The following is a 72089-nucleotide window of genomic DNA, read 5'->3' as shown; positions in this document are numbered from 1 at the left end:
ATTGGAAACGATTATATTGAGATATACTATACAACTCAATAGTCTAGAAAGCTCTGCAACAGAAGGCAATGTGATTTGGAAATTTCTTCATAGTCATAAAGAAAATATTTTGGCATCTCTGAAGGATATTCCAGGCATTAATTGAGTCTTACCTCAGCTACATAACCTCTTCAGGTCAGTAGAAAGACCAAAAAACTTGCCAGAGTTCAGAATTAACATGCTTTTGAGATTTGTGAAAATCAAAATTCAGATCTAAAGTCTGCAAGAACAGACCACAGACATTCCTGCCATAATTCATTTGTTACTGATACCATATGATTGCAAGGGCATTTGATAGTATAAGGAAAATACTTGCTGCCAAGACAACCTTATACAAAGCTTTCTGATTTTGGCCACTCATGTAACAAAAATGTAATTTTGGTTATTTTCATTTTTTATCCCTCCAAGGGCCTTGTGGTCATTCCTCATTTCCATCTCTGACTAGTCTATTCCGAATGGGTCAAGATAGAAATTGTTTTTTTTTTTTTTTATTTACAGAGACTATCTCCTTTAAGCTTATAAGATGATGGGAAGAAGCCACTTGTCCTCTAATTTATTCTACAGGTGAAATTTTACTACTTCTTCTTTTCTAGGAATCACGACCAGAATACGACCTTAAAGTTCTAATAACTGAGAGACTTGCCTACAGAATTTACTTTCTGCTGATGTTGTGAGGGCTCCCTTCCAACTCAGATCAATTCGTTCCATAAATATTAAATGTACCTCCCTACACCAGAAGATAGGAGAGTAAATTATACTCCCTTGCAAAAGACAAATGAAGTACCTAGGATTGCCTAGCTGCAATGATGTACTGACTTCAGTTATTTGAAGGAAGAAATTTCTGGCACAGGCACTTACACCACCAGTTGATGCTAATGTTTTGGCTTTGTTTCGTGAACTTGTGGTCAGACTGATCTTTATTATTCAAACTGTCTGTTATTCTTCTGAGGGCCACCATCTAGCTTTGATCTTTGTCAAAAAAAAAAAAAAAGCTAAAACTGGAACTGTATCAGTTCAAGCACAAAATCAAGAGATAAAATAGAAAAAAATGAAAGGTAGTCCATAGCTGGACTGCAGAGTGGCATATATGGAATTCAAATGGGCTTCCCCAGGATAATCATCTTGTTACAAGGGAAAGGGAGATTTTTACATTTTGGCAGTATTTGATGAGGGTTAGAGATGATCACATCACATTTTATTATAGTTTTGAGCCCACTTCTAAAAAGTTACTTAATGCAACACTTTAACAAGAAGTAATGTGCTACCAGTGTCTTTTTATGTGAATGAGATAAGGGGAACAACTAATGCAGAACAGTCTGTTCTCACTAGCATCCAAGGACACGAAATCTGGGCAATATTCAGACCCTTCTTTCCTCCACCCACATCTAATCAGCCACTTCTTTATGTCGTTATTGTCTGCACAAGTTACCCATGTGCATTGTGAAAATGTTAGAAAGTATACATAATAAAAGATAAATACACTTATCTCACCACTCAGACAATTTTAAATGTCTTTACAGAGCCAAACATTTCTGTTCTGGTTACTATTGCTACATAACAAACCAGCTCAAACTCAGTGGCATACAATTGTATTGAAATAAAAACAATTTTATTCACAGATTAGGGGGATTGGGAATTTAGTCTGGACATGGAGTGAACTGCTTATGGCTGCTACACCATGGTTGGGGCATTATCTGTGAAGACTCAAAGACTATGGTGACAACAGATGAGGACAGGAATTGTCTGGATGTGTCTTATCTCACATGCCTGACAGTTGATGTTGGTTTTTGGCTGGGACCTATGCTGGGCTACTGGCCAAATTACTTAGGCATGGCCTCTACATGTAGGCTACTTTGGGCTTCCTCACAGAATACATAGGTTCTTATTATATAGCCTCAGAAGTCAAGTGGCATAATTTATATTATACTCTATTGGCCGAGATAGTCACAAAGTTTTGCTCAACTTCACCCTATAGGTTTTTCTTTGGGAGGCTCAGAATAAGAAGACAGACAAAGCCTATTCCTGTTCATCTCTTATTCTTTAGAAGGTGTTTTATTGTATGTACAAAGAAAACTTAGGGATACTGTCTTATTTCCTAGGAACCAAAAGAGAGACTGTGAAGGGAGCATTGGCGTAACACTACAATACATTTAAGAAGTATAACCATGCATTTCCCATTTGGGATTATAGCATTTACTCTCACAGTCTTGGGGTATTTGAGGAGCAAGTCTGGTGGAGAAGGCCAAGAAAATAAGAGCTACAGCTCTTCAAGGTCTACCTTATTGGGGATATCACTCATATGACAAACGGAAAGTCCAGGTTTAACAAAGGCCCAGAGCCTTCTAACTCACTTCTTACAGAAGTTAGCATAACAACGGTAGTGACAACAACAGCAACAAGGCAGATTCAATTTTCTAATTCCGCATCAGGGTTCAGGAACACCTGTTATCCCCCAGGACTTAATAGATATGAAATCTCAAAATGTAAGTACAGGTGCCTAAGCCACTGCAAGAACCATGATTGAGTGGTTGTAAAGAACAAGGTTGGAGATTATAGTGGGTGTGCTTAGCAGGGAGTAAAAATAAGCACACAGTTATTAGAAGAAAGATGGAAAGAGGACTTTTTAGTGAAGACAGACTCCAGGAGAGGTTTGATTTAGATAAAGAGAGTCATGACTTTCAGAAACAGTATGATCATTTAGGAAAGATTCAGATATGTGAGATATATCAGATGCGACAGTACACCAAAATGTGACAATTTATAACATGGCTGGAGACAGGCACACAAACGATTGTTGATACAAGTAAAAGGAATGTTTCTCATTCTCATACTATTTCATATACTAGTTATTGTTTGAGTGGGACAAACTTATTTTTTAAATATACCTTTAAAACAAGTAGAAGAACTTCTGCATTTTCTAAATCGAGCTGGTTTCAGCATGATATTTTTAAAAAGACAAATTGTCCTAATTGAGAATTTGCCTCTTTGATGACAAATGTCTCTTTTCCACATCTTAAAGAGATGTTATTTTAGAATTAAAACCAACAAAGGCACTTGGAAGAGGAATGTATGTTAGTATCCTAAGAGAAATAAAAAAAGAACTTCTTCTAGGGGAGGAATTGTGAATAAGAGAATTCAGCCAGCTGAGATAGAGGACAATGCCCAGCAGGAAGGAACTGTAACTGACATCCCTGCTGTTCCAGAGCTTCAACTAGCAAGGCTTTTTTTTTTTTTCTGTAGTGTGAAGAACAGTACTCATTCACCATAGTTGGATGACATGATTTATTAACTTGAATCATGTACAGGAAAGTTCTTTATGATAGGCCAGATTCCATGAGTGGGAATTCTTTGGAGTCAAATGGAGAGAGAATACGCCCCAGTGCTAAATACTTTCCAGAAATTTCTTCCATTCCACTTTCTACCACTCCCTAAATCACTCGCCAAAGAAATAGTTTGCTGGACACTGAAGTGGCCACAGCTGTGGTCATAAGAAAACATTGGAATATAAAACAAATCATCCCCTCTCTTAGTTAACTTTTTTGGAGTATGCAGACAAGGTAAAGAACAGGTGCTATTAGAATAATAAACATCATTAAAGTGTTTGGAAGTGTTGCCAGTTTCCATGAACAACAGCTTTCCAAAGAGCTGTAATTATTTGTAATATAAATGAACTAAAATTTTCCCTGTATCGGTATTAAGCAAAAAGGTCATTATTGTTTTATGGGACTGTAATGAGTCTGGAAAAGGTTCTCTATAAGGACTTGATTCTCTATAAGATCACCCTGCAAGTCTCCTCAACTGCCAGACCCATGGACGGCTGAAGTAGAGTCAGCAACTGACATCCTGACCAGCCATGCAAGGCCTGCAGTCATCCACCCAAACTGGCAAGGTCTTCTATGACTTATGTAGACTCATCTTCAGATGAGGATCACCATCCCTCCCTCTCCTCCACCCTCCGCCAAAAGCTTGAAGTCAGCCCTTTCCACTAGCTGTGAAAAAAGAGAGATAACAATAGTCTTTCAGGATTGAAAAAAATATGCTAGTGTCTTGAAGCATCAAGGATTATACATATAGAGACAAGATCTTTCAATCACAACAAAATTCCAGTTTTGCTCCAAGAGAAAAGAAAGAGGACAGTCCTACAGATGCTACAGGTGTTTGGACTCTCATGTCCCCAAAGCTGGGCTTGTCCTCTAATTCTAAAGGGCTAGCTTTGGTGATAATTTTGCCATAGACATCATATCTCAGGATCCTGATAAAATACTATAATGTTTGAAACTTGTATTATATCCAGGATGTGTATGTGTATGTGTGTAATATTGTCTTATTTAAATCCTACCACCTATAATGTAGGTATTATTTTGTTGCACAAATACAATAAATGAAACAATGACTTTCACAAAGATACTGATTTAACTAACCTTGCTTGACTGCGAAGAGTTCCAGGTAATGATGATTTGGTTTCCTTAAGGAAAACTCCCTATCTTTTGTTCATCTTCCAAAGCAACTTTAATCATTGTCTAGACAGTTACTGATCTTGCTGTTCTTTGAGCCCTTCCTCATGAGATCCTAAAAATTTGCTTCTATGCATATCCTGAACTTGCCACCCACAATAACTATAGCTCTTTCCTCATCACTGCATCCCATCTAATGTAAGACGTCATGGACATTTCTTCAGGAAAAGAAATGCCTAGCTGTAAATAATTCCCTTCGATTGATTTGTAGATAGTTCCATTCACATTGGCAGAATTTCTAAGTTTTGTTTTTCAAGTTAGACTCAGTGCTCAGACAGTAATCTTCATAGATAGATAGATAGATAGATGGATAGATGATAGATAGATGATAGATAGATATAGATATAGATATAGATATAGATATAGATATAGATATAGATATAGATATAGATATAGATATAGATATAAACTAATGTTAAAATAACTGTGCCATTCTTTTAAGAATTTGCCTTTGTGCATGAATACAAATAAGGATCATTGTCAAAGAGATTTATTACATAAGAGATTCATTACGAAACAGTTTAATGATAAAAAACACTCATCAATGAGTTTGTACATTTCATGAAAGAAGAAAGGCATATTCCAAAATTATTAATTCCACCACAAGAGAAATACCACCACCCCCACTTCTCCTAGTATAAACTCTGGACTTAGCTTCCATAGCTATCTTTGGCTCTGAAATCTTCAACTCACCACTTTCAGGTTTCCAAACACACACCCTATCTCCCACCCCATGAAGAGTTACCGCCTCTGAACCCACAGAGCTGAGCTCTGTGGGGTGTTTTAGCAATCATAGGATCTAATTTCCACATCTTGTTCTGAGAGCTGAGATTTATGATCCAAATAAATATTTCAACAGAAAGATGAGAGTACATTGCTCAGCTGAATTTGTTTTACAATATTGCCCTGAAATTCCCCATTCACCACCCCATTTATCATGGATCCAAATAAAAACACATATGAGCTAATATTACAAGGTCTCACTGGGTGAAAATGTTTCAAAATTAGAAGTAATCCCTTCTTAACATTGCATTATTATCTCTGAAATTCCTTTTTGGAATAATAATTTTGATATGAAATTTTTACAAATAGCAGATAGAGCTCTTAACAAGACATGATCAATGAGTGATGAAGGATACTCTGAGGAGAGCCATTTACTTTTAACTATTTTAACAAACAAGCAAACTTTAAAAATATTAATAAGTTTCTGGTGTAAGAGATGTCTGGCTAGTCCTTGACAGAGTCTTACCCAGCTTCCCACTAAAACACCTCTGAAGACACAGGCAAGGATGACAGCTCACCTTACCACTGAAAAATCAAGAGTGGCAGCCAACCTAGTGCCAGAACTCCTGGGAAAGTTTCCACCTTTAGGCCAATCAAACTCAGCTGAGAAACGCAATTGTTAGCTCAGGCCTACAACAGGAGTAAATGTGATGGCCTGAAAAATGGTCAAAGATATTTCATCTTGTTCCTCATTTCTGCAGAAAATTGAACTGCTCTTCATCTATTGTGTGGGCATAGCTTTCAGAGGCAACAAGAATGATATCTCTGTTGTCTTTTTGATTTCCCAATTGCCTCCCATAAATCATAAGCATGTGCCGCAGGCCACAGACCTCAAGCTGTTTGACACAGTCGCAGACAGAGTGAAGAAATTACTATTTGACTATCACTATAGGAACATAGGCCCTTGTTTATAGGAACATTACAATCTAAACAAGCTTTCTGCTTCTGTAATCCTGCTTGCATACTCAACCTGTGAGTTGACAAGTAGAGAATAGAAGAAAAATAGACCTTTGTGTTTAGACAGAATGAAGAATGGGATTTTGGGCTTAAAAACCCTGCACCTCTACATTTTCGGGGAGATAAAAAAATAAAACTGCCTTGCATCAAGGCTCGCTGCCTGTCGTTTTTCCTTCGCCGACTCCATGTATCCTTCAGCCTTGGATGGAGCAGGTCTCTGGCAAGCACGTCTCTCATGCATTTTATGTCTTGCTTTTCACCCCTCCATACACTTTTAAAAAGCTAATTATGAAAATAATATATGTCGATTAGAAAAAATTTAGGGAAAAATTAGGAAACTGAAAAAAAGAAATAATTACCAGAGAGGCCCAATGTCAATGTTTTAGATTTTACTGGCTGTGTGTATTTTCACAGAGCTAAGTAGTCCTTAGTGCTATAAGTTCTAGCCCCTTCCCTTTACCTAGAAGATGATTTCACACTCCCTTCTCTTTCCTCTTATCTCAACATCCCTTCTCTGCTTCCTACTCTCAGCTGAAGACTTTGACTCACACAGAAGTAATCAGAACAGATCTTTCCACAAAAAGTACTGGGCATAGGCATTGTCCCATGCACTTTGCCTTCCATCTGCTCATAAGACAAACCTTTCACTCTGCACTGGATCCCATTTATGTCTCCTCCTCTGAACTTCGCTTCCGTAATTATTTGTACTCCTGCCTCACCGCCCCTCTTCTTTAACGGATCATTACCAAGGAAAAATATACATTTTCATTTTAGAAAAGCCTTGTCTTGACTCTAAATCTCTCTCAGCTCCTGCCCAGTTTTAAGCTTTCTCATTCACAGGAAAAGTGCTTGCAAAAGTTGTCCATGCTCAAAGTTTTTTTCTTTTTTATCCTCTTCTCTTCTTCTCTCTACAACCCAGTTCAACTAGATTTCCTTTGTTCTGAAAATGCCACTCATCTTCTGGACTGTGCTATACCGCCACTGTCTGTGTTAAGTCTCCGAGCTCACAGGAATCTGTAAAAGTGCTATCAGTTTCATATCTCTGCTCACTTCTGGATTCAGATGAAATGCTGTGCTACAGGGCATGGGATATGTCTTCTTGTCTATCTATCCATCAATCCTTATGACCAGTGGAAAACAGGAGACTGAAAGAGTCAAACAGAAAAGGATGGAGAATAAATCTAGAAAAATACATGAAGAATAATCAAGACATTATCCTCTTACCCTATTTTTTCTTTTTATTGCAGACTGATGTTTTATTGCATATATGCACATATGCATGTATATATGACTATTGATAGCAAAGATCCCATTTTTTGTGTTTAGTATAATATCACCAACTCCTAGACCAGTGACTGGAACATAGTAGGCACTCAACAAATATTTTTGTAAAAGAATTACTGAAGATTCAATACTCATAATTTCTCATCTTGTTCTTTTCAAACAGCACAATAGCTTTTGAGTGTTTGTGACTAGTATTTTTCTAAAGAGGGAAATCTAATATAAATATACATGAAAGTAAAGGTACCACTGACATAAGTTATTTAAGCAAGATAGGTAGTGTACATTAGTAATTTTATAATAAATAATAATATAATTTGGTTAAATTGGTCTAAAAAAGATACAAGTTTTTAGCAATAACTAGAGCTAATAGAAAAAGTATTTGTTAGGTAAGTGGTAAAGAAGCACCAGTAAATTTACAGCAATCTCATAAGCAAAGATACAAGGCAGAAATGAGCTGGTAGGAGAAATATTCAAGGGAAGGAAATTTCAGATTTAGAAGACCAAATCTGCTGGACCCCTTTACTTGAGAATAAGTATGGCTACAGGAGAGAGGGAGGTAAGAGACTTGAAACTTTTCAGAGAACAAAATGTCAGTCCTTCTTATGTGAATACGTTTAAAACATAGTTGTTTGAGGGACACTACGGGTTTTCTTGTTACTTTTCTTTCAGTTAGAAATTGTTCATTCCTGAAAATAAAACTCAAATGAACCATTGAGCAAATTATTTCTGAAACAAGCTGGTGGAAATGGATAAGCCTCCCAGTAAGAAATATTATTCTTTACAGGCTTTATAGGAATGTAAACTCCATACACATTCAAAGCTATATGTTTATAATAACTGTTCTACTTATTATGTAAAATTAAACTTATTCTAGAAAGTTAGAAAATAGCTATAAAAAGAAAAAAATGAGAATCAAGACAAAAACAAGCACTGTAAACATTTTCATACACAATATTCCTGAAAGTTCTAGCCAGAGCAAGTAGATAAGAAAAAGAAATAGAAGATGTCCAATTCAGAAAGGAAGTAGCAAAATTGTCTCTGATTTCAGATGACATGGCCTTATACATAGAAAAAATTCTAAAATATTTAACAAAAAAATCTATTACAATTAATACACAAATTAAATAAGTTGTGGAATATAAAATCAGCATACGAAAATCAATTCCCTTTCTATACATCAACAATGAACTATCTAAAAAAAAATCCCATTTGCAATAGCATCAAAAACAATAAAATACTTTCAAATAAATCTAACCAAGGAGGTGAAAGATCTATATACTGAAAATTACAAAACTTAGATGAAAGAAATTGAAGAAGACATAAGTAAAAAGATATAGCATGTTCATGAAACAGAAGAATTAATATTGTTACTATGTCCATAATACCTGAAGCCATCTGTAGATTCAGTGTAATCTGTACCAAATTTCTAATGGATTTTTCAAAGAAATAGAAAAAAATCCTAAAATTTGTATGGATCACAAACAATCTTGAATAGCCAAAGCAATCTTGAGAAAAAACAAAGCTGGAATCATTATGCTTTCTGATTTATAACTATATTATAAAACTATAGTAATCGAAATAGTACGGTACTGACAAAAACAGACACATAGGCCAATGGAACAAAACAGATACCCCAGAAATAAACCCAAGTATATACAGTCAATTCATATTTAATGAGTGAGCCAAGAATATTCAAAAGGAAAAGGATAGTCTCTTCAATAAATAGTATTGGGAAAATGATATTCATATGCAAAAGAATGAAACTGGACCCCATCTTATACCACTACTCACAAAAATTAACTTGAAACGACTAAAAGACTTAAACTGTAAAACTACTAGAAGAAAATATAGGGACATTGGTCTTGACATTGATCTTTTTGATTTAACAACGGGACACAAGAACAAAAGCAAAATAAGTAAGTGGAACTGTAACAAACTAAACAGTTTCCGTACAGCAAAAAAAAACCATCAACAAAATGAAAAGGCAACTTACAGAAAATATTTGTAAACTATGTATCAGGTTAATATCCCAAGTATATCAGGAACTCATATAACTAAATAGTAAATAATAATAATAATAATAATAATAAATAATGATAATCCAATTAAAATGGACAAAGGACCTGAACAGTTTTACAAAGAAGTCATACAAATGGCTAATGAGTACATTAAAAGGTTCTCAGTATCACAAGGAAAATGCAAATCCAAATCACAATGATATATCATCTCTTAGCTTTAGAATAACTATTATCAAAAAGACAAGAGATAGCAAATGCTGGTGAAGATATGGAGAAATGGGAACCCTTTGCACTGTTGGTGGGAATTTAAATTTCTACAGCCATTTTGAAAAACAGTATGGAGATTTCTGAATACATTAAATATAGAACTGCCATATCATCCATCAATCTCACTGAAGGAAATGAAATCAATATCCTGAAGAGATAGTTACTTCACCATGTTCATTGAAGTATTATTCACAATAGACAAAGCATGGAAACAGCATAAGTTTATATCAACTGACAAATGGATAAAGACTATGGATACAATGAAAGAAATCCTACCAATTGTGACAACATGAACTACTTACTATTATTATGCTAAGTGAAATAAGTCAGAGGACAGCTACTGCATAATCTCAGAGAATTGATCTAATTAATGTACAGCAGAGTGACTATAGTTAACCATTCAGTATTGTATACTTGAATGTTGTTAAGAGTATCTTAAATGTTTCACCACACATACAATAAAGTTACTGTGTCAGGTAATGTATGTGTTAACTAACCTTATTGTGGTAATCACTTCACAGTACATACAAATATCAAATTATGCTGTTCACCTTAAATTTACACAATGTTATATGTCAATTAAATCTCAATAAAACTGGGAGGAAAAGAAGAAAATGTGAATAAAACCCAAAACAACCACTGTAAGCATTTTGGTTTACAATGTTCCAGATATTTTCTACTTATTCATTAAAATAAATATGCTTAAATATACAATTATGAAAAATTGTACTCATTACTGTTTACTAACCTACTTTGTTGATGATGAAATAATTTTTGAGTATTAGGATAATTATGATTTTCTATTTTAAACTATTATCATAATAACATAATAATGGATTTTCTAATATTGAACTATATAGTTCAAAAGAGAAAGAAAAAAAAATCCTACTTAGTCTTGGCATATTAGTATTTTAATTTAAGGCTGGATTGATTTGATAATATTTTACTTACAACATAATTGGGATTAATTTATAGATTTCTTTTTGTAAAATATTTGTTAAATTTTTGTATTAGGATTATGTTAGCTTTATAAAATAAATTAGAATAGTTTACGTGTTCTTTTATGTTCTTGGACAGTGTTTTCAAATGATCTGTGGTTAAAGACCTCTTTTTCTTCATTTCCAATCCATCGTGCCCTGCTATATTTGTTAAAAAACAGAACAAAACAAAATTACTAGAAAAAAGAAATAAAAAATAAAAATAATTAAAATACAAGTTAAATTTCTTCATTATTAGTTTTAACAGACATACAATTTCTCTATTCAATTGCTACAAAGGTTTCTAAACATTGTCTTTCGATGGCTGTATTTATTGTGGACCTGCTGAACCATGGACCACACTTTGAAAAGGATTGCTTGAAAAAGAGGTCTAATATTTTTTATGATGCAGGCCTATCAGCAAAAATATTAAAATATAATCGCAATGCATGTATTTCACTTATTTATAAATTAAGTTTATAAATAAAATATTAATAATATTCTGGATATTTATATTTTAAATACCTTATATTTCAATAATCTCATCTATTTATTAGTTAATACACAGGCATAATGTACACTTAGAATAAGATTTGTTGTTGTTGATACTGTGTGTAGATCTCTAGTTTCCATTTACATTTTTGATTGCTTAATGTTATTTGGATTGGTTTTTATATCTGATTAGATTATCTATGATTTTGCCTCAAATATGATTGATGAAGTCTTTTTTTAAAACTCTGAGTAAGAAAAGTATTGTCTTACTAGTGCTCTCTTTAATTTGTGGCTTTTATTCAGGAATACAATCACACTACTTGTCCATTTTATGGAGATTCTTTAGTGAAAGGAATATGATGTAATTCAGGAAAATTGCAGTACAGCGTGTAAGGGCAAACATGACTACAAGGGGACCAGTAGCATCCATACATTTCTCCAAGGACTTTTCTCTTCTAGGCCCTGTATATGGCTGGGCTACCTGACATTTGGACTCAGAGTGGACCTGGTCAATCAGTAAAACAAATACTATTAAAGTGAAATTTCTTCCCTAATAAAGAAAAAAAGTTCTATTTTTTTCCCATCTCAGTCTATTGGATCTTTCATAGAACTTCATACTAAAGACTATAGGTTTAAACAGTTTTTTTCAAAGAATAGCATGGTTCTCCAAGTACCTGTTTGTTTAAAATTCAGATTCCTGGATCCCATCCCATAAGTGCTGCATCAAAGTCTCAAAGAGAAAACAAAGGTGGGGAGACATGATTCTATATATTTACTAAGTTCCTTGAGTAATTCTTGTGCTTAGATATTTTGGAAATCATGCTTCAGAGCAATTTTTTTTAAATTATAGGAATTATATATGATACTTGAAGGTATCACATGTAAAACTAGGCATCTTTATTGTGAGATAGTTTGGTACTTTGACACCTTTTTTAATTTTTTTCCCTATAATTATTAGCCTATTCTATTTTCTGTTTTATCTCGTATCAATTTTAAGAGTTTTTATTTTCCTAGGATATCATACATTTTAGCTAGATTTTAAAAACAATCATTTGAATAAAATTATATTTTGAGAAAAATTAATTAACATGCTTTTCTTTTCCATACTTACCTGATTGTATATGTCTCTACACAGGGATACAGATTGTTAGAGATATCTTGTAGTTGAAAGGGAGTTAAAGTTTAAATTAGCTTGAACACTAAAAAAATGGTCAATTTTTTTGAAGTCAGTATAAAGATGATAGTTTAGAAAGCTCTTAATTTATAAGAACCAAGCTTTTTGCGAGAATAATTTTTGGAAACTGAAAGGAAAATATTTGACAGATCAAGTTATAAAATTAGCCTGTAAATAATAAATTTAAACTTCAGTTTTCCAGGGAGTCTATAGGAAGATAGAGAATGAGCATAGAGGTCAGGGTGACCTTTTGGATGACCAGGAAGGATCACATACAGAAAAGCAGAGGTCATATTTAGAAATAAACCAGTCTCTGACAAAAAGGATATAACTGTGGCCAATTCAGGGACAGGTGATGGAGGCAAGCCAATGCTGAAAGCTTCCCATCGCCATTCAGCAGAGCGCTGAATGTCATCCTAACTAGGAACATCGCTAGCATAAGGTTTTCTACTGAGAGCTGCTTGTAACTCACCTCTGACCCAGGTATACCTCAGTAGAAGTGTCACCCAAGTATGTGCTGAGATTTTACTCAGCCCATTTAATCTCTACTATATATCTTTACTAGCCTAAAATATTTAAACCTCCTTAAAAAAAGGGTGGAGCCCTGGACACCTAAAGGGACTGTGGTAATGTACAAGGAACTGGTATCTGAACTTGGGTGGTATTGTCGAAAAAAAGAAATAGCCCAAACTTTACTTTGAGTCAGAATGGTGGAGAGACCCACTCCTTTTACACTAGTATGAATATTAGTAGAACATACTTAGGTCAGGTTTCAACTTTTCTTACTTAGAGAATTACAACCACTACTCAACTGATCTCTCTAGACTATTCTCTCCACCCTCCAATCTTTTTTTTTCCCTACATTTTTATGATTATGTCCTTAAAATTTAAACGTCATGTTGCTACTCTAGAAATTTTCATCATCCTGTTATTACATATAAAGAATTCCTTTTTCTGTAAGCACCTTCTTCCCATCTCAATTTGAAATGTCTTCCCTACCTTTCTCCCCTGACCCTATAAAAAGTTATTTGCTACCCAAAGTACTTCATTTAGATTCATTTAAAAGCATCTATAAGATTATTTTATAATTATATATGTATATCTCTATCTTTCTACTGACTGAGAACTCCTGAGAGTATTGACGGCCACTTGCTCATCTGTCTCTGGCTATAACCACAGAGCCTAAAACAAAGGAGGCACTCCATAAATGTTTGTTGAATGACTTATTCATAATGTGTGACATGGCTAATAAAACTAAAATGCCCTTAGTTCACATAACAGTCTACATTCATTTTTTGTTTATCCTATCCAGCTAGTTTTTGGACTGAGTTCATTTATTTATTTATTGCACATCATTTCTTTAGATTTGGTCAATCATTCCACTCTGACAAGATGGTTTTCTTTTATCTTCCTTTTAAATTTTTGTGCCTATTACCTAAGGCATGTGCTGCCCCTTCCAACTTCAGCAGCAGCAGCATTTATTATTATGCTATCAATTTCTTTCTCCAAGTTGTAAATAACAATTCTGAACACAGGCTTTTATATGACATTATTTTATCCTTCTTGGGACTATAGTTATTTCTTCTCTTGTCTTGTTAAGTGAATTGTGAACTCAAGAAAGGCATCATGGCACACTCATTTTTATATTACCTTAACTTTCCTGAGATTAATAAATACTACAAAATGTCCTAACATTCCTTGTTTGTGGTTATAGAAAGGTAGTTCTATAATCAAATGACCTAGGATCAGACCGCAGCTCTCCACTTGAGCATAAATTTGTGCATGTTTTTGAAATCCTCCAAGCCATATATATATGTATACAATTTTTCTCATATAAAATGTAGATAATTTTAGTACCTATATTATAGAATTATTTTGAAAGAATAAAATAATGAATGTAGAATGCTTGCTGATGTACTTAACACATAGTATATGCTTAATATTTGTTAGGGATTATTATTATTACAGGTATTAATTGCATAAAATAAGGAGTGGAAACTTCAGTGTCATAAAATCTGCTAATTTGTGTGTATTCATCTGCTAGGGCTGCTTTAACAAAGTATCATAGTGTGGGTGGCTTAAACAGCAGAAGTTTATTTTCTCACAACTATGAAGGCTAAATATCCACGATTAGGGTGTTGGAAAGGTTGGTTTTATTCTAAGTCCTCTCTTGTTCACTTGTAGATATCTGGCTATCTTCTCTGTGTCTTCACAGAGTCTTCTTTCCATGTCTCTGTGTCCTAATCTCCTCTTATAAGGATACCAGTCATATTGGATTAGGGCCCACCCCAATCAACTAATTTAACCTTAATTATCTTTTTAAGACATTATCTCAAAATACAGTCACCTTTGTAGGTACTAGAGGTTAGCACTTCTAAATATGAATTTTGAAAGGATATAATTCAGTCCATAACAATTAGCAATAGACATCACACATGTTATAAGTTATGTTTAAGTAGCTTTGACAGACTATATAATCATTAACAACTACTCACTTGCTCTTCTTTTAAGAGAATTCTATTTTCTCACTTTCTGAAATTTGACCGGCAGCGCTTCTAGTGAGAGAGATAAACATTCATGCTACACTGCCATGGAGCTCAAAAATGTGACTTAATTTTGTCAGTAGTAGGTGAGTGTTTGTGGAAGAAGTTTTAAGAGCCATTGATTGTTTTTACCACCCTTTTGTTCTTTTCTCTCTGCCATGAGAACAGAAGGGCTGCTTTTTTAGCCTAATGCCAAGACTAAGGAGACTGATGGAGCAGAACTACCTAAATGATGAGCAGCTGCTAATGTATAAATGTGAGTGACCAGTACATGTGTTTTAAGAAACTTGGATTTGACGGATTGTCTAATATGATAACCAACAACAAGTAAACTCAAATGCGTATATATGCTCATTACTTTTCTTTGCAAAAGGCATTGGGTGTTGAAAAGGCTGGCTATCTTCAATGAGGTAATTCTAATAAACCTAAACTACAAAGAACAGAGTATAAGCAATTTCATGAGTGATCAAAGACCTGATACTCATACTACTTTTCCCACGTACATACAAGAAAATGTCGGCCTCACTTGTGATTTAATTTTCTCTTGAATAAAAAGGAATTGCACCACTATAGCTTTTGTAACTCTGCCTCTCTCTGTCCTAGGAAGAAATCCTCTTTTATTCTTAGAGAATCACATTAGATATAGAAAATCAGAATTTTCTGCCTTCACTTGGAAAATCCTAGGACTCCTTAAACCAGTACAACTTCACTCAAACGAGTATCAATTTCATTGAAACACATGCTAGGTTCACAATGCAATTCATCAAACATACTTCAACTTCCTGCTGTTTCTCAGTTACCTAGTGAAGGTGACTTGAGCTGGACTCTCAGGACCGAGCAGGACTTTGGCTGCTGGAAAAAGATGAGGACATTTGTTGCAGTTTAAACAAAGGCACAAGTACATTCTAGGAATATGAACAGCGTAGGGTGGTTGTAGCAAAGCGTAGAGAGAAGCTACAAATAGGATTCACAAAGTCTGAGGGCCAGAGCACCACTCAAAAAACAATGGTCCAAGAAGACTAATTTTTCAGGTAGCTTCCAGAAGAGCAGTTGCTGGGCACTTTCTCATTCTCCCTGCTCTAAAGTTGGATCTGGTGTAGTCACAACCAAAGTGAGGCATTTGCAACAGGCTGGTTTGCAACTGTTTGAGCTGAGATGCAAAGTGAGAGACATGGCCCAAGTCACATCAGTAGCTGATTGTCACACACAGGCTTTCTCTCTGGCTCTGTCTTAGGTACATTGAATATAGTGATGCATGTAAGACACTTGGCAAAATAACCGGTACTTGCTGCTGAAATTGTTGTTATCACCAATGTTTAGAAATAAAAGTTTAGTAATGTGCCTTTATGAGATTTGACAATCTGTATCCTTTAGTTGTCCTCTGACACTCTAAATACTTCTTATCTATCCTAACATGTGCCTAAAACAGTCCTCTTGGCCAATATCAAGGCTTTGGAGCAACGTAAATTGAAAACTGTGATTCTGCATAAGAAGATAACTTCTCCATAAGTATGTTATTTTCTTTTCCTTTATTGAATCATCGACTTCATCATTTTGAGGTTTACAAGCTAAAATTTCTGTCCTCCTTGAATTAAAGCCTGTGGTTACGTAGTGGTTCTTTTGTACTTATGCTGATTGGTAGTTTTGAAGAAATAGGGGGAAAGAAGGGGAAAAAATGATGAGGATAAATCACTTATTGGCTTTTTTCTTTTTAAATATTTTTTTTTTAGTTTAGTTTAGATAAAACAATATTTCATTGATCAGTATTTAAAACAATATTACTATACTGTGAGATCTTTGAGGAAGTAGGAAGTGGGAAATGATCCAGAATTATCTTTCCTTTTCCCCACAAAGTAAAACATATAGACACAGGTATTGAATGGACAGTAAATATTGATATTTGTAAAGAGTTCCCTCAAACTTTTTCTGAGATTTACCCAGAAAAGCTGCTTCTAGTAGTTATCAAATGATCTTAATGAAATATATTGAGCTACTTTATGATATGATGTATCATCCTGAACATAATGACTGTTTTTCATTACTGACAAGTTGAGTATTTCCCCTTAAATACCACATTTTTATTGGGCAATACTCATTATTCTAGATAATGTTGTTTTAAATAAAAGAATCACTCAGATCAGCTCTTTTTCTTTCTCCCTTTATTGCTTTATCCCTATTTCCTTCTCTATGTCTTTTCTTTTCCCCCTTTTTCTTCTCTCTTTCTCACATTTGTTTATTCAATCGTTCATTCACTCTACATTTATTAGCAGTTCAAAGGATGTGAGAGCAAAGAGTAGGGTATACTTGGAAATAATTATAATCCAGAAAATACAGCAGCCCCTCATTCATCACAAGGGTCAAATTTTTTAAAACACTCAAGGGAGATAAATTTTAAGTTGAAAAATTTAAACACTTAAAGGGGTAAGCCTTGCATATTTTTATTATTTATAGTGACAAAAAAAAATTGTCCACTGCTTTTCCAACTTACAATCTCCAAATCCATAACTACCTCTGACTAAGTTCTGCTGAGTTCCCCCAATGCAGAGTGTCTTAATAACTGGTTGACTTAGTTTTGTTTGTCAGGGAAAAGAATTTATATATCTCTCTGCCCAATATTTAGAGTCGAGGATGACAATGAAATTTTGACAACTGGAGCATTTTCCAATTCATTACTAAAGCCCAGACTCTGTATCAGAGCAAGTCCTGGAGTTGCTCATTTGCCCCATTCTGTTCCTTCTCTTGATGCCTAGAGGGAGATATGAATGATTCAATTATCTTTATGCTGAGGAGACTGTGAAAGTATGGACTGGAGCATATCTCTTGTTTAATAAAAGGCAAAAATACCTTCATAGGTGGGTAGTTGGATTAAAGAGAGCTGCCAATTGGTAGTTTATGTTTGCATCCATCGGGGTGTATGTATGATTCCTCTAGTTACAAGAAATGCTCTGTGTTTATGTTCTGTTACAAAGAATTATCATCTTAGTTGTTGGCTCTTATGAAAACAACTGCCTTAATTTAGCAAAATACCTGGACAAACCATTTGGAATACCTGAGTCACTGATAGCACTTGTTAGGGAAAGAAAGGAAGTAAAAGAAAGAGCTCAACTACTCTTAATTAGAAAAAAGACAAGAATATGGGAACCAGGAAGAAAAGAAAAGAAAAGAAAAGACAGACACTTATTGAAAGAGATGGCAAAGCCACTTGGGGCAATTTCCAAAGACTAAGAATATTTGTGTTCAGTCTTAGGTGCACTCTCTGCTGTCTGTAAACTCCTTTAATCTGCCTAAAACTTCAGTAAGGACCTGGGTTTATTTGTTTGTGAAAATAATGGAAGAGTTGGATCCCTGTATCCATCAATGCGAAAATGTAGCTAAAAAGGAATAACAGCAAGTGTGGAGAATGATTTAGTAATATCTGGAAGTCACAGTTGTAGATAACTATAAGAATATAAAACCTTCCAAGAATAATTCACAGTGCATAAAATTTTGGGAATCGAGGGGGAAATAATCCAGAAGTAGAGACACATATAATGAATTACCCAACACAGGAATTCACTATTGTGAAGTGATTACTGTATATGCTAATGGAGGTTTGTACAGAGTCTTTTGGAGTCCCCAAAGATAGAACAACTATCTTTGAATTGAACATAAAGGAATTTGCCTAATGTATTGGGAATTTGTTGAATGAGCATTGCCAAGTATACTCCATTAATGATGACCAGAGAAGAAAGCTCTCGCTAGACAAACTTCCCTTCTAATTCCTTAAAATAATATTTCTGCCATGGAGTGAGTACAACCTATTTGAGGAGGCTGTTGATGGAAGTGTCCAAATGCCCTTTTTATAGTCAGATTCTTCCCTACGTAGTCTTCTCTGAGATTTCTCCTAGAGGGGTTCATAACTGGAGCATGTGGAGTATCATCCAGGTAGACAAGTAAGAATGTTGCTTTCGGTTAGTCATGAAGCATTTAAAGACCTAAAATAAGTCCAGTATGGCCAACAATTGGCCCAGGAAGCAAATCCTCAATTAGTACCGAGTTACAGCCAGTAACAAACAAGATCAAGTGTCAAAGAATATGCAGTGAGCCAAACAAGGAGAAAAAACCTAGATTAAAAATCATGAAGAGGGGTGGCTAGCACGTCTGCTTTATATGCAGAAGGTCATGGGTTCATGCCTCAGGTGGAGCCACAGACCATACCCCAGGTGTGCCAGGCCCCAGGTGCATGCCACGAGTGCATGGGATGAGACACTTGGCCTTCAGAGATCTAGTTCTTAAGGGAAGATGGTATCTATAGGTCAGGGGTGGAAGCGGATTTTGGGAGGGGATTAAAGAAGGGAAAAATAGATCATAAATAATAAAAATCATGAAGAACTGCCATAAAATGAGAGAGATGTAAGGCATACAACAAAGGTAATTATCTGGTGGAATTGCTGGGTCCTGGCTTGCTAGTACTTGCTGTCAGCCATGTAGTTTAGGTTCCAGCTGAGTTGGTCCAATTTGAATGTATAAGTTCAGGACAAGGTATCTCCAGGAAAGAGCTCAGAGAACTCAATGGTAGCTGAGTCTTCATGGGAGTGGTAGAAACCCGTATGACTCAAAAATTCTGGTTAATTCACCATAACCGTGACCTAGGCTTTGTGGTATAGTTGAAAGAACATCAATTAAATACGAAAAATGATTGATTCTGAGCTTAAAATACCCACATTGCCAAGCTGTTTATGAAGATCAAAAAAAATATATCTGTGAAAGTAAATTGCCCAGTGTTCAGCAAATACTAGTTTGAAACTTTTTCTCCCTCCCTCCTTTCTTCCCTCTCTCTCCCTTTCTTCCTTTATTTCTTCTATTTATCTTCCGCAATAGGTATCTTAGAAGCATTACTCCTTGACTATCAGATCCATCGACACTTCCAATTAAGTCTGTTTTTTTCAGTACGCATATAGACCTTGCCACAGTGACCTTCAAATGAATTAATCTGCTGGCTTCCTTCCACGCCATCTCAACTAGGGTGATGCTCTATGCCCACATGGACGTAAGCAGAGAGTGGTTGTAACCCTGAGTCAGGGTGCCTCAGGGAAGATGAGCATAAACCTCAGCAAACTCAAAGCATGTGTTTTATATATCAGGAGAGAGCACAAGGGCAAACTATCTGTCAACTGTTTCCATTGCTGACTGGAGCAGGGAGGAGGGGGCTTGCTGAGAACAACCCAGCATTCACTGTTCAAACATTCCTTTTCCTTTGCCCTGTGGCAAACCCATGTCAACAGTCTAAATGATATAGATTTCGTAACATCCTCTAAAAAGAAGTTACCCATAGAGTTAACAAAACAGAGTTCAAGCAAGCCATATTGATATTCATGTGACAAAAATTGTGCAGTATTTATTTTGTAAGGAGATGGAAAAAGCCAACTGCAGCCCAGAGAAAAAATTTGGAGGCATTTACAGAAGGGTGGTAGCTGAAACCATGCAACAGAATGAGATCACTCAGGGAGAGAGTGGAACGCAACATTTAATGAGCAGATAGATAAAAATGACATTGAAAAGACATAGCCATAGCAATAATAATGCACCAGAATAAGGTAGTATTGCTAAAGAATCAAGGCTAAGAATTTCAAGATGTCAAGAGGGTTGGGGCTAAGGGTATAGGTTGACATATAGGTTGAATAAGATGGAGAAGCCTTTCTAGTGGTTTCCCATTTAGCCTAGAATAAGATCCCAAATTCTTCATAATGTCCACATATTTTTCAGCCTCATCTTATACCATTCTCTCATTATCTCACTTCTAAATCTCTGCTCCACCCTCACTGACTTTTTTTAATTTCCCCTAATGTACCATGTTTCCTCCTACTACAAGGCATTTGTATATGTTGTTCTTCTGCCTGAATTATTCTTTCCCTTAAATGCACTTAAATTTGTCTTTTATATCTCATATAAAGAATACTTTCCTCAGTGAAGCTTTTCCTGACTGATTCAGGCCAAATTTCTTAATTTTATGATTTTATAGAAATATATTTTTTCTATACTGCACTAATCTCAATTTGTAGTGATATGTTCATGGGTGTTATTTTATAAAAATGCTTCACCCACTGGATTGTAAACTTTATGAGTGGAACTGAAGAAATTCTTAACATAACCATCAGGATTTTAACCAAATAGCAATGGTTGACAACCAGAATCAAGTCTCATGTGAAAAGAGACTTTCTGTATTCTCTATCCATTAGTACATGTCAAAACAATCCATAAAAATCACCTTAGTGTTTCTCCATGATTTGCTACTTAAGACATACCCTGGCACATCTCAAACCTACAAACTTGCTGGTAAGGATGATATAAGACAAGCCATAAAGCAGGTTTTCTAGACTCTAGTTCTTAATCTTTGAAAGTTCAATGAAACTTTAAAAATTCAATGAAAACTATGGATATTGTTATGGGTTGAGTTGTGTCCCCACAAAAAGATATATTGAAATCCTAACCCCAAGTACCTGTGAATGTGATCTTATTTGAAAATATGTCTTACAGATCAAATTTAAGATGAGGTCATTAGGGTGGGCTCTAATCTAATATAACTAATGTCCTTATATAAAGGGGAAACTGGACACCAGAGACAGACATGTACAGAGGGAGACAATATGAAAACACAGAGAAAATGCCATCTATAATCTAGGGATTGTCTGAGGCTACCAGAAACTAGGAGAAAGGCTTGGAACAGATTCTCTATCATAGGCCACAGAAGGAATCAACCCTGCCCAAAAAATAGCTAGCCTCCAGGTCAGTGAGGCAATAAAGTTCTATAGTTTAAGTCACTAAGTTTGTGGTACCTTGTTAAGGCAGCCCCAGGAAACTAATACAAGATACTCTCTCTAGCAATAAAAGCCTTTATGAATATATACAGCTCTGCATGTAATTCAGGGTGTTCACAGATCTACTGAAGCCCAGGTTAATAACTCCTGCACGGACACTATAAAATACCTGGACTAATATCCTTTGGGATAAAGGCAAAGTAAGAAGAGAGAGAATAAAATGGGTATCAGTAACTGTTGGCTACATGTTTGGCCCTTGGCTAGACACTTGATATTTGTTATTTCTTTGAATCCTCATAACTACTTCATGAAATACATGTTTAGCATGCCCATTCCAGAGAATAGGAAATCAAGACCTTGAGAGATTTAATATAGTGTACAAATTCACATCTAGAAAGTGGTTGTGCTGGGAATATGGCCTGTTTGTTTTACTCTGAAACCAATGCTTTTTTCCATTCTTATCCTGCTTCTGTGCATGAGTGATATGTAAGATGCAAAGCACATGATGTGTGGTTTCCGGGACTATGAGGTTATAGAGAGTCCAGGGTTATGCATGTGTCAGTGGCTTTGAGGGAAACAGGAGAATAGCTATTTTTTTTTTAAAGTTAAAAACAGTTAAAGAAAAGCCATTTCTTTTGACTACTTTCCTTTCATTGTTTGGCATTACAATTTCTTTTGAACATGGATTTTGGCATAAAAGGATTTTTGCTATTGTTAAGCAAGGATAGAAACAACAAAGGGTTAATTAGGCTACATTGATAATTGTTGATAGGAATTTCAGAATTTTAGGGCTGGGAGAGTAGAAGGCTGAGATAGCACAACAAAGTCAATCTCTTATTCATCAAAAAATATTTATTGATCGCCCACTTCGTGGTAGGCTCCATGTTCTGTAGATAAAATCTGGCCACATAGAGCATTGAGTTTGGAGAAAGAAATCAACACTTACATTGGTCAACATAATGACGTAAAATGTATGATAAGCAAAAAAGAGTGCATTGTATAGCAAAAAGTGGGAATAACTACCCATTTCTAGTTAGAGAGAAAACTGGGTCTAAGTTTACTTAAGTGTGAATAGTGATTATTCCGGCACAGGGAAGTTAGAGAGGGGTTGTTCCAGGCAGAGGAAACATATGCAAAGGTCCTGAGGCAACAGAGAATATAATACATTTGAAGACCTGAATGCAATTCCTCACAACCTGAATGTGGAAGGGAAGGGAGTAAAAAAGTAATGACATTGGAGATATGTGGAGATGCCACACATAAAGAACCTTGTCAGTAGCAGTATGATGGAGACAGTTTCCTCTGGATAGCAGTGGGAAAACTTAAAGATTGGCAACAGAGGAAGGAGTGCAGGAAAGAGGAGTACTGTCTGTGGAAATCAAGCAAGTGAATTAATCTCTCTGAGTCTTAGTTGCCTCATAGTAAGAGATAATAAAATATATTGTGTAGACTAAATGAATCATTTCATGAAATGCTCTTAGAATAGTGCTCTGGGCAGCATCAGCAATTATAACAGTAACATGGCAAGACCTGGCAGAGGCCTGTGTTACCATCAGCTGCAGTATTCTAAACACTATGCCTTTTATTCCACCTGTCTCATAACAGTTCTTCAGTGGCAAGTACAGCAGTGACACTTTACCCACAGCCTCCTTGGATCATACACAAGTTTCCAATAGGTTCATCTTATTTCGCCTTGGTCAGAAGGTGAGGTTTTTCCTTTTACCATCCTTCGACAAGGTCTGAAAGTCTCCATGTTTGTCAAAGGCATGTTGTCTGCAGGCACTGCATGTGGGAAGGGCAGCAAACATTGTCCAGGGCATGAGGCATTCAACAGTTCATGGCTGACCAATGGCCCTGAGATGCCCACACCGTCTCTAGTTGGAGCTCACCAAAACTTATCTCATTCGGGATTGCCATGGGATGGTGGAGACTGGAATCATGCATTAGAATCATTATAGCATATTCTTCTTTGTTTTTCAGCTTTTAAAAATCTTAAATGTCTTTGGTTTTGCTTTAGTGAGGCCTGGAGAAGATAATACTTAAAAATATCATTCTGCCAACCACCACAGAAAAATTCCAGAAAATTCAATTCAGTCGATTGTTTCCCTCTTGTCTCCTCCATGTGCATTTTTAGAGATTCAGTCAAAATATGTGTAGGTGTGAGTGACAGCTCTTCTAAACATGCAGTTCTGTGAGACATAAGTGTTGAGGTCATTTCACACTGTTATCATTGGCCACTGAGCCTCTGAAGAAGAGGACATGACTCATAGATATGTGGGTACCAGAGAAATCAGGCTCTCTTTGTTCTAAGGATTTCTTCTCATTAAAGATAGAATTTCATATATGCTGAGTACCCATCATGCTCAGGGAAAAATTGTAGTTGTTCAAACACTATGTTTTACTGTATTAAACCTGTGAAGTAATTATTAGGATTCTTATTTTTACAGGTATGGATACGACCCAGGGAGGTCTATAGATCAGACCAGAATTCCACATAGGTAGTTTGACTCAAAAGCTGAAAGATTCCCTGTATCCCATTGTAGTTAGAGCCTGACCTATATGAATCCCAAGTGGATCACTACCTGCTCTGTGACCTTGGACAAGCTACTTAATTTTGATGTGATTATGATTTTTTGACTATAAAATGGGTAATGAAAATATTCATCTAATAGAATTGTTATATTAGATGAATTAGTACTTGCGAAATATTTAGAAGAGTGCCTGATGTTACAAACAAGTTATCCATTACTATTATTATAATTGGAAAGAAAACAAAGCCCAACTTCATTAGGGAAAAATAGGATATTGCCCAAGGTTTCTGAGATAAAAAATAAATATATCTTTAACCGAATAAATACATTTAAAAAGAACAAGACAAAGAACATTCAATACCCAACCTCAACAGTTTATTCCAATAAATCTTCCCTAAAAAAAAAAGAAAAGAAAAAGAAACCTCCAGAACAGATACATGAGAAATGTTGGTTTTTAAAAATTATTTTCCAGTAAGAGCTAATTCCTATATTTATGTTTCTCATACCCCCTCCAATTTCCCCACAACTTCATTAAAGATCCGGATGAACTGAACAATACCATCTTTGTCCCATGATTATCTACAATTATTATTGGCATCCTCGAGTAGAACCTATTCAGAGAATTTTAGAGGAGCTTTACCATCATTAAAATCTTCAACCTCAAAGTTTATTCAGCTTTTCCTCAGCTACAAGTGGGATAATGGAAAGATAGGGATTTAGTAACATTTCTTAATGGGCCTAAGTTGTAGTTATGATTATAGGCCCAGAACTTTCTATAGGCTCTTTCTTCTCAGAGTTTGGTGGTTTATGAATTCAGTTCAATTAGCAAATCCATATTGACATTGTGCAAATAACTATGGAGAATTCAAGAAAAGTTGAAGATGAAGTCTTGCTCTTGAGGAAGATAAAATTTATCTGGAAAACCATGAACTAATCTCACATTAAAAATGGTAAGTGACCCTTGGAATCTGGCTGAGATATTAGGATGATACCAAAATGTCTCTCATTTACTGGCTGAAGCATTATTGAAACCATTCCTTCATAATTTCCTGTTTTCAATTCCCTCTTCTACCTACCCCCCATTCTTCTCCTAAAACATCAGATGATTAGTTGTTCTACTCACCTTAGGAATAATTTCTTCCAGGCCAGTGGTTCTCTAACAGCATGAGCATCATCTGGAAACATGTTAGAAACGCACATTCTCAGGCCCAGCCTGATCTATCAGGCCTGAAACTCTGTGGGTGGGGACCAGCAATTTGTTTTATCAACTCTTTCCAGTGATTCCAATTTATACTACAATTTGAGGACCACTACTTGAGGAATTTTACTCTAATTCTTCACTCCAAATTGGGTTAACGGCTTGTGGAGGACACAGGTATTTTTGATTGAATATTTTTGGAGAGTAGAAGATCCAAAGATTTCATGACCAGTAAATGGAAGACTCCAAGATTGTAATAGACCACCAGGTTGAATTAACATTCTTTGATAAAAAATAGAAAACTGATGGATAGAAGATTGCCCTAAATCTCAGACGAGTGGAGGGAATGCCAATACTTTCTTTTAAAAAAATGTGAAGCCTACACCAAGAAATGGTCAAATAATTCATTAATTCATTAAAACTTGAGAGTTCTATAGCACATACCCAGACTTCAAGGACTTAGCTGGAAATATGTTTAAAGTTTGTGATACTAAATGTTCAGCTCAGTCATCTGGGGATGTGAATGGTGGTTGGAGGCATACGAAATTTTATAAGGCTCTCAATTTCATATCACTGAAATGCAAATATACATATGTTCATAAATAATAAAATGCTCCAAAGTACAGGTCAGCAGCTTTGTATGAGAGTACCTATTTCATCATCAACCCTTTACCATCACTGGGGATTATAAACTTTTTAATATTTACAAGTCAAAGGTAAAAATGGCATTATATTGTTGTTTAGCTTTCATATATTTGATTACAATTGAAGTTGGACATTAAAAATATTTATTAACCATTTGTCTTTCTTCCTCTGTGAATTGTTTATTTCTGGCCTTTGCATATTTTCTAATAAACTATAAATATTGATTCGTAAAATGTCATTATGTAGGAATGCATTGTAAACTGTTTTCCTGTATTTGTATATTTTCTTTTAATCTCTTTTATAAATATGATAGTATGGTATTATATAATGTGATATTATATATCTATTTGATATATATCATATATATGACATTATATATTTTTTATATATTTCTTTGTATAGACAACTTTATAGAATCAATTCTGTTTCTCCTGTGTGGTTTCTTTCAATGCTTTTCTTTGCTAAAATTTTTTCAATTCAAGATCAGGATGTGTTTTCCTGTATTTTATTTTAGCAGCCTTTAAAAAAAAATCTAGGAGTGGTTTCACACTGTTTTCATATCTGTCTTTTTAATGCATAACAATTTTTCAGTGCATGGTATGGGAAAAATGCAACAAGATTTTTGTTTCAAGAAATGAATAATTTTCCCAATATTTTTTGATAAGAAAACCCATCCCTTGTGTGGGTTTATTATGCGATGTCAAATTTGTGTGTGTGTTTCAAGACTATGTACCTAATGAATTATCTGTGAGCTCTAGACTCTTTATTTAACAGTTCATTTTACTACTAACATCTCTGGAGAGTCCACAACTCTGCTTTCTTTTCTTCTCTTGTCCTAGTTGTTAATTTTTTCAGATAAACTTTTAAATTATTTTGTCAAATTGTAAGGAAACATTTTGGGATTAGAATTAGATATTTTTAACCCTTATATTAATTGGAAAAAATTATCTCTATAGGCTATTTAGCAGGTAAATTCAGAAGTTGATTTTAAAACATCATTATATACAGATGTACATTCATTAAATGTATGTTTATTTGCTTTTTTTAGAATATAAATTCCACAAATTTCTTGTATCTGTTTTACAGATGCAGGTGTGAATATAGATTTTGTTTTCATTTTATTTAGAATTTCTTCTTTCTAAACAGATGTTTGACTGAGTAACAAGAGGCCTGTCTCCTCAACAGGCAGACATGTTCGTGTTTATAGATGGTGTGGGCAGGAGAAGGCTGCACATCCATTCAGAAGCTATGCACTCCTTACAATGCTGTCTCTTCACAATTCTCTTCTTACATGACAAGTTAATGATAAGGCCATGTCTTAGTCCCTTTGAGCTGTTATAAACAAATAACACAGACTGGGTGATTTATAAAGAGAAATTTATTTCTCACATTCTGGTCCAACATCAAGGCAATGGTAGATTCAGTGTCTAGTGAGAGCCTGCTTCCTGTAGATTCAGTGTCTGGTGAGAGCTCGCTTCCTGGTTCATGGATAGCTGTCTTCTCACCGTAACCTCACATGGCTAAAGGGGCAAGGGAGCTTTCTCCAGCCACTTTTATCAGGGCACTAATACCATTCATGAAGGCTCAACTCTCATGACCTAATTACCTCCCCAAAGCCCCCACTTCCTAATACCATCACCTGTGGGTTAGGAGTTCAATATATAAATTTGGGAGGGGAGAAACAAACATTTGACCTTAGCAGGCCAATTCTTCATTAGTAAAAGAAGGAGATGGCTAGCTTCAACTGCTGGTGGCTCTCTAAAATTCATCCTCGGCTTTTAGCATTAGCATAATTCACAGAAATAGGAAAAATTGTAATTTAAATCCTATTATATAACATCATATACATCATCATGCAAATATACACATATTAATAAATAATAAAATAGTTCTAATAGTATACACACACACACACACACACACACACACACACACACACACTTCTACTAGATACTACACTGAGAAAAGATTTTCTCCTGCTTCCATTATATCGTTCTTTGAATCTGAGGTAGATTTACTCATACTTACATGTGACTGGGATTTCCTTGACTCTTCCTTCCTCTTTGCTTTCCACAGCTAATCCATCAACTTATTTTACTGACTCTACTTCCGAACATATCCTGAACCTGTCCTCTTCTTCTCAGTCTACTGCTCCAATCCTCAAGTGAGCTGCTATCATCTCTTTTCTGAGCAACAGCAATAGCCTCCACTGTTCTTGCTTTCCCTCTCGCTCTGCTACCATCCATTTCCACAGAACAGACAGAATGGTCCTTTTAAAATATAAGTCATATTTTATAATTCTTCTGCTGAAAACTTTCTATCAGCTCCCGCTGTTCTTGGAATAAAGTCCAAACTTCTTGCTTTAGCCCCACATCATCCAGGATCCAGCCTTTGTCCATCACTTTACCTTCATCCAGACTCACTCTTTTTGAAGGTCTTGACCACAAAGCAACTTTCACTTGGGCCTTTTCATTTCTTCAGACAAGGTGAACTCATTGCATACTGTTGCTATTTATTTTTAAGGTTAACTGGTTCTTGATGTTGAGATCTCTAGTTACAGGACATCTCCTCAGAGACATTTTCCCTGACCATCCCCATTTAAAGTAGCTATTTATTCACTCTACTCCATCAACCTCTTTTCATTCTTTATTTAGTTATTGTCACTCTCTCTTTTTTTAAAAATAATCTGTCTATTGCCTGATGCCCCTACCACCACCATGAGAATGGATGCTTCCTGAGGGCAGGACCTTGCCTGTTTTGTCATTCATCATAATCTGTGCTTAAAAGAGAGTCTTATGCACTGGAGGGTCTCAGAAAAACTTAATGAATTAAAAAGTTCCAGATCATATGGGTAGGTGATATTTCTTCTTCACCTGAAAACTGCTATTCCCAGGATCTTTTTCTTTCTGTGGGGAGCTTTGTATACTGTGAACAATGGCCAACTACTTGTTCTATTTTACCCTTAGCTGATACTAGAAATGCTACTACCTAAAATTGATTCAGGAAAGTGACACTATTGAGAAGTAGGGTGAAAATAGAGGATGAAGGGATGACCTCAGCTGTCCCAGAAATTGTCTCTCCTGTAGGGAAGATACACATTAGCTTCCTGACTGATCAGGCCAGATCTTTAGCAGAAGTGGGTGGGAACATTTTTTTTAACTTACTCCTGTTTGTCATGGTGCTTTTCAAAGCCTAACAGTGGAATGGTCACAGCCCTTGCTCAGCTAACTCCTCTGATGGTAGTTAGTGATAGCTATTGTATATGTTGGTGAACTGCGATGGGTACTTTTTATTTCCAGCATTGTTGTGACTTCATATCTTTTTGGTTTCTTGTTTGCTTAAATGGTCATTTGACCATGAAGTTTGAGAAAAGATTAGAAGGTTCTACCATGACCCAGGAGTCCACAGACACCACTGTCAGAAAGAAGACTTTGACATAATTTTATATTCAGTCCATATTCAAAATTGGCTGTAGAGAATTGTGTTTTAATGTATTTTACTTTTAAAAAAAATTTCCATTAGAGTTGACATACAATATTGTATTGGTTTCTTGTTACTTACATAATCCGTGAAATGATTACCCTGATAAATTTAGTATCCATTCGACACCATACATAGTCATTACAATATTATTGACTATATTCCACATGCTGTACTCTACATTACCATGACCACTTTGTAACCACCAATTTGCATTAATCCCTTCTCCTTTCTCACAAATCCCCCCAAGACTCCTTCCCATCTAGCAACCATCAAAATGTTTTTTAATCTATCAGTTTGTTTTTGTTTTGTTTGTTCATTTATTTTGTTCTTTACATTCCACATATAAGTGAAACCATATTGTATTTGTCTTTCTCTGTCTGATTTACTTCATTCACTAAAACCCTTCATAGTTCATCCATGTTATTGCAGATAGAAAACTTTTGGACAATATTCTAATGTATATTTGTACTAACTCTTCTTTATCTATTCATTCATTGATGGACACCTAAGTTGCCTGCATAACTTAGGTATTGTCAATAATATTGCAATGGTCATATGGATGCACATGTCCCTTCAAAGCAGTGTTTTGAATTACTTCAGATAAATACCTAGGGGTAAGACTACTGGGTCCTTCTTTGTCTTGTTATAGTTTGTGTTTTAAAGTCTATTTTGTCTGGTATAAGTATTACTATCCCAACATTTTTTTTCATTTCCAATTTTATGAAATATCTTTTTTATCTCCTTTACTTTCAGTCTATATGTATCTTTTGATCTGAAGTGAGCCTCTTCTAGGCAGCATATGTAAGAGTTTTGTTTTCTTATCTATTCATCCTATGTCTTATGATTGGAGCATTTAATCCATTTATATTTAAAGTAATTGTTGATAGATATGTAGTTATTGCCTTTTTATTTTTCGTATTTTTGATCTTTATTTTTATAGAAATTCATTGAACATTTCTTGTAATACTGGTTTAGTGATGATAAACTGTTTTAGCTTTACTTTGTCTGGAAAGCTCTGCCGTTTGATTATAAATGATATCTTTGCAGGGTAAAGTAATTTTGATTGTAGGGCCTTGCTTTTCATCACTTTGAATATTTCATGTCAATCCCTTCTGGTCTGAAAAGTTTCTGTTGAGAAATTAGCTAACAGTCTTATGAGAGCTCCCTGTAGTTAACCAAATATTGTTCTCTTGCTGATTTTAATATTCTCTGTCTTTAACCTTTGGCATTTTAATTATGATGTGTCTTGGTGTGGAACTGTTTGAGTTCATCTTGTCTGGGACTCTCTGTGGTTCATGGGTTTGTATGTTTATTTCCTTTACCAAGTTAAGGAAGTTTTCTGTCATTCTTTCTTCAAATAGGTTTTCAATTCCTTGCTCTTGCTCTTCTTATGGTACTCCTATGATGAGAATGTTGGTATGCTTGATGTTGTTCCAGAGGCCCCTTAAACTATCCTTGTTATTTTGGATTCTTTTTTTTTTGCTCTTCTAATTGGGTGTTTTCTGCTACCTTGTCATCCAAATTACTGATTCAGTCCTCTGCTTCATCTAATCTACTGTTGATTCCCTGTAATGTATTCTTCATTTCAGTTTTTATATTCTTCATTTCTGGCTGGTCCTTTTTTATGTTTTCTACCTCTTCATTGAAGTTCTCACTGAGATCGTTGAGCACACTTAAAATATATGTTTTTATTTTTTATTTCTTTTTTTTTATTATTAGTTTTGAGTATACAGCACATTAGTTAGACATTTATAAAGTTTATAAAACAAACCTCTTAATTGCTCCTCTCCTCTGGTTTTCCACCAGCCAATATATTAATACTAACTGCATTCCTGATGCCGTGCTCTCCATCCCCATGAACACCTATGAAGTACTAATTTATACTTCTTTAACCATTCTCCCTATTCTTCCAGCCCCGCTCAAACACTCCTGCTCTCTGTTCATCACTAGACTGTCCAATATATTTGTGAGTTTGTTTTTGATTTGGTTTTTTTTGTTCCTTAGATTCCATATATAAGTGAAATCATATGGTATTTATCTTTCTCTGTCTGACTTATTTCACTCAGCATAATAACCTCTAGGTCAATCCATGTTGTTGCACATGGTAGGATTTTATTTTAACAGCTGAATAATATTCCATTGCATATATGAACCATAACTTCTTTATCCAGTCATCTGTTAATGGACATTACAGTTGCTTCCATATTTTGGCTATTGTAAATTGTGCTGCCATGAATACTGGGATGCATAGATCTTTACAAATTATTGTTTTGTTTTGGTTTGGTTGTGGGGTTTTTTGTTTTTTTTTTTTTTTTGGATAAATACTCAGAAGTACAATTGCTGGGTCAAAAGATATATTTATTTTTAATTTTTTGAGAAATTTCTAGACTGTTTTCCATAGTGGCTATACCAATTTGTAGTCCCACCAACAATGTATGAGGGTTCCCTTTTCTCTACATACTTGCCAACACTTGATGATAGCCATTCTGACAGGCATCAGGTAATATCTCATTGTGGTTGTAATTTGCATTTATTTGATGATTAATGATGCTGATCATCTTTTCATATATCTATTGGTCATTTGTATTTCCTCTTTGGAGAGATATCTGTTCAGGTCTTCTGCCCATTTTTTTAAATTGGATTGTTTGTTTTTTGGGTGTTGAGTTGTATAAGTTCTTTATATATTTTGGATATCAACCTCTTATCAGATATATCAGTAGTGAATATCTTCTTTCAATCAGTGGGTTGTCTTTTTTTTGTTGTTGATGGTTTCTTTTGCTGTACAAAACTTTTTAGTTTGATGTAGTTCCATTTGTTTTTTTTTTCTTCTGTTTCTGTTGCCTTGGGAGATATATCCAAAAAGAAATTACTGTTAGCAATATCAGAGAGTTTATTGCCTATGTTTTTTTCCTAGAAGTTTTATGGTTTTGGGTCTTACATTTAAATCTTTAATCCATTTTGAGTCTGTTGTATAAGGTGCAAGAAGGTGATTCAGTTTCTTTTTTTCTTTTTTTGCATGTATCTGTCTAATTTTCCCAGCATCATTTATTGGAGAGACTGTTTATGCTCTTGTATATTCATACTTCCTTTGTCATATATTAAGTGAGCATATAGGTGTGGATTTATTTGTGGGCTCTCTATTCTGTTCCATTGATCTATGTGTCTGTTTTTATGCCAATATCGTGCTGTTTTGATTACTGTAGCCTTGTAGTATAGTTTGATAACAAGTACTGTGATACCTCCAACTTTGTTCTTTCTCAAGATCGGCTATTTGGGGTCTTTTATGGTTCCATATAGATTTTAGGATTATTTGTTCTAGCTCTCTGAAAAATGTCATTGGTATTTTGACAGGGATTACATTGAATCTATAGATCACTTTGGGTAGTATGGCCATTTTAATGATGTTGATTCTGCCTGCCCATGAGCACAGTATATACTTCCATTTATTTGTATCTTCTTCAATTTCTTTTTCAATGGTTTATAATTTTCTGAGAACAGGTCTTTTACTTCCTTGGTTAACTTGATTCCCAGGTATTTTATTGTTTTTGATGCAATCATAAATGAGATCATGAGCTTTGAAGTTGGTAAACTGCTTGTCTTCATATTGTTTCATTCTTTTTCTGAAGCTTTGTTCTGTTCTTTCATTTGGGATGTTTCTTTGTCCTCTCATTTTGGCTGCCTTCTTATGTTTGCTTCTATGTATTAGATAGAGCTGCTATATCTCCTGATCTTAGTGGAGTGGCCTTATATAGTAGGTGTTTTATGGGGCCTAGTGATGGAATCTCTCTGGTCACCTGAGCTAAATGTGCCAGGTGTGTTCCTTTGTGGGTTGTATGTGCCATCCTGTTGTAGTAGTTGACACTTGATTGCTGTTAGCAGGTCAGTAGGAGGGATTTCGCCTCAGGCTGATTAGTGGTGAGGACTAGCATGACTACAGTGGAGGAACTATTCTGCTGGAGCTGACTCTACAGGGAAGGACTCACTTTAGCAAGGCTCTGGTGCCTGCACAGTCTGCCCTTTGGGTGTGTCATTTATGGAGGTTGTTGTTTGGTGCTCTAGTGTGATCTAAAGCTGGCCACCAGGTGTGTTGGTTCTGGGGCCTCTAGGGCAGAACTCTGTTGCCGGCCAAGGTCAGCTGCTGCCTGTACCCTGCTTGGAGCCACTTGGTATGAGCTACAGAATGACCTGCAGATGGTTGCCACTTGTGCCAGGCTTGTAGATGCCTGGGAGAGGCTTAGTTGTGAACCAAGGTCAGCTGCCATTAGTGTTGGGCTTATGGCTACTTAGTAAGAGGTACAGGGATTGCCAAGGCCAGTTGCTGTTATAATGGGTTTTGTGAACCTTTGAGAGATTTTAGGAAATTCCATGGCAGAGCCAAGACAGGCTATTTGTATTGAGAAGCCACCAAAAGTGGCTTGGGTGGGCCCACGTGTTGGGTGGGGGAGGGTCTCAGGGAATCATCAGGATGGGGCTAACACATAACCTGTGTTAGATAGGTTATGGAGACTTAGGTACAGCACCTGCCTGTGTCTGCATGCTGGATGAAGGGAAGACAACAAATAACAGTTTAAAAATTTACCAATTATTCTCTCAAGTCACAGGTATTTGATTTGAATTTTAGTCTCCTCATTTATGATATGGAAATAATAATAGTATCTAGCTCAAAGGTTGTTGTGTAGATTAAATGAGAAATCAGCATAAAACTCTGAATAAGGCTCTGAAACAAAGTAAGCACTGGTTGATGTTCTCTAAGATTGAGGTTAATACTATTTTTATTTTCTCTATCCTTAGAATGTTTTGTGCAAATGGAAAGAACCATATGAGTCATATTTATTAAGAAAAAATCACTGTTATTTAAAAAATTAAGTTTATATTAGCCCTGAGAGTACCTCAGTGTAGCTAGGGCTAGGTACACATTTCTGCTTTGGGTATGAAACAATGAAGAACAGATAGTAGTATCTCAGTGGGCAGGTCAGTTAATGGTTCAGGGGGAGCCCATAGAAGACACTACCTTCAAGGATACTGCCACCATAATTAATCCTTGGCAGATTTCTAGTCATAAAATTTTGATTTTGTTGGTCCATGGTGGATTGACAAACTCAGAGGAAAGACAGCAAAGGTAAGAAGTATCTAACATTTTGAGTGCCTTTATTACTTGCAAAACCACCTGCTACACACTTTATAAATGCTATTTCATTTAAACCTATCAAAACCTTTTAAAACAGAAAGTGAAGAAAACTTAGGCTTATAGAGAGTCCTAATAACTTGTCTAAGTGATAAACGACCTGATCAGCATTTGAACTCAGGTTTGTATAATTTCAAACCCTCATCCTTTCTACTACACCACATAGTCTCTCTCTGAAACTGACATATACTAAGCAAATTAACTTTGATAGGAGACTGGTATGTAAACCAAAAAGACAATGTATTGTTTTACAATGGTGTCTTTAACTAACCTTTCCAGTGGGTGGGATACTTAAATCTGCTTACTTGCAAAGCAAAATTCCTAATAGAAGGGAATCCACCTAGTCTGGAGGAATAATTCTTGCTGGCCACAGGGTTTATTGAGTTCTCCCTGACTCCTAGGCTTAGCCAAATCTTTCTCTTGATTTTAGGTGTTCTTCTTCATGCAGGCTGGCTATTATTGCTCTGACCAACCACAGTCTAGGGAATGAAGAATTAGGCATTGAAGCAAATACTTTCTTCCTATGGCCTTGCTCCTTTCTTCTGGCACCAGTGGGTCTGCTTTGTGGGCCCTTCTGCTGAACTAGAAGTGATAAAATCTACTTTGGGATTTGTAGTAGAATAGACAGATCTAGTAATTTAGCCTGCTTTGGCCTGTGGCTACTTTGGCCTCTACTTCCTCCACTTGGTCCAGCCTAGTTCACCAGCATTCTACAAAAATACCTAGGAGCAAAGCTCCTGTTAAATAATGGTGATGATTTGCTTGGCTCTTTTCTGAGATTTCTTCTTTATTGATGCTTGACAGAGAGAAGGAAGTAAAATCTGAGTATTCCTGGATCTTGGACAAAGTAACAACACATGAGATTAATTTTAATATTGTCTCCCACATTCTCTATCTGCCAGATTTCATAATTGTCTCACCTGAACATGGTTAAATAAACATTGCCAAATCTTTGGTCATAGATTCCCTATCTAAATTTCATGAAAACCAACCTTTTTTTGCTAAAACACATTTTTCTTAAGACAAAATTATAATATTCTAGTGTTCTTTCATATCAACTCAATTCTGAAAGCACATTGATAAGATGGCATTCCCATGACAATTTTGATTTACTAGGTCTTCATGATTTCACCATTTTTTTTCAGCCCTGAACATGTAAACTTTTCCATGACTTAAATATCTAAATAGCTAATTTATCTACTTATATATTGGTCTTATTCTTTCAATTACAGAGCTAAATCTTATTTCTAATTTTGAGGGCAACTAAGTTTAGGCCATTTATATCTGACTACATTAAGTAAATTTGTTACTAACACCCTCCTAGAGATACATGGATTCATTTAAATGGAAAATTTATTAAGAAATTTATTTTTGAATAGACCGGTTGTATTGAATAATTATATATGGCAAGAATCTGAGGAAAAATTTGTCTCCATTCCAGGATCAGCCACTTCAAACATCATAATAAACTCTATCATGTTTGTATTATCTTAACTACCTGAATTATCTCAAAAAAAAAATGTTTTCCCCTTTTCCTAAACCTTTATCCAGGAAATACAAAGTTCTTATGGCTGAACTGGAAAAGCAAGGGGTTTAGGAAGAGTAAGATAAACTAGCAATTTTTTTCAAAATCACATGGTAATCCATTATTAACTAAAGACTATGTCCATAATGTATAATTTCCATACAAAGTTAAACTGAAAAAGGTCCTCCAAAGTTCGATTTCTACATATTTAAACATATCAGGATACTGAACTTTAGTTATTCTGAGTAAACAAAATTAAAATTGTTTCAAACTTATTAAACTGAAAAGGTAGGGACAGTATTCTCCAAACCAGTGGCTTTCTCATTTAGGCTATTTTCTATTCTCATTAAATGGCAACATCTACTATGAGGTGCATGGATCCACAGGCATGGGAATAATCCTGAATTTCTGGTGAAAGGAGCCAATGGTTCATAGTTTATGGAGGAACATTCAGTTTGGAAATGCTCTATATTAGTGTAACAAAGTGGAAATATCTGAATTGTGCTACCACAGTTTGGAATGAACTGTTCTCGTGTCGGTTCGTCAATATACATCAATAACTTTGAATTGAGAATTTATGATGATAAATCAAATAGCATCTTATTCCTTCTCCTTTTGATCTCCTTCTCTTCCCCTTACATCTCCTTCTCCTATTCTTATTAATATTCTTATTCTCATTTTTCAGTTCATTTTGCTGTTTGGAACATAGAGAGTATGAGCTAGAATTTATAGGATTGTTATAATCATGATACTTGTTGATATTAGGTAGGACACATAAAGATCAAAGCAATGTCCTTATTGCCAAGCTATCAGGAGTATTGGGATTCATTTAAAATCTTTTCAGTGCTATTGTTTGCACTTTAAGTAGTATGAGTAATGCAATAAGAACATGTGTGTAGTTACTGATTTGTTAAAAAATATGAAAGCTGTTAAGCAAATGGAGGTTTAATCAAAAAACTTTACAAAAACATACACCTTTTTTAGGCTTGAGACATCACTTTACTTACTCTCGTGATACTAATGGGCACCATTATAATTTCCTAAGGTCATCATAATTTCCAAAGATCTTGCAAGACAGACCAACCTATATGTTCACTTCATTATAGCTGAGACCTTAGAGAGGCCAGAGCTACCATGGAAAGGTTCTGCAAAAGCAAAGGGTTCTGCTAAAATGAGACTAAATTGCAACTGCTAATTATACATGTCTATCAACTATGTTATTACACTATGTGTCAGAAATAACTTTTATCTCAGTCCTTTTCTCATCAAAAGTTTTAAATTTAATTCTTTCACCGGTTTATTTTTCCTGGAAGAAAATCCCATATTTTATATTGGAATTTAGTGGGAAACTTAGTTTCGCTAACATGTACTCCTTCTGTGAGATAAGACAGATGTACCAATATGCCACAGCAAAGGTACCATTTCTGCCACTAGAAGAGAAACAAAACCAAGAGACATTAAATTTATACACACACACACACACACACACGCACGCACGTCTAATCCAGACCTATATTGTTAATCAAATGTTTTTGTGTATTTACTTAACCAGGAACTTTCTAATACTTTAGATTGGTGCTATATGTTTGGGAAATTAAGACTAGTGTTTTCCCAACCTTTTTCCAGGCTTAGAAAACTAATCAATGAGGCTGAGATCTTACTAAATAACATACTTTAGGTTTGAGAAACCATTTCATAAGATAACCCTTTTATTTATTCTGCTTTTTGTTACTTTATTAAAACTATAGAGCTCAACTGAAAATTACAATGATAGCAGTCATTTTTTAGTAAGAATATCTATTTTGCCACAAAAAATTATCCTGATGAAGGAAAAGAACACTCAGCTATGGGATTGGAACAAATGTATGTTAAAATAATTATACAGTATGCCATTGGGAGTGATATAGCTGCAACTGTAGTTATAACACATGCACATATACTCGAATTACCTAAATAACATGCATATTGTATTTATTACAAATTATTCCTAAATTATAGGATAATGATAGCCCAATCCTTGATTATTGAGGCTATATTTTCTACCTTTATATGTGAAAAATATATTGTAAATATGTGTTAATTTTTGCTCTAATGAAAACAATATGAATTTTTAAGCAGGGATATAAAAGTAAGCATCATTCTCCCTGAATAAAAATATGGAACAAATTATAGGCCAAATATTTTTTCTACACATGAAGCTGAGCTAATAACTCTGCTTTAAAACAAATTAAAACTAGTTTAGTGGTTACCAATAGGTGGTGATAGGGAAAAGAGGGGAGGTAGATGGGGTAAAAGGAGTCAAATATGTGGTGACAGAAAGAAATCTAACTACAGGCAATAAACGCACAGTGAAATGTGTATATATGCCTTACTATTGAATTGTACACCTGAAACTTACTGGATTTCGTTAACCAATGTCACCATAATAAAGTATACACATACATACATACATACATACATACATACATACATACATGCACACGCATACAAACACACATACATATATACAGACATACATACAAATAAAAATATATTGTTATCCTAGCATAGTTCTTAAGAGCAAATATTATTGATGCTAGAATATTGATATGTAAAGTTAAGTTTGTCTATTAAAGAGGTGTTTATCTACAAGGACTTTAAATCTCATAAATTATTCGCAAGACTTTGGCTGAGGAGGTTCATTTTCTCCTTCAACTAAACTTGTTCTCACTCAACAAGTATGGCAAGGACACCATTCCTGTATTTAAGGTACTTTCTATAGATGGGAGAAGACAAGATCTACATATTTGGAAAAACTGAAAAATGTCCTCCTGTGGTATAGGTGAATACATAGGCAAAGTAACCTAAAATAAGAGGGAACATTGAAAGAAGGGAATTTGTAAAGAAAATCCAACAAGATGTAAATGTTGTTTTCAAATGATGTAGACTTTAGCTGGGTAGAAAATTAAGTGTACTTCATGGGAAGTTTCCTCAGATGCTGAAACTTTTTGGCCTTTTAAAGATATTTAAATGATTTTAAAATGTGTTTCAATTTTAGAAAATGAAGCATAGCTTCTGGTAAGAAAGTCAATCTGATAATAAAGAGAATGGAGGCAGAAAGGCCAGGCCCTTTTGACTCTACATGGGTCAGAGGGAGAGAAGGAACAATGGCTCTGTTCCAGGACTGGGTCTTCAGAGTTGAAGGCAAAGGGTAGCAAAAACCCCAGTGCTTGCATGGATTTTGTCAATTTGCCTTGGGAGAGAGTAAGTTCTGATGTAGCATAAAGGCTCAGAGACACATAAAACAGGGTATTCACAAAGCGGCACCCAAACCCAGTTCAAGCCCATTGTCAAGAATGCCATGGCTGCAGGTAAGTAATGCTGGATGCTCCTCTTCATCAATAGGGGCAAGTCCTGGCCTTTTTAGGAGACCTATTCTTTTTTCTCTCTCTCTCTCTGATGGCCACTAGAGAGTTTTATGTAGGATTGGTGACTAAGGAAACCCTCTTGTCCCAGAGAGGTGACCCAGGCTCTGCAGCAGTTGGAAAAGAGAGCAGTGCTGAATGCCAAGGCTAGGAAAGGAGTCAGCGGCTTGATCAAAAGGGTCTTAGGCACTGTGCTAAGAACTGCAGAAGCAGGGCACCATCAGGTGTGTATTGAAGTCCCACCATATATAGAATTCTTCTGGAAGGGGGATTTTTTATTCATTTCTGTGCAATGACTTAACTGTTAAAACACGCCAACTGGAAAAATTAAAAGGTACCCGCTTTGTATGTCCTTGAATAAAATAAAAAGATTCCTTCCTTTCTCTTTTGAGTGAGGGGATGGATGGGGATTGGCACAAAGATCCACAGCCAAGAGAGGCATGCAGTCAGAAGAGCAGAAGGGTCATCCTGTGGGCCTCCTGTGGGCCATCCTATGGGCAGAGAGATAGGAAGTAGGGCAAACACTGTCACAAAGATGTTATCTGGCTGGCCTGCCTTGAAGGTCCCCTGTCTGTGCATTCCTTCGCTGCACTTCGCTTTGCTCTGTGACTCTAAAACTGGCATGAGCCCTAGAGATAACAGGGTTTCAGTTTTGGCTTATGACTGACTTGTCTGAATGAGCTGAGGTTGGCTTCTAAAAGATAAGACTACGGCAAGGATAGAGGGTGTAAATATCTTGCAAAGGCCAGTGATGTTCAGAGCCTAGACCTGGATGGTGGCTGGGGGAATGGACAAAGGGCAGCAGCTTTAAGAATTATCCTGATAGTTCTTAAAGGGACACTGATTGCTTGTGAAGACTGAAGGATAAAAATGGGTCAAGAATGACTCTAAGACTTCTGATCCAGGCAACTGGACTTTAAGTAGAAGAGCAAGACTCTGTAAAAGAATAATGAATTTGGTTTAGATCACATGAAGAGTTAGAGAAGAGTTTTACACCCCTATAACCAAGATAATTCATATTTATTATAAAAGTAAATATATCAAAGAACACTTAGAAATGCAATTAAATTTGTTTATTGAAATAATGTAAACTGTGCATAATACAGATTGTTTTCTGTAGGTGTCACATGTTTTTCCTGGCCATAGGAAAAAGGGAGAGAGGAGAGAGAGGAGAGAGAGAGAGAGAGAGACAGAGAGAGACAGAGAGAGACAGAGAGAGAGACAGAGAGAGAGACAGAGAGAGACAGAGAGAGAGAGAGAGAGAGAGAGAGAGAGAGAGAGGATGATTAATAGATGATAGATGATAGAGAATTGATAGATGATAGACAGATAAGAGAAAGAGATATAGGCAAAAGAAACACAATATTAGAATAATGTAGAGTATTAATTTTATTACTGGGAGTCTCCCTAGAGATTAGCACACCCAACCCCATTAATAGATGAGGAAACTAAGGATCAGAGAGGCTGGCATTCTCCACTCTACAAATCTTTAGGGCACTGACCATGTGCCAGGCACTTACTCGGTGCTGGAAATGCAAAGTAAACAGAACACGGTGCTTGTATGCAAGGAGCTCATAGCCCAGCTAGTGTCTGATAGTGTCCAGTAAGCAGGAAATTACACATAGCTGAAAGAAGTATTTTGAAAACAACATGCTGAAGCTGCAAGGTGCACCCAATTCAAGCTTGAGAGCAGCATTCCAAAGGTCATATGTGAGCTGACCTGGAAAGAATGAGCAGAAGTCAAATAGACAAAGTGGTTGTAAAATAGTGCCCCAGGAAGACCGAGATGAGGAAAAGCATATTGCATGTACTTAATTAAAGAAGTTAGGATACAAGGGAATTCTAGTCTTGGATTTTGGAGACAATAGTCTTCTGATTGCTAGTTCAGTGCTATTTTTAGAATACTACTTGTCTCTGTAGGTCTCCTGACAAATATGTGATGATTCAGCACAAATATCAATACTCTTACACAGAAAAAAGGAAGCACACATATAATGGCACATGCTTACCCAGAGAAAATGAAAACTTTCAAACTCTCTTGTTTAATATGTCTCTTTAGAGAAATAATTACTTTGTATTATAACCTTTCATTTCTTCCAAAAATGCTTACATCGATAGGTTCATGCTATAAAGCTCTTAAGTATGGAAGAAATTTCAAGGAATCACTTTGTCAGTCAGCAATGAAGGAAGCATGTGTTCAGGGTGCAGAGGGAGCAGTGTCACCACTCTGGTGAAAGCAATCAAAGGGTAATTATCTGGAGAGAACTTAAAAATTAATAGTTAAACTCACCAAAATTGTTCTACTTTTCACTGTTACTATATGCAATCTGGCAGTTTTCAGTAATGTCAGTAATAAAACATTCCTCCCTGCCAAGGCAAACTGCTTCCACTGACCCTTAGCCCATGTAAACCACTGCACTTCATATATACCTGCACATGCAGGAAGCACAGCACCCAAATATGCTATACAAAGTCCCCATGTTCATCTCTTCGGTTCATATTACCACATAGCCTGAGTAGTCAAGATGATGTGTACAAAAAAACCCCATCAATGTTTATCTTCCTAAAATTCTGATATATCTCCAAAGAAGATTCTCATCTCTCAAGTCTCAAATCCTTTTTGAGTGAAGGTCCCCGGCATCTGATGTCCTATGCTGTCACTTCCGCATTCACAGGCTTACCAGGAACAGTCCTTGCTCATCCTCTCCAGTTGGGCTGTCTGGCATGTGCTTGGGGGAATAAACACTGAAGGGTCTTTAATGCCCAGTTGTATGTCGAAAAACCTTGTGGACAATAACACACTATAATTTTTGGTGAAGATTTCCTGGACAGGATAGCAATCCTTGACTGTATAAATGCCAATCCAGGTTTCATCTATAAGAGTAAATAAAGTTGACTTTTTAATCTAGAAAAAAGGCAAAACACTTTTTTTGTGGTAAAATATACATAAAGTTTACCATTTTAACTATTTTTAAGTACAGTACAGTGGCATTAAGTATATTGACATCACTGTTGTGTAACCATCACTACTACCCTCTCCAGAACTTGTTCACATTCCCGAATTGAAACTCTATGCCCATTAAACACTAACTCCCCAATCTCCACCCCCCAGTCCCTGGCAATCACCACTATACTTTCTGTCTCTATGAACTTTATTACTCTAGGTACCTCATATCAGTGGAATTAAACAGTACTTATCCTTTAGTGACTGGCTTATTTCACTTAGCATAATGTCTTCAAAGTTCATCCATGCTGTAGTATGTGTCAGAATTTCCTTTCTTTATAAGGCTAAATAATATTCCACTGTATGAATATACCACATTTTGTTTATACATTCATCTGCTGATGGGCACTTGGATTGTTTCTACCTTCTGATGATTTTGAATAATTCTGTTATAAACATGGATGTTCAACTCTCTGAGCCCTTGCTTTCAATTCTTTTAGAAGTGCAATTGCTGAGTCATATGGTAATTCTATGCTTAATATTTTGGGGGGAGCTGCCAAACTGTTTCCCACAATATATAAACCTGTTTTTGACAGTCTTGGGGTAGGTGTGTTGGCAGCAGAGCAGAGAAGAGCCTCACATCTATGTTTAAAAGCAAATATTCAAAATATTGGAAGTAAATCTAGTGACTGCAACTTTAGAAAGTAATGTGGGGGAAGGAGAAGGAGGCCCCCAATTCTAATGTGTGCCTTAGACAAATACTTTCCCTGTCACTGGTCTCTGAGGGGGATGAGAGATCATTAAATGACAGAATCAAGGCTAAGTTTATAAGAGCTAATGTGGCAGAAAGGTACCAGTGGTGCTAGAAAGCTGAAGTGTATCAAATATGAGGCTTAGATTCTGGTGCTACACAACTAGCTGAGTACACGTGGGGATGTCAACAGGGCAGGGGTGGAGCTTTAAACAATTCAAGTAAGCTTATAAATTTCCCTAACAGCTACTTTCCTTAATGGACTTAAATATTTTTTCCCATCGTGCTTCCTGAGATGCAATCCTCCCATACTTCTTTGAACTCTTACATGATCTTGCTGACTTTCTGTCAGACCACTCTTGGACAGTGATCTGCTCCTGCAGCCCACCTATGGAGTACTGGTCCTCAAAGGTAGAGTTCTGAGGAATGTCAAGAGGGTCCCAGGGATCCGTCAGGATGATCTTGGAGCACCGTTTGGAGGCTTGTTCAATCTGAAACATCACTCCATCTTTATAGAGCAAAATATATTCAAACAATCTGAAAGAGATTAAAAGAGAATACTTCAGGACTTTAAGTTACTATTATCATAGCTTTACCAGCACAAAAGCCAAAAGCCTTTGATATAAATTACTTTTAAAAATACAAAACAAATACTTTTGCTTGTAGGCAATCTTTTACTTATTTAAAAACACTAGACACACAAACAACCCAAATATGAAGTAATCAAAGTTCAGAGCTCAAAACTAAATATTCACTGGACAATTATTTATCTAGTACCATATGCCAGACTCTGTCTTTAGGATATAAACATGAGAAAGACCTGGTCCTGGGTTAACAGCTGGCTTGTAATCTATCTTTTAGACAGAGGGACGCAAGAGTATTTGACCCTTGGCTTGGATGAGTTCTCTTTGCTACACTAAGTCAAGGAATTTCAGGGGTGCGTATACTGAATGTAGGACAAGAACTCATTGAGGATGGGCCAGGCACCTGTGCCTCATTGTCTTAACTTTCAATCATGAGTAAAGGGCTTTGATGAGGAGGTACAGCTACACTGAGAATGCATACCCATCACATATTGGAAGGAGGCTGAGACAAGCCAGGGAAAAATTTAAAGGGACCACAGAATGAATGGCTTCCCATGCAGTTTGTCTACATGCTCTCTGTGCCCATGTGCACACCCTATTCTCAGGCTGTTCTGGGAGTCAGCAGACCTCTCCATGATCACCTTGCACCTTGTGTTGTCAATTGTCCTCCATCATTCTTGAAGCTAAGCAATCTTGGTGTTGGGTGAAGCCACCAAATTTCTATGTGTTTGATTGTCCACCCAAAACTTAGGCCATGATACTGGTTGAGCAAAGTAAGGTTGTGGCCTTGACCTCAAAAAGTGAAATATGCAATACCTAAGAGTGGAAGAGCTTAGAGAAGTGGCTTTTAATGAGCAACTAAAGATAGCCAATGCAAACTATCGGTAGTATATGAATCTCTAACTCCACAGCCCCCATAAGGGATGCCTGTTGTCCATCCCAAGTCTGAGCTTAGAAATTATATCCCTTGGGGAAAAGTATATAAATGATCACTGTCTATATAGTCAAAATAGTATTACTGTTGGCATTATGCTTTCATTTTCTATGAGCTGGTACAAAAGTATATACATGGTCACATTTTATACATTTAGATATATCTAGCCTGCTATTCCAGAAAATATATGAAATGGCTTACAAGGCTAAACCCAAACACAAACCTTGAGAAGTGAGAATATATGTAGATGGAAAAGTAAGTGTTCCTTATATTCCATATTGCTCAAAAATGGAGTCAGCCTCTTAAATATACATGCAAGATTCATATCAAACCCTTTGGAGGAATTTAGGGTTAGATTGTCACTGTTTTCTTATCAAGTCCCTGGCACATCAGAATCTAAACATTCATGGAAGGAATATAAAAGTAGCATCAATTTCAGAGCGTAGTCCATTCATAAATTTGGGAATTTTCGTGAGTACACAAATAAACATAGAAGCTGTAGGAGGCTAGTTTCCAATATGTGGATTGAGTAAGAGCAAAGAATATAGCATAGAGAAGCAGGAGCAGCCTGGGATTCCAACAGCTGTTCAGTTTCTGGATGCATTTCTTTTCTGAGGCCCAGTGCCTGGAGATCCTCCCTGCGAAGTTGTTAAAGTTTCCTTTGTTCTAATAAATTTACCTTTTTCTGCTTAGAATTTTTTGTGTGACTCATAACCAGGGATTGTTTCTAATATAGTTGAAGACTCCACTGTTCCATCCAGAGCTAGGTAATAGCTGCCAGCACAGCTGTTCTGGGAGAGGCACAGCATAGCCTACTTCAGAACCAAGTGCCAACAACACGTGGTCAGTCACCTGCCAGGGAAGGGCAGGGACAGCAGGAACTCTGCCAGTTTCATTGTTTTCCTGAGGCTAGCTATGCCTATACGACTAAGTACGATTTAATTTTAAAATGAGAATTCCAGACATGTAACAATCATTAAAAAATGTTAACATTTGTTCATTCTGGGTGGTCTGAACACAGGTGTTTGTTCTGGTTTTCTCTGTTGTTTTTTTTCTGTTTCAAAATATATTTTTAATTAAGGGCATAGTCTGATATTGCACTATGCTGACAGTGCTTTAAGCAAAACAGAAAATATTAATTTAATGAAAAACAAAATAGAACTGTAATAATTCATTTTTCAAAATATCATGTAGATTAAATGTAAATACTGCTTTGTTTGAACTTTTGGAAAAGATTTTCATGATGCTCTAGTGGCCTGTATGTTTATATGAATATATGCATAGTTAAGATGCAAGATTCTTTATCGAAAATAGGATATAGAGCTTGGAGCCTGACAGAGCCAGAAGGTTAAAACTCAGAGGGCAGCCAGGGTTCAAATGAGTCATTGGCTTGGGATGCTGTGTGGGAATAACTAGACCCAAAGGACTGACCAAATTCAACAGAAACTGGATCCTGGGAGGTGAGATCAAAGCCTGGCGCTAAAGTGAAGGAAGTTGTCACAAATTGTGCCCATGGGATGCAGTCAAGCAAGGTAAGGTGCTAGAATAAATGTCAAGGACAAGGCAGGCAGGCCAGCCCTGGGTCAACGACAGAGTGCAAATTCCTTGCTGACCAGACACCAAGAAAAGCACATACCAGGGAGGGTCCCACCACCAGGCTTCAGCTGTGAGCAAGGTTAGGCTCTCCGGGTCGGGCCAAAGATCCATGGCAATCTCAGTGCACAGAAGGTGCCCAGAGCCCCACTTTTCCTCTCACCTCTGGGACAATGAATTTTTATTGCTTTTGACAAAATTCTCAGGCTGCATTGACAATTTCTATTATTTCCTGAAAATCTATTATCCGAAAAATTAGGCTCTACTATTTCCATTGTTTTCCAAAACAATGAAAACCTGTGGAAGTTCTATTTATTTTGAAAATAAGTTTCTGGTTTTTGTAAAACTGATTCATGTTTGATTTAGAAAATTCACACAATACAGAAATGGAAAAGGAAATAAAAATTATTCAGAAACTCTTAACTGATAGAAATAACTGTGCATGTGTGTCTAAAAGTATGTTGATTTTTTAATTTAAATTTTTGGTTTTAATTGTGGTAAAATACAGATAGCATAAAATTGACCATCTCAACCATTTTTAAGTGTACAGTTCAGTAGTGCTAAGTACATTCACATTGTTGTGAGACTGACCAATCTCCAGAACTCTTTATTTTGCAAAACTGAAATTCTATATTCATTAAACAACTCCCCATTCCCCCATCCCTCAGCTCCAGGCTACTACCATTCTACTTTCTATCTCTATGTATTTGACCACCATAAATATCTTACATAAGTAGAATCATACAGTAGTTGTCCTTTTGTGACAAGTATATTGCATTTAGCATGATATCCTCAAGGTTCATCCATGTCGTAGCACGTCAGAATTTTCCTTCCTTTTTAAAGGTTGGGAATTTTCCTTTTTATGCATATATCACATTTTGTTTATTCATTCATCCATAGATTGACACTGGGTTATTTCTAACTTTTGGCTATTGTGAATAATGTTTCTATGAATGCGGGTTTGCAAATATCATACTGATTTATCAACCTGTGTATTTTACACATTTTATGAAAATGAGTATTACTTCTTTTCAAACCTGCATTTTAAAAAATTATTGTTTCGAGTATACACAGTACATTGGTTAGACATCTACATAGTTCATAAAATGATCTCACCAATTGCTCCCTCCCTCTCCTGACCCTCCACCTAACCAACATATTAATGCTAACTGCATTCTCTTTGCCATGCTCCCCTTCCCCATGACCATTCATCAGCTACTAATTTGTATTTCTTTAACCTTCCTCCCCATTCTCCCAACTCCCCAACTCCTCTCCTCTCTGTCCATCACCAAATTGTCCACTATGTTTGTGAGTCTGTTTTTGATTAGTTTGTTCTTTTTATTCCTTAGATTCCACATATAGGTGAAATCACATAGTGTTTATCTTTCTCTGTCTGACTTTCGTTCTAAGTCCATCAAAACAATATCTTTTTCCATTCCTTTCCTTTTAGTCTGTGTGTGTCTTTTAATCTGAAGTGAATCTCTTGTAGGCAACATGTAGGGGTCTTATTTTCTTATCCATTCATCCACTCTATCTTTTAGTTGGAGTATTTAATTATTTTCCATTTGAGGTACTTAGCTAACATTTGAGGAATGTTAGCTATTGTTACCATTCTTTATTCCTGTTTTTGATACATGCTTTTTCTTCTTAAAGAAGTTCCTCCAACTTTTCCTGTAATACTGGCTTGGTGGTGATAACTTCCTTTAGCTTATTTCTGCCTGAGAAGCTCTTATCTGTCCTTCAACTCTAAATGAGAGCTTTGCTGGATGAAGTATTCTTAGTTGTAGATCCTGGTTCTTCATTCTGTTGAATATTTTTTGTCAAGACTTTCTCTCCTACAAAGTTTCTTTTGAGAAATCAGCTTCCAGTCTTATGGGTGTTCCTGTAGGTAACTATCTGCTTTTCTCTTGCTGTTCTTAAGATCTTTTCTTTGTATTTAACCTTTGGCATTTTAATTATGATGTATCTTGGTGTGGGCCTCTTTGGATCCCTGGTATTTGGGGTTCTCTGAGCTTCCTGGGGTTGTATCCCTATTTCCTTAACCAGGTTAGGGAAGTTTGCCATCATTATTTCTTCAAATAACTGTTCAACATCTTGTTTACCTTCAGGTATGCCAATCAAATGGATATTTTGACCTTTAATAGTTTCCTATATGGTCCTTAGATTATTTTTATAGTCTTGGCATCTCTTTTCTTGCCATTCTGATTGACTGTCCTTGGCTTTCCAATTTTCTAGATATGTTATTTGATTATCTTCTTTATTCACTTTGTTTATTCCTTTCTTTATTCCATTAAATATACTTCTCATTTCAGATAATGTCTTCTTCATTTCAGACTGGTTCCCTTTTGTAATTTCCATTTCTATTTTTTATATTTTTTATCTATTTGTTGAAATTCTCACTCAATTTATCTACACTTCCCAAAAGTTCATTGAGCATCTTTATAACTAGTATTTTGAACTCTACATCTGTTAGATTACTTGACTCCATTATATCTGGATCTCTGTTCTGTTCTCTCATATGGTTTCTGCTTCTTTGTCTTCCCATTTGGCTACCTTTCTGTGTCTTCTTCTGTGTACTAAGCAAAGTTCCTAAGTCTTCCAGTCTTATTAGTGTAGATTGTGAAGTAGGTGTCCAGTGGCATAGTCCTGAGAGGGATTCAGCTGTAGACCAAATTTAGCCCAAGCCTCTACCCCTCCAGGGCTACCTGTTGAGATTCAGCAAGCAATCCATAGATGCTATGCTTATTGCTGCTTCAAAAGGCCACACCAGAAACTGAGGCCAGCTGCCTCCAGGGTGAGTCTAGGCTCAGCAAGGAGCACCTGATTCACTGAGGATATACCTGGATGTGGCTTGGGCGGAACAGCAAATTGGGGGAGTTAGAGTTTCAGGGAATCCTCCGGGCAAAGATACCTTTGTTACCCAGTTTGATGACGTCTCTGCTATGGAGGCACTGTGTCTGTGCACTGGTAGGGGTGAGGGTTCAACAGGGAACAATGGATACCACTGACACTTCTGTACACAGTGAATCTTGCTTTGGTGCTCCAACAATGTAACCTTTTAAGTCCCTGGTGCCCCCTTGGCATAGCTGAATTGGCACTGGTGCTCAGAGTGAGCAAGTCCATCACTGTGAAAAACACGGCCCCTATAAGAGGAATCTGCTGCTGCCACTGCCGCAACCTCTGTCCCACTCAGCCACTCAAGACTGGGCAGCTTGCATCCTACCCCCATCCTACCTTCTGCTATTGCAGGGTGATTACTTGGATTTCTCCCTTGTTGTATGGCTTGTTCATCTAAATCCCAGGTGATTTTCCTTGCTATTTGATCCTTGTTTCTGTCACAACTTTGATTTGATCGTCAGAGGGATGAACAGAGCCTCTATCATCTACACCATTTTTTTCCTCCCTAACCTGCATTTTTTCATTTAAAATTTTCTGCTTGTTATCTTTCCTAGTCAATTACAGCTCAATAGAATCATTTTTCCTAATTTATTATAAAAATTTTTAAATATGCAAAAGAGTTGAAAGATTAGTATAATGATTATCTTTATATCTACCACTTACATTCACACATGGTTACATTTTTTTTTGTATTTGTTACATCTATTTTCTAAATATTTCTTAGAAACAAAGACTTGCTGCCTCGTGTCCACAATATCATTATCACACTTAAGAAATAAATTCATTCTCTAATACCAGCTAATATCTGGTTTATGTTAAATCATACCTGAAATATATTTTAAAGCTAATATCTTAAATCAAAATCCAATCAACGTTCAAGCATTATATTTGGTTGTTATGTCTCTTCTCTTTTAAAAATCTGGAAAACTACTGCTATATTTTTAACACGGCATTAACTTTTTGAAGATTCTATATTTGCAGGTATTCCACATTCTAGATTTCTTTGATAGTTCCCTCACGGTGTCATTTAACTTGTTCCTCTTTTGATTAAACATGTGTTAAGGAAGTTTTGGAAAGAGCATGTTGTTGATAAGGCGGTGTACTTCATGTTGCATCCCATAATAAGGCACGTGATATCCCATCCCACGATTGATGCCTCTAACTTTGATGACCAAGTTATGTGGCTAGTCCAGATGTATCTGTCATAAAGGTGATATCTTTTGCAATTACCAATTTGTGAGTGTTACTTTGTGATGCTGGGGATATTCTGTTATCTTATAACTGTCAATTAGTGATTTTAGGTAAAAGTATTTTCTAAATAATGGCATAGCAAATGACATCTATTTACCTATTTCTATCTATCTATCTATCTATCTATCTATCAATCATTTATCTATCTGTCTAATCTATCTATCATCATCCATCTATCTAAGTACCACTCTGCCTCTGGGGTTTTTATTTATTCAACATAAGAAAAAGTAATTATTCCTTGCGATGCTTGAATTGTCCTTAGTTCGGTCACGGGAGCTCCTTCCAACTGGTATTTGTGGCTTTTGGCATAATACCATTAGTCATTGAGTGCTTCCTGGCTTTCTGTGACACAAGGTGCCCCAGGCTTACCTTGGACTTCCCTGGTGCCAAATCAGATATCAATCATTTATCTAAAGAACCCTGGAACTTAGTTGGAAACAACTTATAAACTGATATCAGGGGCAGTAGATGTGCTCATTGTCACTGGGATGTCATTGCTTTGAGGACCCTGTAGTGGTCAGAATTTCCTACATTAAAAAAAAAGAATGAATTCATATTGATATTTCCAATTTAAAGTCAACATTATAGGTTGTCCCCTGTTGTTTTTATATTTGCATCTTTTCTCTTAAAATAAAAATCATGCTTCTTAAAATCATTAGCAAATTTATTTATTGCTTTATGCTATAATAGTTACAAAATAATAATTTCAAAACAAAAAACAGAACCACTGAGTGAAATTTAAGATTTTATTGCAGCACTTTTTGTCCTCACTGGGATTTAGAGCCAATACTATGTTAAAAATTCACTTGAGATGGTCTATTCTCTGTGTGGTCATGTTCAATTATTTCAGTTTGTTGTCAATTCAGGGACTTTACACTTTTCCTCTTTGATTTATTATATTATTTAAATATGTAGAAATTTTCATGTTTCAAAACTCAGAACGATATAGAAATGGAAATCTCGCTCCTATTTCAATCCCCTTCCCCCAATCCTTAATCCTCTCTATGGAAAACACTGTTCACTGGCATCCTTATTTTCCTTCTTGTCTTTTGACAAAAAATGAAGAAATACATGCATGTATTCTCATTTCTCTTCGTTACAGAAAAATGTAACATACTATATACACTATTCTGCACCTTGTTTTTTTCCCCATTAGAGGTTGTTTTTTATTCTTCTTTATGGTAGTATAAAAATTTATTGTGTATAAATACCATTGTTTAGTCAGTCTCCTATTGATGAATATTGAGTTGTTTCCCTTCCTATGAGATTGCCCAAAAAGCCACAGTGAATAATCTTCAGTTATTTTGTAGGTGTACATTTAGGGTACACTACTAGATGTGATACTATTAGGTCAAAAGGTATATTGTTAAATGTAATCAGATTTCATTCTATAGGGTTGCACATTTTTCGCTCTTCTCAGCATTGTATGAGAGTGCCTATTTTTGTAATCTTGTCAACAGAACATGTTGTCAGGCTTGAATTTATGCCAATTTGATAAGTAAGAAATGTTATCTGTCAGGTGTTTTTTTTAAGATTTTTTTGGGGGGAGTAAGTATAACATACGTACAAGAGACTGCATATATCTACAGTGCAGAACTTGAGCATTTTTACCAAATGAACTGAAAGGCACCCCAGAAGCCTTTCGCAGTACTGTGGTTCTAATTCGCCTTCACCTATTATATAGTCTGTTGAGCATCTTTTCATATATTTAAGGGCCACTTTACTTTTTTTCTGTGAAATGAGTCCTCATTTCTCTGCACCTGATGTTTTTTCCCCTCAATTTTCTATAGCTCATTAATTAACCTTTTGTGTCTAAAGTTGCAGATATTTTTTCTCTGCCATTTGTTTGCTGACTTTAAATTTTTTTCTACAAAGCAGAGGATTTTGCATTTCTTTTTGTCTAATTCCTTTATTATTTTTGGATTTCCTGGTATTTAGAAAAACTTTCCAGGTTATAAAATAATTCACTATTATCTCTGTATAGTTTTATTTTGTTAAAATTTAGATCTTCAATCCATTTGGCGTTTCTTCTTGTGTGTGGTGTGATATCAGAATGCAGTTTTATCTTTTCCCAGTTATTCTAAGACCATTGATTAAAAAGTTGATCTTTTTTCAAGTGATTTAAGGTGTCACCTTATTCTATACCAATTTCAGTTGCATGTGAGTTTATTTCAGGACTGCTTTATTCTATTGCATTGTCTATATATTCATGCACCTGTCTCGCTGCTTTAATTACAGAGACTTAATAGTGTGTTTCGTAATCTGGTAGAATGTACTAGATCTTTCCCTGTGTCCTTCTTTCCCAAGGTTTTCCTAAATATTTAGGTTTTTTTTTTCATTTTTCCATGTAAAATTTAGAACCAAGTTATTTAGCTCCAAAAAAAAAAAATCCCTAATTTCTTTGCATTTGGGGGAAGGACTGAGTTAAATTTATATATTAATATAGAAAGAATAGATATCTTTATACTTTTGAGTCATCCTATTACCACAAAAAAATCTCTTTCCATTTTTTCAAACCTTATTTTGTGTCTTTTTGTATATTTCAGGAGTGTTTGAATTTTTTCCTATACAGATTTTGCACATTCCTTTTAAATTTATTCCTAAGTAGTTTATCTTTTGTTGTTGCTGTTGTTGTTTTAAACAAAACCTTCTCTTCCATTGTAATTTCTAGCAGACTTTTCATGCTAATTTTATATACAACTACCTTTAAATTATATTGTTTGCATTAGTTTTTTTTTTTTTTTTTTTAGATCGCTTGTGTTTTCCAAGTATACTGCATCCTTATCATTGGCAGAGATGGTTTTTATCTCTTCTCATTCTTGTGCTTCTAATTATTTTACCTCTCTGATTATTTTGGCCAATAGATCCAACTTAAGATCAAATAAAATAGAGATAATGGACATCTTTGCCTCCTTCCTGAGTTTAGTAGGAAAAGAGGCTATACTAAGTAGGAAAAGAGGCTAATACTAAGTAAATTAAGAATTATACAGATTTTATTATATTAAGAAAGTATCAATCAGTTCCTAGTTAATGCTTTGTATCAGAAATGCTAATTGAATTTTATCAAAAGGATTTCTGGAAACTAAGGAGATGATCACATGTTTATTTTCATATACGCTTATGGATTCCCTAAAACTGAATTATCCTTGCATTTCTAGAAAAAGACCCACTTAGTCATGGGTTCTTTTTTTTTATGTGCTGTTAATTTGCTCTGGGAATTTTTAACAAATTATTGTTTCTATTTTCATAAATAAGAATGCTTTACGATCATTTTATTAGATGCATATTCTCACATATACGTACCATGTTTTGTTTCCATAATCCCTACTCATGACCACTTAGACCATTTCTAATTTGTTAATATTAATGATACTAAATAGAAAATTGGAAATAAACCCTTTTTCCTTCCTGTGTTTACAATCAAATGGAAAATTTATAGACTGTCCTTGTTGGAGCAAAGAAAATCCTATTTTATATTTTATAAGAGACTACTATTTCCCAAAAAGGAACACTAGAATTTTAACCAGATATAAAGCTTCATCAATTTTTCTTTCTTTTTTTAAAATGCCAGTTTATTTATTTTTTTCATACTATATATACATAATTTTTTTAACATTTTATTTTTTTATTTTTCCCCTCCCTTCTCCCTTCTGGTAACCACTAGTCCATTGTCCATGTCCATGAGTCTCTGTTTGTTTGTCCTGTTCATTTGTTGCTTTTAGATTTATATCCCACATGTGTGATATCATATGGTTTTCAAACTTTTCTGTATGGCTTATTTTGCTTAGTATGATTGTTTCAAGGTACATCCATTTTGTTGCAAGTGGCAGTATTTCATCTCTTCTATGGTTGAGTAACATTCCATTGCATACAGCTTCTTTAGCCAATCATCTATCACAGGAAACTTCAGTTGCTTCCATGTCCTGGCCACTGTGAATAATGCTGCATGAACATTGGTGTAAAATATCTTTTCAAATGTGAGTTTTTGAGTCTTTGGGGTAAATAGCCAGTAGAGGGATTGCTGGATCAAATGGTAGGTCAATTACATCAATTTCTTTCTACTAGATACTAAAAGTTTACCTTATTATAAGGGAGGAGAAAATCTTTTTGTGTCATTTTTCTACTTCAGGATAAGGTTTATAGACAACACCAAAAGCACTGTAAAGAAGCTTAGAGCAAGGAATCAAGGTTCCCAGTCTACCACTGGTGAGCTGTATGATCATATTTGTAATCTCCCTATTTCTCATAAGTAAAAAGAGACTAGGATTTATAGGTTTGTAAGAAAGTCTAATTATAGTTGTGTTTACTATAATTAGTTCATTTTTAACAAGAAAACTACTCATTTAACTTGTATAACACTTGATCTACTATGTAACAACAACGGTTAATTCATTCAGGTCAGATGGTGAGATAAGTAGAGAACATTCCTAAGTGCTATAGTGGATCCTTTTGTAGAATACCCAGAAGGTATTCCCACCCTTTCTCCCTTCTTTGACTCTCAATACAGAGGCCGAGAAATTATACTCATATACTCATTTTCTTAGTCTCCTTTGTAGCTAGGGGTATAATTGGTTCTGGCATTGGACAACTAAAAGGAAGTCTGTAGGGAGAGGGAATCCTCTGAAAATTTCTCTCAAAAGAGAAAAGAAGAATAAAAGAAATATGGTACATATTAAGCCATAAAAATGATGAAATATTGCTGTTTGTAACAAGGATGGATCTTGAGTTTATCATGCCAAGTAAAATAAGTCAGACAGAAAAGGACAAGAACCATATGATTTCACCTACAGGTGGGATATAAAACAAAAAGCAACAAATTAAACAAACAACAAATTCATAGATACAGACAACAGAATGGTGGTTACCAGAAGGGAATGGAGGGGGTGGAGGACAAAGAATGTAAAGAAGGTCAAATATATGCTGATGAAAGGAGACTAGACTTTGGGTGGTGAGTGCACAATGGGGTGTCAGATGTTGTATTATAAAATTGTACATCTGACATTTATATAATGGTATTAACCAATGTTACCTCGATGCATTTAATTTAAAAAATGCAATGTTAAAAAAAAGAAGAGAATCTCTGTTCTATTCCTCTTCTTTCATTTCCTGTCTTTGAACATAGGTGTGTAAGGATATGCTTGCATGGAGATAGCATGCCATCTTGCAACTAAACTGACATCCTAAGAACGGCAGAGTAGATGGATGGAGAAGAACCTGAGGCCTTGATGAAACTATTGAGTCAAATCTGAAACATATATCACCATAATTCTGAGGTAAAAAAGAAACATATTTGTAGTTTAAGCCTCTGATAGTCAGACTTGCTGAGGCTGAAAGCCCTTTAAATGAAATACGTAAAAACAATTCTTTTACAATGCATTACCTATTAAATTCCTTATAACAAGTCTATGAGGGCTTTCCCTTCCAGAATAAGCAGAGCCCAAGAATCTGGCTAATCCTAAAACCCATAATACTAGAGCCTGGCCTGGGCATAGATGACCCTGAACACCTACTGTCTTATAGCCAAGAGGCAATTGTTTTTCTGTCCTGAATTAGGGTAGTCAAGAGAACAAACAAACAAATAATAAATAAAATAAAACAATATAATGATTGGAAAATTCAGCTGACTGAATTAGCTTTTTTTGTTTTTTTAACACATAAGAAAATATGAGGGTCAGAACATAACTTAATAGTAAATAATGGTGCCAGGATTCAACTCTAGGTCTGATCTCCAATCAGACTCATTCTAGTTCACTGATACAAGGCTACTTCTCTCATTCTACAGGGGAAAGACTGATTCTTCACATAGAACTGGTTGGCCATCCAAGATATACTAAATTACAGAAAAGGGAGTAGACAGATATTATCTTGTGATTACAAAAGGACTTTGCCTTTATGTAAGAAATTGGACAAACTTTGGATTAGTTTGACATGCAATATAATAGATTAGTAATGCATGCCAGCTCTCTGACTCTTAGCAGGAACAATTAAGCTGAGGCCCCTTGCCATTCTGGCATATACTAAGACTAAGTTACACCCTACAGTAAATATGAGACATAAAAGAAAAATACTATTTTGAAATTGCTGTGTTAGACCCAAACTACATTGTTCAGGCTGATACCAACCACATATAACAAAAGCAAAGTTAAATTACTTGAGAATACAGCCTTAGGAAAAGTGAAATCAAAGAACTCTTATGTGTGCAATTTAAGAAACTGTAAGGTGATGGACCTCCACTAATTGGATTCCAGTACAAAAGAGGAAAACAGTGCCTATGAAATTGAACAGACTTTTTTTTTCTTCAAAAAATGTGTCTGGATGAATATTGGCAATGTGTAGGCATATATTCTTTCATCTGATGGACAATAAAAAAAAAAAAAACTGTTCATGAGACAATAGTTCAAGATGACTTTCTTTTACCACCACTAAAAAAAACCCAGATTCTTTAATACTGAAATACTCATGTTGCCACAGTGATTTCTAGAACTACATATTGGAGGTATTGAAGAGGTTGAGAGGGTACAAGAATAGTCATGCTCATACAATTGGCACTATGCTTTTTAGTAGAAATGTATCAGTTCCCTTCACACTGGACTATAAATACACATATCCTTCCAGCTAATAGTTAATGAAACTAAAATATAATTCTTATATTTTGCATTCACTGAGATTTGAGGTGATATTGCATTTAAGAAAAAAGCAATAATGTGTGACCACAAGGATAGTTTTCTAGTGAAAAACATGATTATTAAAATAGAAAATGCAGTGTAGGTAGTGCAAAGCACACTGGCTATAAAAAACAAACAAAAATAAAAACAGAAACAGTAAATTAAAAGGTATATTAAAGAACTCAGAAAAAAAAGCATATGAAGTGAAGAAAAGGCTATAAAAGGTAAATTTGGGGGACAGATGTAAGAGGACCAATACATGTAAGTAGAGAGATATTCTACAAGAAACAAAGAGAGAAAACAGAGTATCAAATCTCTGGAAATAAAATCTCCCTAGAGCTAAACATAACCTGGAGACATTAATTAATAAAGCTCAACAGTAATGGAAACAACCTACAAACACTTGGGCTGAAAAAAAATTATTGAAACTAAATCAAAATTACTTTGGTATTAAACTTCTCATCTAGAGCTCTAATGCTATAAAAAATTTTAAGCAAAAATATTATTACCCAATGAATTGAATAGCCTCAAAATTATTATTATGTAAGACAGTAGTAAGTAGATGTTCTCAGACATTCAAAGTCTCTGAAAGTATACCACTGTAGCAATATCTTCTCTGAACAAATGAATTGAATAGTTCTCTAGCTAACTGAAACATGAATTAAAGTAAAGGATTCAGATAATAAGAATATTAGAGTAAAAGAAATTGCAGTGGATAATAATATGAGTAAAATAATGTTTCCTTTTTAGTATACCATGGAGTCAGTCCTACATACTTGATTGCCTGCAGCAGAAGTTATGGCTGGTCCTCACAGCCAATCAGCCTAAAGATCAATCCCACCCACTGATGTACTAACAACAATCAAGCTTCAACTACAGCAGGAGAGGACACAAAACCCACACATGGGACAACCCTGGAACACCTGGCTCAGGTAGGCAGGGAGACTGCCACTGGGCCCCACAGAACTCTTATATCTAAGGCCACTCTGCCAAGATGCAGTAGCTCCTCCTAACACATAGAAACAAACACAGGGAGGCAAGCAAAATGAGAAAACAAAGAAAATGTAATAAATGAAAAATAAAGAAAAAAAAAAGCAAGAGAAAACTCCAGAGAAGGAACTCAACAAAAGGGAGACAAGATACATAGTTCAAAAACCTGGTTATAAGGATGCACAATAAACTTAGGGGGAGAATAGATTATCTCAGTGCGAACTTCAACAAATAGATAGAAAATATTTTTTAAAAAGAGAGACAGAATACATAAAAAAATAGAATCAGACAGAAATGAAGACTATAATAACTGAAAGGAAGAATGCACTAGATGGAATCAACAACAGATTAGAAGAAGGCAAGGATCAAATCAATGATTTGGAGACAAGATAGCAGAAAACTCCCAATCAGAACAGCAAAAAAAAAATAATAATAATAATAATTAAAAAGAAGAAAGTCTTAAGGGATCTCTGGGAAAACATCAAGCATAACAACATTCACATTGTAGGTGTCCTCAAAGGAGAAGAGAGAGAGCAAGGGATTGAAACTCTACTTGTTTTCCGGTAGCTTGGTGTCTACACTGTTTCTCTGTCCTAGTGTTTCTGTCTGTTACTTTAGTTTGGTGGTAGTCTATGATTTTTCCCTCTTTTCCGTCTCTGTTTATGTTATGTGTCTTAGTTTTGAATTTGTGTGTGTGTGTGTGTGTGTGTGGTTACCATGAAGCGTATGTAAAAGAAAGTTTCATATACATAATAGTCCTTTTTCTTCTGTATGCACCTTATCTCCATTCCCCTTTGCAAATTTTGACCTTTACCCTCTAGCCTTTTATGTTTTTGTTGTTATAAATTATCCTGATTTATGCTTTGAGTTCTTTGCTATAACCACTGTGGAAACAGTATGAAGGTTCTTCAAAAGAAAAGAACTATCATACCAGCAATGCTCTTCTGGGTATATAACCAAAACATTTGAAAACATTTATCTATAAAGATACATGTAAACCTATGTTCCTTGCAGCATTATTCACAGTACCCAAGACATAGAAACAACTAACGTATCCTTCAATGGATGCTTGGATAAAGAAGATGTGGTACATACATGTAATGGAGTATCGCTCAGATGTAAGAAAAGATGAAGTAATTCTATTTGCAACAACATGTTGGATCTTGAGATTATCAAGCTCAGTGAAACAAGTCAGACAGAAAAAGTTGAGAATCATATGATTTCACTCATATGTGGGATATAAAACTGAAAGTAACAAATGAAGATGACAAACAAACAAATGAACAAAAGCTCATGGCCACAAACAATGGTTTAGTGGTTACCAGAGGGGAAAGAGAAGGAGGGAGGAAGAAAAAAGTAAAGGGGGTCAAATATATGGCAACAGAAGGAGATTTTATTTTGGGTGGTGAATTGAATTATACACATGAAACCTACATAATTTTATTAACCAATGTCAACTCAATAAATTTAATTTAAAAATTTTTTTTTAAAACATAAGAAATGCTTTTTGAAGAAAGAATGACTGAAAACTTCCCTAACTTGTTAAAGAAAACAGACATACAAGTCCAGGAAGCTCAAAGAGTCCCAAACAAGATGAACCCAAAGAAACCCACACCAAGGCACATCATAATCAAAATGCCAAAGTTTAGAAATGAAGATTTTTAAAGTAGCAAGAGAAAAGCAGTAAGTTACCTACAAGAGAGCTCCCATAAGACTGTCAGTTGATTTCTCAACAAAAACTTTTCAGCCTTGAAAGGATTGGCACAAGCTATTCAAAGTGATGAAAAGTAAGGACCTACAACCAAAATTACTCTACCCAGCAAAGCTAACACTGAGAATCAAAGGAAAGAAAAAGAACTTCTCAGACAAGAAAAAGCTAAAGGAGTTCACCACCACCAAACCAGTATGCCAAGATATATTAAAGAAAAGAAGAAAAAATAAAAAATTTCAATAAGAAAATATCACAAGGAAAAAAAAAAAAACATGCTCACTGCCAAACACATAATAAAAGCAGTGGATCTCCCAACACTAAAGTTAGTACAAAAATGAAAAGCCAAAAGTAGGATGATCATGTGTAATTACAAAGGTAAATTAAGGGATACACATACATGCACACACACACGTGCACACACATGAAGTAAAACAAAATGACAAAAACATAAATAAAGAGAGGATGAGTAAAAATGGTGGCGATTATAGAATGTGTTTGAAATTAAGTAACCACAGACTGCTTTAAATATAGCTTGGTACATATTAAGCACATGATAATCACAACCAAATATTCTTAAGACATATAAAGAAATAAAGAGAAAATAATTCAAATGTTACACTATAGAAAGTCATCAACAACAAAAGAAGAGAGCGAGAGAATAAGAAAGGAACAAAGAACTACAAAAAAAACAATGAAAAAAACAATTAATGTCACTAACTCCACCTTTATTAATAATTACTTTAAATGTAAATGGATTAAATGTTGGAACATTTAATGGATAAAGAAGTGGTACATACATACAATAAATATTATTCATTCATAGAAACGAATAGTCTTACCATTTCTGACAACATGGTTGGACCTAGAGGATATTGTGCTAAGTGAGATAGGTTGGACAGATAAATACAAATACCATGTGATTTCACTTATATGTGAAATATAAAAGGCAAAATAAACCAACAAGCAAGACAGAAGCAGACTCATAGATGCAGAGAACAAACTAATGGTTGCCAGGTTGAAGGGCAAGGTGAAGAATTTGAAGGGATTACATAGAAATTGGCAGTTACAAAACAGTCACAGGATATACAGTACAGTTTAGAGAATATAGTCAATAATGCTGTAATAACTAGACATAGTATCAGGTAGTTTACAAGACTTATTGAGGGGAATCACTTTGTAAGTTATATAAACATTCAACCACTATGCTGTACACCTGAACCTAATACAATATTGAGCATCAACTAATTGAAAAATAAAAATAAATTTTAAAAATCAAAAAATGGAATTTATTCACACATTAATTAAGACTTTCTATATGCCAAACACCTCTATGTGCTGGGGATTTGCTGATAAACCATATTTATGATATCTTCTCACTCCAGGAAAGATAGACAATAAACACCAGACTACTGAACTGATGAGACAATGTTACACAGTGATAGTTCCCTGAAGGAAACAGAATGAGATGTGATGGAGAGTGGCTTATAAGGAGTTTCTTGAGTGGTCACAGAGAAGCCCCTCTGAGGAGATGATGAGCTAAGACTTGAATGATGGGAAGCTAGGAGTTCAAAGATGGTAGAAATAGAGTAGTTTGTATGGATGAGCTTGCAGAATGTTTTGTTAAGTGGCAAAAAGGCCATTATGAACCAGTATGTGTTACAGTATGTATACTGTGCATCTAAAAATCCCCTAGGATATTCAGAAGGTATTAACAGTAGTCATACTAGTTGGGCAGTTATGGACCATTGACCATTTTTACTTTTTCTATTTGCATATCTGTATTTCAGACATCCTTCTACAATGAATACATTATCATTATTACTCACCCTCTAAATTTTTAAAATTTTTAAAATTTTAGTCAGACCCCATTCTATGGTGCTGGAGATACAACAGCAACCAAACAAAAATCCATGACTTATGAAGCTTTCCTCTGGGCCAGGAGAGGCAGGGGAGATGAGGGAACAGACTTACTAAAAATTAATAAGTATGTTAGATAATGGTAAGTATCTTGAATATATAAGGCAGTGAGGTGTAGTATATAAGAATATGAAGAGGAGAGACAGTCTAATTTGGGAGTGGACCATGCAGCTTTTTAGGGAAAAGGCTTTTTAGGCAGAAGGAACAACACAAGTGCCAAAGTGGTAAGCCTGCTAAGGCCATGGACTGTAGTGAGGTGATGATGGGATAATGGATGGATGATGGACTGACAATATCAGAGACAAGGAGTGGAGGGGTAAGGGAGCAGATCCCATAGGGTGATCAGGTCCTTGTAGGACACTTATGCTGAGAGACAGCAAAGCATTGGAGGGTTTTGAACAGATGAGTAACATGGTACATTTTTAGCAGAATCATTTGGGCTCCTGTGTTGAGAACAGGCCAATGAAGGCAGGGGCAAAAGTAGGTGAACACATTAAGAGGCTATTGCAAATAAATCTAAGCAAGAATGATGAAGATTTAAACCAAGATGAGAGTGAAACTGCATTCAAATTCTCGGTCTATATCAAAATTAGAGTCGATAGGATTTGCTTATGGATTACTTGAAGCAACAGGAGAAAAATAAATCAGTGATAACTCCAGGATCAGTGATTCATGATCCTGAACAGTTTGCTATTGGCTGAGATAAAACTTCAAGAGGATGAACTTTTGTTTATTTGTTTGTCAGGAAGGGATGAGTTTGAAATGACCAATAAAGATTCAAATGAGGAACTCAATAAAATATTTGAATATATGAGTGTAGAGTTAAGGAGAGAGCTATAGGCTTAAGATATACATGTGATAGACATGTGATGTACAAGATAAACATGGTAGTCTCCCATGGCATTTAAAGCTATGACTGAAATGATAGAAAAGTAAATGGCTATAAAGCCTCTGCCCTGAGACATTTTATCATTAATGGTCTGAGAGAAGAGGAGGAGACTGAAAAGAAGAGGAAATAAGTAGAAGAGGAAACCAAAAGAGTGTAGTACCCTGAAAGCCACATGAAGAAAGTATATCAAGATGGAAGAAATGACCAATGGTAAAATGAGAACTGATAAAAGATCACTTGTGGAGTAATGTGGAGTACATTACTCTTGACCAGAGCAGTTTCAGTAGAGTTGGGGTGGTGAAAGTTTGCTTGAAGCGGATTCAAGAGAGCATGGGAAGAAATAAATTGGGGTCAGCATGAGATTTGCTTTAAATGGGGTTTCGGCTAGTAGAATCGAGAGGAGAATTATTTTCTTTAAAGATGGGTAAACTGAAAGAAATTATAATGGGGGAAAATAGAAGATTTACTGGAATTTGAGAAATATAAGACTATAACACTTATTCCAGGAAAAACAAACCACTAATTGGTGAAGTATTTCCAGATCTTTGGGCACTTTTCCCCTGACCATCATCTTTAAGGTCAGAATCAGGAAGAAAGAGCTCAAAAGCTCAAGGTTAATGGAGACAAGTAAAGATGTTTTCAGACTATTATGGAGACCACTTCCAACTTCTATTTATAAGTTAGTCTTATACCCTGCCATTCCCTTTAATTTATTGTGCTTATCTTCCTTGGAACTCCTTGTTCCTCACTGTCTGCTTCTCTCTCCACATCCCAGCATCAGTCCTCTGAAATCCAGGGTCAATAGACCCATCAAATTAAGACTCTTAAACTATATATGCTTCTAAAAAATATCTTTTTTTCTTGAAGAAAAATGCAGTATTACAAGTCAGCACGGTTTATTTTTCAAGGAACAAGAGGCTGTAAGCAGTCATACTTCTGAGCTAATAAAAGAAACTGCTGGTTCCAGCCATCAGGGATCAAGAGGAAGGAATGAAGTAAAAAAGAATTATATCCTTGAAATTCTGAAAATCATGAGTTCATAAAAAGAAAGTCCAATCTATGAAAAACAAGGTTTGTGATCAAATAAATTTGTTGAACACTTAGCACTAATTTACTTTCCTTAGCCACAGACACATTCTGAGAAGTTATAATGGTGTTACCCTGACAGATCCAAAAGGAAACAAACTTACAAAAAAACATACATGATCTCCCCTCACTCTCATTGAACAATTTAGTCTAGAGCCATTAGATAGGGCCAAGCAAGGTAGGTATCTGCCTTGGCCAGGGGTGCAGAGCCCAAGCAGGGTGAAAAGGACACCCAGGCAGGGAAGGGCATCAGAGCAATGCACGATTGGTTATCAACTGCGACTGAATTATGGAAACTAGTTTTCTCTGAGCAGGGAATTACAAAAATGAACAAGAGGAAACTAGAATGAACTATGTGGTGGTAGATTAGAATTGGTGGTATTGGTATAAATACCTCTATGAATTAGAATTGAAAGCTTAGAAATAAATGTAGGTGTAAATGTGTGTATATATGTGTAAGCAATTGTGTGTGTGTGTTTTTGTGTGTGTATTCAAACCTATATCCCCTTGTTTTGTCCACTGAGAGGGCTTAGAAGCAACCCCACCCCACAGCCATAAGCACAACTAGAGCAGAAATCTTGGCTTCCAAATATTATTCTCCAGTAAAAGTAACTAGAGGTTCTTGAGAAGTGGATTATTCCAAGACTCTAGCAGGGAAAGTATGGATGATCTTGGAATACGTGGTAGTGCCAGAAGGCAAGGAAATGCTCAAAGAATAAGAGAGACATGTCAAAAGAACATAGAAGGCAATTTGAAGAGGGTCCCACTGGCCAAATCTGGGAAAATTTGAACATGGAAATAAACAATGAGAATAAATGAAACACAATGAGAATCTCTGAGTCCATGCTAATATAAATAAATGGATAAATTGAAAGGTTAATGAAGAATGGGCTACGTACATGGTTTTAAAATATCTCCCTACAAAATAGTTACTATTCACAAAGTAAAAAAAATATCACTTCACATTGACAAAATCTTGCAGACATCAGTTAATCAAATAATCAAAGTAAACATCAGGATGCAAAAGGAATATAGTATTGCCTCTGTAATACTATAAGTGAATAACTTGAATCTAATTATGAAGAAACATCAGGCGAACCCAAATTGAAGGACATCCTACCAAAATACTGGCCTGTAATCTTCAAAATTATCGAAGTGCAAAAAGACCAAGGAACTGTTCCAGACACAAAGAGGCCAAAAAGATACAACACCTAAATGCAACACTTGAATATAAACTGGGCCCATTTACTCTAAAGAACATAAAAAGGACAACTGGTAAAACTCGAATGAGACCTGAATTTCAAATGGCAAAATGAATCCATGTTAATTTTCTGATTTTAATGGTTGTGTTGTAGTTGTGCAGGAGAGTGTCCTTGTTGGTAGCAAATACACACTGAAGTATTTGGGGGTTGTGAGGATATCAAGTTGACAACTCACTCTCAAATAGTTCAGGCAGAAAAATGATGGCTGTGGACTATAACTGCAACTTTTCTGTGTGAGATAGTTTCAAAATAAAATAAAATTATATATTTGGAGAAAAAAAAGACTCATCTTGATTCTCAAGCACATATGGCCACTGAAGTTACTTAATGTGATAATATCCCTTGGAATTTATCTTCCCCAGCAGATATGGGAAGGAACACTTCTGTAAGCAGTCCCGTCAGTCCCTTATATACAGGGAGGCTCCATGGACAGGAAAGCCTTCTGAGTTAGAGTCCAAAGCATTTAAAAGTCGCATCTTCTTTTCTTTGCCTGTGAATACAAACTGGTGAAAAGGAGAAGGGAGAAAAATAACTCTGAATTTATTTACACAAAGGGACAAGCCAAGAAAAATTTTAGAATCTATGTCAAGTTCATTGCATCATGGTAGAAACAGGAATCAGCTTGATATAATAGAAGAAGTACAATTAGTGACTTTATGGTATCATTTAATCTCTCTGTACATAATTTAAGAAAGAAAGTCTAAGTATTATTTAGTATCATCACTGAAGATATCATCAAAATAAAAGTTGAAAACCATTGATGTTCTGAGGAGTTAAGGACCTTGTTTATGTGAAGCCAGAATTAAAATCCACATTTGGCATCCCATGACTATCTAAATAGATGCCCATGCTATCTCGATGACACTAGGTGGTTTTCTAAAAAAAAATAGAGAGGAGAAATGATATTCTGTTCTCCAAGAAATAAAATGCTCTGAGAAAACTGAGGTAGACATAGACTGATCAGAATTTGAATAAAAATCCACTTGCCAATCCCTTTAAGCCATACTTTTCTTGTAATCCTTTACAAAAAAAAAAAAAAATCCCCAAACAGGTAGCATTAATTGTTATTTGTTTTTTTTTTTTAATTTTCAATTATAGTTCACATTCAATATTATATTAGTTTCAGGTGTACAGTATAGTGGTTAGACATTCATGTAATTTATGAAGTGATCCTCCCAATAAGTCTAGTACCCACTTGACACCATACATAGATACTACAATATTATTGATTATATTCCCTGTGTTATTCTTCACATCCCTGTGACTATTTTGCAACTATCAATTTGTGCTTCTTAATTTTTCACCCATTCCCCCCCACCCCCACCAACTCCCCTCCCATCTGGTGACCATCAGTTTGTTCTCTGTACTTATGAGTTTGTTGCTGTTTTATTTGTTAATTATTTTGTTTTTTAGATTCCACATACAAGTGTGGAACCTAAAACACTGAGTTTTTCACTCAGCATAGTAGCCTCTAGGTCCATCCATTTTGCTGCAAATTGTAAGATTTCATTATTTTTATTCTTTTTATATTCCATTGTATATATGTACTACATCCTCTTTATCCAATCATCTATTGATGGACACTTAGATTGCTTCCATATTTTGGCTACAGTAAATAATGTTGCAATGAACATAGAGATGCAGATATCTTTTTGAATTAGTGTTTTAGATTTCTTCAGATAAATACCCTGAAGTGGGTCATATGATAGTTCTATTTAAAAAATTTTTCAGGAACATCCAAACTGTTTTCCAATTTGCAATCTTGACAACAATGCACAAGGGCTCCTTTCTCTCCATATCCTTGCCAGCACTTGTTATTTTTTGATCTATTAATGATGGCTATTCTTACAGGTGTGAGATGATATATCATTGTGGTCTTAATTTGCATTTCCCTGATGATTAGTGATGCTGAATATCTTTTCTATTGGCCATCTGTATGCCCTCTTTGCAGAGACATCTATTCAAGTCCTCTGCTCAGTTTAGGATTGGTTGTTGAATAGTATTTTAAGATATTATTGATGACTTACCTATGCAGATTCTCTTGATGCCTCTCTGCTCATTCTACATGATAGCTTCATTAATTGCAACACCCAAGCCACCATTTTATAAGTGGAAGCAGTGAGTTACTGGTGGCCTAATAAAATTCATTAAGTATCTACATTCTCTAAAGTTCAACAAGTTGACTATGAAAATAATCTTCTTGCTTTTCCTTATGTAATACCAGTGAGCTTAATCAAGGAATCAGGAAAGACAGTTGGAAGCAGAAAACAAAACAGTATCAATTGCTAACATTTCCCATTCTCTGCTAAGCCTTGTCTTATCTGAGTTTGTACAATTGTTTCATCTTTTCCATAATATCAGAGTAAAGAGAGCCTGGAAAATCCTGGTCTTTCCACAGTAACTATCAGTGGGATTTTCCATAACTGTCTGGATGCAAAATAAAAATCTTGAAAAGTTGATCCAATTCTAAAACTTATTTCTCAACTTACTAATAAATAGAGAGACAACCCATCCATATTTTCTTCAAATAACATTTGGTTTCTTGGTCAGACTGCTAATACCTGAAAAAGTTGTTGAGTTTGTTTCAACAAAACTACATTCAATGAGCTGTAAAATGCATTTATGCATTAAACACTCTTTTTTTACATGTGACTTAGGGCCAGAGATGGGACTGTGAGACAGAACCTTGCCAAGAAATTGGAAAGGGAATAAAATTGTCTTCTAAAAGTTAAACTGAAATCAACACTTGATGGATTGGGGCCAGGAAATGAGAAATCACCACATGGGAAAAAAGTACTTCTAGGCTAGCAAGATTTGCCTGTGACCCCACTACAGATACAGTACACACATCTAAAGACCATATTTATCAATCATGAAGTCATAGAAGAAGAAAGATTGCTAAAGCAGGCCTGAGTAGGCCCCACCAAGACTCTGTGCAGTGTGGAGGAAATCTGGGCCAGCAGTGAATCAGTGACAAGGCGTCTCTATGGTGAAAATGAATTCATCACTTGATCTTAGACTGATTACCCTGAGCTGGCCTATGTTATTCATGATGGAAAACTCAATATTGAGTATATGGCCTGGCCTAGAGCAGGAAATCATTAGATTCAATGAATTTGCTCCAAGTCTTCGCTCACAATCTCCTAATTACAATTTGGCTTCCATACAGTTCTGTCTATAGGGAGAGAATGACCTAGTCTTGTGGATTTTAATTCTGGCCCCCATGCCAGCTATAGCACTCACTGAAATACAGTTCAGCATTTGAGCTTGCTTACTCAGACTCAGCTCTCAAAAGAAGGGCCCCTGAGTGCTCTGAGGGATCAAGTTTCAGAGCCCACAAGGGCTGGCAGCTAGCTTCTGGGCCATGGTAAATTCACCAGAGTGGTGATGGTAATGGTGGTGACAGGGATAACTGTGGCCATGTGCTAAGCACCCTCTATGTGTCAGACACTGCACTATATGCTTTATATACTTGAATTCCTTTATTCCCTGCAACAATCCACTAAAGTAGGTATTATTAGTATTCCCATTTTGTAAATGAGAAACTTGAGGCTTAGAAAGCTTTAGTAACTTACCCAAAGACCCACATTAAGAATCTGGATTCAGAGCAAGATTTGTTTGACTCTTAAAGCTTAATCTCTTAAATTCTGAAAATACTCTCTGGAAGATGAACCCTATCCTTCTCCTGGCTATCTTCTGCTTCAATAGTGTGCTTAAGGCCATCCAGTCCACCTTTAGCATGACTATTCATCAATATACCACTACTGTACCAGCCTTCATATCAGTGCACATAAAGAGTAGCAATAAATCCTTAACAGAAGTGCAGAAAGTCAAACCCTATCTCAGTGAACAGCATTGCTGTCACTGTCTATTCCATGCCACCATATCGTAAGCTTCAGAAGCCAAAAATGACACCTCTCTCCATTGCCACTTTGGGCACACACATTCTCGTCATTTGCATATCCTTCAGTAAACCTCTTTAATAATTCTCTAATGTATCCATTTCTCACTATCACCATTGTCACTACCTGTCTTTCAACTGGACCTCTACGAAAGTCTACCGGGCAATATTCTTGCTCTCACTCTTGCCCTCCTTCACTCTCAACTATGCATCTAGTGTTCTCTACATTATTCAATCATAGCATTCCACTGTTTAAAAATCTTTCAAGGGACCCCCAATCTCTCATCGTACTCTGTGTCTCAGACCTAATAGTGATTGGACTATACTTAGCCATGTCTGCTCCAAGATGGCACACAAGTCAAGCCTGGAATACACTCTCATCCCCCTGAACCGTCTTCCTTCCACACTTCCTCCAGTAAGCTCATAAAGGAATTTTGGGGCTTCTCATGTTTCGCCTCCTCCAGGGAGCCTGAGTTAGGTGCCCATCTGAGGTCTCTAATCACATCCAGCTCATCTCTCATCTCACTGTATGGTAATTTTCTATTTATGTGACTCCAACCCCAGTCTATGACCTCCATGAAGCCCAGGATCCACTCTGTTTATACACAGTGCCACACACACACACACACACAGAGAGAGAGAGAGAGAGAGAGAGAGAGAGAGAGAGAGAGAGAGAGAAAGAAAGTGCATGTGGAATGAATGAATGAACAAACAAATGAGAAACTGGTATATCATAGGTGTCAGATTCCACCGACGTCCTCGATTCCCAGCTGTGCGATTTTGAGAAAGTTGTTTTACCTCCCTCAGATTCTCTGTAAAACAGAGATCATAAATCCTATACTGTTAAGTTCTTATGAGATTTAAACTAAATCATATAGTATGTGGAAAGTCCTCAGCACCATTCCTGGTATATAATAAGTGCTTAAATGTTGATTGTTATTATTATTGCTATGTCATTAGAGGCCTAATAGAAAGTATTCATGTTCTCGAAAGGCCTCACAAATATTCCCAGACCTCATGATGACTCAGCCACTCCTAGACTCCTCAGCATTCATGTTTTATGTTTTATAATATATTATCTTGCACTCTTGTACTACTTTGAAAGGATCTGTCACTCCCATGCTTTCTCCAAGATGCCTAATACTCAACAAATGCTCTTAGGTGAAATGGTATTAAGATTTGCTGCAGTCTTACTCCCCCGTGGAGTGTAAAGACTAATTCTTAAAGAATATATGTTTAGAGTGTAAAGACTAATTCTTAAAGAATATATGTTTTTAAATATATACGTCCCTCGCAGATGGCTCCAAGATGAGAAGAGATAGTGCAGAAGACACGCCTTAGGCAGAAGGGGTCTCCAAGAGACTCGGCCTGCGCACTGCACTCGGGCGCCCGACAATGCGATCCCGCCCATGACGGATTCCTTCTTTATCAACCACCGCCCAGCTAGATCCCACTGAGTGCCCGCCATTAGGCTGCCCTTGGTGGGCCCAGCCTTCCACAAACTCCGACTTTGCTGTATATCCCCGAGGGATACTCCTTGCAAAGTTTCTCTTTGATAGGAAGGAGGCTCCGCTACCGGCTGGTAATCGAACACCTGGGCACAGCCTCGGAGGCCTCCCTGCACCGGGCCTCCTCGGCTGTCCACCCGGCGCCCCACGTACCTCTTACAGGGAATCAGCGCCTTCCTCTCATCCAGCACCCGGACGCGCTGGTTGAGCCCGTCGTAGGACAGCAGCGCGCGACTATTGCGCCCGCTGCTCTGCCGGTATAGTACCTGGCGCCCCTCCCACTGCTGCGGCGCCTGGCAGGGGCGCGGCGCCCCTGGATTGCCCCAAGTCCCCGCTCGCAGCGCCGCCGCCCGTGGGCCGTAGATGCCGCCCAGCGCCCAGACCCAGAAGCCACCCAGCAGCCAGGCGCGTAGGGCCCCTAGAGCCCCCCGGAGGGGAGCGCGCCCTGGCATCACCGTTCGAGAGCCAGCCCAAGCCTACGGGGGCGCTGAACAGCCTGGGCGCAGCGCGGCCGAGGCGCGGACGGCGGTGCGTGGTCTCCTGCACAGTGCCTGAGCGTGGTCTTGGCGAAGTTGCTGCTTGTCCTCACAACGGCCTCTACAACTGTTGGGATCAGGACACGCCAGGCCGGGAGCCGAGACCAGGGGCCTGGGAAAGTTTGGGTGAGCCACGCAGGCGTTATTTCTGCGTTGGCCAGTGCCCGCTGCAGCTTGTTTTCACTTGCTCTCTGCTGCCAACAGGAAATGCAGTGGCAGTAGTGCCATTAGCATCCTGAAGAGCATCCACGTTTTAAAAAGAGGGAGAGGTGGTGATGAAAAAGGATATGTTTCTCCCAGAACTTCAGTGTTCATCGGGTAACCACACACTAGGGGACAAAATCAAAGTCAGGAAAGCAGTGCTGCTGCACTTGTTATGTTCCACATAACTTGCCCCTTTCGCAAAAAGTGCCACCTCTTCCACCAAATTAAAAATGGAAAGAAGGGCCCTTTCCTGAAGAAATAACGCCAATTACAAATACTTTAGGGAGCTCATACAGATAAATAGCCATTTCCCAGTCTAGAGCCTAGGGGACCAGGGGTAAGCCCTTGACCTTCGGCTGAAGACTCAGAGACATTTTCTCCATGCCATACTTGCAGTGAGACTGCTCCCCTCACCCATCACCTGACAATACCACAAGCCTAGATGTTGTGGGTCTGGGAGTTTAGTATTTTCAAGGACAAAATTAATTGGGTTTACAATGTATATCTATGTAATGTTAGGATCTATGATATGGAATCAAGAAAAAAGAAGCAACTTAAAAAAAAAAAAAAAGACCCTTGCTATCCAAGTTTATAGTTTCTTTTTATTTTATCTGCATTTCAAGGATGAGGTTGAGTAAGACAGATGAAA

The 72089-nt window shown here is 36.1% G+C and overlaps 1 protein-coding gene across 1 annotated transcript; it reads right to left on the bottom strand.

Moving 5' to 3' along the window:
• Positions 1-41059: 41059 nt before the first annotated feature.
• EPDR1 (ependymin related 1) lies at positions 41060-71412 on the bottom strand. The gene is made up of 4 exons (XM_016138051.2): positions 70854-71412; positions 43840-44048; positions 42498-42690; positions 41060-41536 (listed from the first exon to the last, which is right to left on the bottom strand). Exons 1-4 carry the CDS (start codon positions 71150-71152, stop codon positions 41521-41523), a joined length of 717 nt encoding a protein of 238 aa, XP_015993537.1. The 5' UTR covers positions 71153-71412; the 3' UTR covers positions 41060-41520.
• Positions 71413-72089: the final 677 nt, after the last annotated feature.

This window comes from Rousettus aegyptiacus, unplaced genomic scaffold, assembly GCF_014176215.1.
Source record: "Rousettus aegyptiacus isolate mRouAeg1 unplaced genomic scaffold, mRouAeg1.p scaffold_m13_p_13, whole genome shotgun sequence".
In the NCBI taxonomy this organism is placed as follows: domain Eukaryota; kingdom Metazoa; phylum Chordata; class Mammalia; order Chiroptera; family Pteropodidae; genus Rousettus; species Rousettus aegyptiacus.
The sequence above is the reverse complement of the archived record's forward strand: the minus strand, read 5'-3'. Positions and strand labels throughout refer to the sequence as shown.

Coding starts and splice junctions, on each gene's coding strand:
- EPDR1 (XM_016138051.2), bottom strand. CDS start 71,152: ATGCCAGGGCGCGCTCCCCTCCGGGGGGCTCTAGGGGCCCTACGCGCC. Junction 44,049..70,853: donor GCGCTGATTCCCTGTAAGAG/GTACGTGGGGCG, acceptor AATCTCTTTCAG/ATTGTTTGAATATATTTTGC. Junction 42,691..43,839: donor CAGAAAGTCAGCAAGATCAT/GTAAGAGTTCAA, acceptor TTACTCTTATAG/ATGAAACCTGGATTGGCATT.